Raw genomic sequence first — 72,089 nt, forward strand, 5'->3', positions numbered from 1 at the left:
TTATTAAATTATGAATGTAGTATTTACCCTTCCATTGCATGACTTTATATGCAGGTCTGGTTTTCAAGAAAAGATGGTTGCAATGTTGGCATAGGTGGTTGGTGGCATCGTGTGCTGGTGGTGGTGGTGGTAGAGTTTGGGTTTGACTTCTTTAAATTTGTGAATACGTGTAAAACATACTGTAATAAGTTGTGAATTATGTCTATTAAACTATAAATAGAATGTATAAATTTGCTTTTTACATAAATTTTGGGGTAAAAATATATAATGATTGCATGAATGAAAATATTAGACTAAAGAAAATATGGTTTTGCTATTTTCTTAACAAACAGACAAAAATTAAGATTTTAACATATTTAGTAATATTCACAATACATATTACTTATTAAATATGAGTTCTTAGGGTTCTTAATCTATATATATATATATATATATATATATATATATATATATATATATCCTTATTTTAATAAAAGAATAGTTTTATTCTCCTTTTGACATGTGTCACCTTATTAGATCTCTTAATTAATGCATATTTTATTCTTCTTTTGTCATGTGTCACCCTATTATGTTTCATAATTAATACTTGTCACTTGTCAACCTATTGATTATTCATTTTAAATTTTCACTCTATCTACATTAAATTAACTAGGTGTAACACCCATGTATTACAGGGTTAATTAAAAAATTAAATATAAAGGTCTAAATATTTAAAAATTTTGGATTTATAAGAAAACAAAAACAAATAATGAATTATCATAATTGATTTTTTTTATCTTTTAAATATAAATAAACAAACAAAATAAACTAATGAGCTTTAATTTAGAAATTTAGAAATAAAAAGGTAGGTTCATTAATGAAATTGATATTCATTTATTACTATATTTTTGTAATTATTACATTAAAGTATTATGTGGAATTTATTAAAATAGAAAAACTCTTAAAATGACATGTGGAAAGAAATTAATTCAAAATAGCCACAAAATGACATTTGGCAAATTGAATGAAAAAATGACATGTGGCAAAAAAAATCTTCATTTATTAGAGTAGATAACATTAAAATAAAAATTAAAATAAAATTAATACAAATTATAAAGTGATATAATTTCACATATATTATTTAACTCAATGATTATAATTTTATATAACTAAAAAAATCTCTTAATTAATAATTTATTTAAAATAATTGATTAATAACTTTGAATTTTTAGTATAAAAGTTTAATTAATTTTGTAACCGTGGTTCACACAGGTTATAAATTAGTATATATATATATATATATATATATATATATATATATATATATATATATATATATATATATATATATATATATATATATATATATATATTAACAATTCATTTGTTTTCAAACTAATAATATTTTTTAATTTGATAATTTTAATTTATAATAATATGTTTTTTTATTTTTGCTTATGTGGTATTTTTATAATGTAAAATAGGATGTGTAATTTTTAGATAATTTGACAATATCATATTTTTATTTTGTTAGCGTGACACCCCAAAACCAACAGTCATGTTTAATGTTATTATAAATGTTTTTTATTTTTTACTTTCATTTTTAATGTAGTTTAACATGGTTTACTATCAATTTGTTTGTAAAAAAAAATCTTTAATTTAACAACTAACAAACACCGTTGGATTTCAAAGAAGCAAAATACACCCGGTCTTTCCCCACACTACTACAATTTACATCAAATTGATCATTACCTCGAATCAACTTTACATAGAACAAATCCAACTTTGTCATTTTAGTGTCTTAAACCCCCAAAATAAAATACCCTTACCATGCTTCATACAAATGTTTTCGCCTCCTCTTCCTACTTTTTATATATACCATACAAATTTATGAACATAATATTCATTTAGCACCATTTGGAGCAATCATTCTCTTATCAACATATGGACATCATCTTTACACCCATTCATTATTTCGTAACTCGACTCATTTCCAAATCCCGTGTACTTGTAAATAACCTCTATCAAGAAACCAACACTTAGATTTTTCTATCCATCCACAGTTTTAGGCAAATCTCCGAGGAAAATTATTAGAAAAATCTCAATATTTTCAGAAAAAATTCCCTTTTAGTCTTTTTTTTTTTTTTTTGAACAGAAAAGTTTCGCTTATTTGATTTTCCACAATAATATGTCATTTCTTGTTATAAAAATTGATTTTTTTTATTAATTTGTGCCAAAATAAAATAATCGAGATTTTTATGTTCAAAACGAATTTTGAAGACTAAAATGAAACTTTTCTGATAATATTTGGACTTTTGACAATTTCCCTATCTCCGACTATGATACAAGATCATATAGACGAGTTTAATTTTTCTCCATTAAATATATGGTTGCTTACTCTCAACAAATCCTACCAAAATCCTAATACATGACATACATGGCTGTTTCCTTTTTACTTAATGAAGACAACAATCACTTACCTATTTGCCTCTCGTGCTATATCATTCAGTCCTTTTTAAACAAAATAACTTTTCAGACATATTACCCCATATTAAGTCATAAATAAACAACACACATTTTGGCTTCAAAACACATCAGAAATCAAAATCCTTTCATTCGATCAAGTAGCCTTTAACCTAAATGCCAACAAGAACTTAAAATCCAATTATACCAAAAACATATTCAAATTCATAGGAAAAATACTTGGAATTTTTTCAAACGTTTTCACTAAAAGATGAAAAATATTAATATGATAGATAACTAGGCTTCAACTCCAAGCTCCAACAATAAGGTGTGGTTAGAAATATCAGCCACCGGTCCACTAAACTGAATCGGACCTAAAAAAGTTTATTCAAAATTAAAAAAGAATTAAAAAAAATAAGATAAATAGCAAACAAGAAACATGAATAAAGTATTAAATTTTATTATAGATTTGTTAATGGGATATAAGAAAGAACATACCAGGACTAATATATCTGTTATAAATGGCCCAATCCTCCCTCTTTGATGCAAATTTCTTGAATGGTGCGCCTACAATTCATAATTTTTTTATATAATTAAAAAATTGTTGTGGGAAAATTATTTAAATTGGAAAATAAAAATTAAAGCGATTTAAGAAACTCACCATCAAGCTCAACCATTGCCTTCTTTATCACAGGTTTGAATTTACCTGCCAAACAAATAATATTGAGATATTATAATAATATTCAAAATAATAAATAATGATAATGACCAATAATAATAATAATAATAATGATGATGAATTGATGATAATGATATGAAAAATAATCATAATAATAATGATGAGATCATTTCCAACCACAATCTAAAACACAAAAAATGCTGTTGATGGATAGTGACATGCTTGGTGTTATATTATTTACACCAAAAAGTTTTAGAATAAATATGATATTTAATATTATAAAGTTTTCATAATATAAAATATTATTATTATATTATTACCATGTCTCCTTTCAACGTCCATTAATGAAGTCAATGGAGTTCCTCCAACAGTCCATTCTGCAACTGGTGCAGCTAAATTACCAACCTTCATAACAATAACAAGCATCATTAAAATTTATAATTTATAATAAACAAATATATAAAGATTATTAAAGATTAAAGATATATAACTCACTGATGATATTAATCCAGTTTTTCCACTTTGAAGCAAAGCTCCAGCACCATAACCCAATGCATAGCAGTATGAAGAATCAAAGTTTGAAGGCAAACCACATCTCCCTTCATACCTAATAAAATTTTATAATTTTTTTAAAAAAAAAAAAATCAAAAAACAATGTTATAATATATATTTCCAATAAAGTTACCCGAAAAAGTGGGATTGGCCTTTAAATTCGCCATTATATTGACCGATTTGCTTCCTTTGATCCAATTCAGTTTCAACCATCTGAATAAGCATCTTCTCTGTTTCAATTTTCGCAACCTAAAAAAAATTTAAAAAAAAAAAAAATTCATGAATCATGACATTTGATTTAACTTTAAATTACAAATTAGAAATAAATTACCTGAACATTTCCATGTGGATCTCTTTCAAGCAACAACTGATCTTGAATTGCTGAAGGAAGCAAGTCAAAAAGCTGCAAAGACTGAGGAACAAGTTTTTGTTTCCAAATTCCTCCCTCATCAACAGTTTCATTTGCCAATATTTCATTCAATTCAGAAATCAGCTGTTGCACCTACAAATCATCAACAATGATTATTAATTAGTATGAGAATGCCTGACAAGGGTATTCTCGTCTTTTTCACTTTTTTTACCTCAGGGATGAAATCAATAAGCCCTTCAGGTATGAGAATGACACCATAGTTATAACCAAGATCTGCACGTTTACAGATTACATCTGCTATGTAATTTGTAACCTTTTTTAGTGTCAATTTCTTTGATGCAACCTTTAAGAAATATGACAAAATAATAAATAATTAGTGATTCTCTAAAATAAATAAATAAGAAATTGAATTGTGTACCTCTTCTCCAATAAGAGTGATGTTTGGATGAGTTTGTAAAGCACATTCTAATGTAATGTGGGAAGCAGCACGTCCCATAAGCCTTACAACTGCATACATACAAATACAATACAACCTTATAATTAGCAAACATGTGAATATTCCTATTTCCTTGGTCAAAGGTTGACCAAATTTTTTTTTCTTTTTCAAATTATATGAATTACAAGCTTACAGTGATAATATTTCCCTGTGGAACGTGCATCTATCATAACATTTCCAATCTGTTCAGCATAGATCTGTGGATTTGAAAATTAAAATAGAAGCAATGTTATCAACCATGAATGAATTGTTATATGAATGTGAAGGGCATAATGGTAATTAGTAATTACCTTACAAGCAGTATCAAATCCAAAACTTGTAGGAACCTCTTTACATTTCAAGTCTCCATCAATGGTTTTTGGGCATCCAATGACACGAGTCTTCAAATTCTTACTCCTGTGAGATACAAAAGTTTATTTAGTTGTGATATAGAGAACAACTTGCATTTTTTTAAAAATTAAAATAAATACTTTTATGAAAAAACAAAATTCACCTGAAATATTCAGCAAGAAGGCAAGCATTTGTGTTTGAATCATCTCCACCAATGACAACAAGCCCATCAAGATCAAGCTTAGCTGCTGTGTCTTCAGCTTGCTTAAACTGAAAATTAGGTCAGTATTTAAAAATATTTTATTTGAGAAATGACATCATAACTACAATTTCACAATAGAATTGTGAAACATGATTTTTTTTTTTGGAAATATTTTAATATTCTTTTACAGTTTTTACATGGGGGCCATTTATAAAGCAAATTTGCAATTCACAAGTGACCCCATTGCAAAATTGATGGACATTTTATTAAAAGGGTAAAAAGGTGGTCAATTTGTTAAATTATATTCATACCACCCATTGTGGTCATCTTTTGTGATTACTGCTTTATTTTTCCTTGATGAGGAAAAAAAAAAGAAACAAAGCCTTATTCATAGAAGCTCAAAGTTGTTGTTCATAAATATCCTTATATAATAAATCTGCAACAAAGTATGTAGCACATAAAATAAATACAAAACCTGTTCTGGAGTTTCAATCTTGTCCCTTCCACTACAGATCATATCAAATCCTCCCTGATACAGAAAATTCAAAGAGACTCAGAAACTTGGTAAAGATATACAAACTGTGATCATATACATGCATAAAGACATCTTAATAATCTTAAACAAAAAGTAGATAAATCTCATATACAAGTAAAAAGGTACCTGATTTCTGTATGGATAAATAAACTCAGGGGTTAAGACAATGTATTTTCCTTGCATGATTCCAGCTGGTCCACCCTTGAATCCATATAAAGTACTTCCTTTGCAACGTTCCTGCAAGTAATCTACAATGGGTGGAGAAGAAGAAGAAGACTAGAATTAGTTTTTAAATATTTAAATATATATTGATTAAATGGACATTTCAGATAACATGAATTAAGAAAGATGGAGTACTAACCAAACATTCCAGATATGACATTGTGTCCTCCTGGAGCTTGCCCTCCAGACAACACCACTCCTATCTTCAAGGCTAATGCAGGATCATTTGATTCACTTGGCTTCAACACTGCTGAAGGTTGACCAAATAGAGATGGGAAGAGCTTTGCAATTTCATCTACACAAGTTAAAAAAATCAACAAAGATTAAGTTAGGGGTACAAAATGTGACTAAAAGTGATACAAATTGATTTTCATGAACAGGAAATCACTTTTCATATTCAAAGGTAATTAGTATTAAAGAACTTTTTCAAAAAACAGAAAGAGGAAAAAGTCCATGAGAGTGGGCTTCTGGGAATAACCACAGGCGATGCCATGGTTTAGCTATTGTTGTTATTTGACCCCATTTGAGGGTTTGTTATTTCTTTTCATGAACTAGTAAATCATGAAATTTCAAAGTCTTAGCCCTTTGAATTCGACTACTTTTTTTGCTCCCTCTAGATATTAGCATAAAAGTTGATAGATATGTTTTGTCCGCTTTATGCTAATTGCCGGCATGGAAAAAGGGAAGAAACGCAAATGAAGATTATAAGTATTTGTCGATCACATCAATGGTGATCAAAACAATAGACGAAAGTTCCAAAGTTCATTAGAAGCTTTCATCCACGATCCGATAGATCTGATATTTGTCGTGGTTTATGTGGACGAAGGATCTAACTTTAAAATTTCGAACCGAATGAATTCGAATAACAGAACTCATAGAACAACCATTCAAATAATATTAACACAATGTAAATAGTACTATAAACTTATACAGATCTTCATCGCGAATCCGCTATGTTTACGCATAAAAACCTTTCTTATATAAAAGGAAGAAGAAAAACATAGTTCGTTGTAAATAAACCTACATTACAAAATACCTGGATTCCCGGCAGCGGAACTCTCAGGGCCGTTGACAACTTTGAACGGCTTTTGGAAAACGGACGGTAAAGCGAGCGGATGATCAAGACGGCTGTTCTGCACTTCGCTGTACACAGAAGACGCACGGCTAGTCACCGGTGATTTTCCGATGGCTATATCACTGCCATTAGTTACCGAAGGAGTTGGAGCCATCGACTTGATTTCAAAGAGATCGGATTAGATCGGAAAGAGAGAAAATCACAGATCTTTCGGCGCTGTGTTTTTCGGTTGTTGTGCCTCAAATATAGTGAGAGAGGAGTTGGTGGAGATGAAGAAGGGCAAACATGTCTTTGGACTTGGAGTCTCCGCCCCCCTACGAAAAGAACGCGAGGGGTATCTTTAGAATATTCTAGAACTCGAAGGGTAACAAGTGTATTTTCTTTGAATATCCATGTGCGTGAATGTATCTTGATTTTAGTTATTAGAGTCTACATTTGTGTATTATATAAAGAATGTCAATGTTAATGCCTTTGTAAATATCATTTTAGGTATTAGGTGGGTTAGGTGCAAGAACTATGTATTATTTAAAAAAGTTAAATATTAAGGTATAAATTTTTATATCTTTTTTAAATGAGTAAATTATATAAATACTCTTTATGCTTACAAATATTCCTACTCATTAACATTAGGACACGTGTTATCATTCAAACATTCAATTTAATCAGATTTGATATATTCCTAATATACTTTTAATGAGATAGTTAAAAAAATATGAAAATATACATTTGTAATAATGTTAGTGGAGAGGAATATTTATAGGCATAAAAAAGTATGAAGCAGTTTATTTTATCTAAATATAATATAAATGATTAATAAGTGAATAATTTAATCTATAATAACAAACAACATAAAGACTATGAAAATCGTAATTAAGTAATTATCGATCATAAAGCTACAAACTACAAACAGTTGTTTTTAAAATATATGGATTGTTTTGTCCTTAAATTTATCATTGTTATTTTAAATTAATATGTAAAATAATTTTAAAGCATGTGTAATGTTCTTTAACCCAAGATTAACGATAAAATAATCATAGTGTATGATGAAATATAAAATTTAATATACTAGAAAAAAAATACAATCATAAATGACAATTTTATTGTTTTATTTAAAATCTGAAAGCAAGATAACATAAGACATACATCAATGGTTTTTGTGTTAAAAAATATTTCTAAACAGTATGTGTTTATAGGATTAGTCCTGTAACGCTTGGTCCAGGTATTATTTCATTTATCAACTTTGGGGGTTTTGTGGGAACTCGACGAGTTGGGGAGCTCCAACTCGTCGTGTAGAGACTTGTACCCGTGACTTTTAATGATCCAACTCGACGAGTTGACTACTATTGATGAAACCCTAATTTTAAGGTGTTGCACCCTATTTAAAGGACTTTAACCCCTTGGTTGGCCTCCTTGCCAGCCTCCATTTGTCCATAAAACCCTAAGTTCGTTATCCTTTCAAGATTGAGTGTGTGAGCCTTGAGAATTGATTTTGGATGGTTCTTTGGAAGGAGCTTGGAAGTTGGAAGCATCTTGTTTAGAAGAAGGAGTATAGATCCAGAAACTCTTCACCAAAAGCAGTCTTCTTGAGGTAAAAAATCGACATCTTGCTTTGTTATCTCTTTAATGGAAGTTTTAGCATGTTTATGGGATTTTGTTTGGGCTAGCCATATGTTGAAGGTTCCAGGGGTTATTATCTTAGATCTAACCCCTTCATTATTTTTCATGGCTGAAAGTTGCAAAATTTTCTTAGTTCCAAGCCCCATTCATGCAATAAGTCCCTCATTAAGTCCTTATTAAGCTCTAGAGGACAGTTGTAGCTTGCATGGACATAAAGTTGGAAACTTTAAATGATTATCCAACCTTTGGACATTTGATCTGTGTTTTGGGGCTATATTGGGAAAGTTCAAGGGCTTTATGGATTAAGACTCTCTCTAAAGAGTCTAGGGTTTGGGTTTGCTTCTATTTGGATGGTTTTTAAGGGTAAAGTTGGAAACTTTACCCTTCTAGACATCATTTTGGATGAGATCTGAGATTTGGAGTCCCTAGATTCGATGGTATCAACTTAATGCATTAAGAGGTTGGATTTTTGGCCAAATCGACGAGTTCATTAGTGAACTCGACGAGTTGATGGGATTTTTCTCAATCTGTTCGGGTGATAAAGAAACTCGACGAGTTGAGGGACAAATCAACGATTTGGGTCAACTCAGGACGTTGACTTTGACCTTTGACCTTAGTATTTGACCAAGTTTGGCCTTTGAGGGGATTTGGGGCATTTTGAGTTGTATTTAAGAACTTGTTTCTGTTTTAGGATTGTGTAGAGCGGATATTGGAGCCTCGACCTAGTCAGCTTCCGTGCAATATTGAGGTGAGTCTTCTCACCACACTCATGGGTCGAAAGTACCAAGGCCGACCCATTAATTGATATGAGATGTTTTGTTTTGGAATGTGTAATTGTTTGCTATTTCATTTATGTATGGGTTCATGTAAAGACCATGGGGGAACCCATGGCACTTGGTAAGACCATGGGGGAGCCCATGGCATGAGGATATAAAACCATGGGGGGAGCCCATGGCATTCCATTGAAGACCATGGAGGAAGTCCATGGCAAACTTGTTGTATATGTATGAGCAATTGAGCATGACATTATGTGATTATATGATTTATGTGATTAGGATACTCACTAAGCTTGTGCTTACAGTTTTATTGAATGTTTTAGGTACTTCTATTAATAAGGGCAGGGGCCCGGCTTGATGATGTGGCATGCATTCTCCAGTGTTTTCACATTTAGCTCTTTGTACTATGAATTCAAAAATAATATGGATATGTATTGGGATTTTTGTACTTCTTATGAATGATGTTTATGGAATTAAAAGTTTAAAAAATTTCTAAAAATTGGGATGTTAGAAGTTGGTATCGAAGCCTTAGTTTGAGAGATTCGGGTACACGTCTGAGTGTGTCAGAACTCAAACTGAGAAATGATAACAATTGTTTTTATTTTTAAAAAGAAACCAAAATTAAATTTCTTGAAAACAATCGTTGTAAGAAAAAGGAGAATACAATGCGCATAATCGACCTAGCTCAAGTAAGTATTCCCAATGTTTTAGTCATGCTATGGTATATATGGAAATATGATTGTATGGATTATTTGCTAAGTGTATGCTTTCAAAGTTGTACATGTTTATAATTGTACAGCCCTTGAATGAGGGAATCTGCCTTATTCATGTTCCTTGTTTAGTTGTGGTTTAGGGTAGAAGCTTTATTTGACAGTCTATGTGATTCTCTTTGTGTATAACTTGCATGCATAGGGCAACCTGCTATGATTAATCTGGATTCTTGGTTTTGTGAGAGTTGAGAATCCTAGGGCAGTCTAGGATCAGAGTTAGTGTTGTGTTTATGAGTTATGATTTGTGATTGGATGACTTAGGGATATTAGGTATGGCCTTGGGGAAGGTACAAGTAGGTATGGAAAGTAGTATTGGGCTCATACTACTGAAAGCACAGGACTTGTACCCGAAGCAATGACATACCTGGTCGTTCTTAGAATTCCGGTGAGGAGGAATCTCTTTCGAATTCCTTATCTTGGTTTCGGTTGTGGATGGTGATGATCACGCGAGGTTCAGGATCAGGTTCGGGCTCCGGTGCAGAGCCCGTGAACGAGAGGTTGCACGGTCTTATCGTAGTCGAGGTTACTCATGGCATCCTTGACGCTACACTGGTGATTTTCGGTACCGTCAAGGAGGGCATCATAGAGATCATGGAGGAGAGGCTCAGGTCCTTCCGAGATGAGATTGTTGCAAGCCAGGATTGGGGCCCGAGCTCCCTCATTCAGGGAGTTCGAAGTGTGCGGAGCGCCTGAGTTCTTCGGGGTTAGGGATCTCATCTCTAGCCGACGCTGGGTGGAATACATGGAGAATGCCCATCGCACGAGTTTTTGCCCTGATGCGGTAAAGGTGGGATTCGCATCTTGTATGTTGAAGGATCGAGCACGAGACTGGTGGGAGGAGGTGACATGTGAGGTGGGATCAGCATGGGTGGCTGCGATGACTTGGGATGAGTTTGTGAGGAGGTTTGATCAGGAGTTTTCACCATCCATCGAGGTGCAGCGTTTGGTGAGAGAGTTCCAGGATTTACAACAAACTATCGAGACTGTGGCGGAGATCACCGCCAAGTTTCAAGAGATGGCACTTTTGGTTCCGCAGTACGTTGCGGATGAGGAGATGAAGAAGAGTAGGTATCATTCCATGCTGAGAGATGATATCCGGGAGTTTGTGAGTTTCACCGGGTGCAAGGCCCTGATTGAGATGGTGGAGAAGGACCATGAATGGGATATTGAGTTAGAGCTCCACACGAAGCGAAAGCCGGAGTAAGTTCAAGTATTAGTAGGTCAATCCAAGAAGCCTAAGACCTCCAATCCTCCCAGCAGGGTCATGGCCATTGTGCCAAGTGTGGTAAGTCGTACAATGGAGCATGTCGATCAGCGGGCTCAGGATGTTATGCATGTCGCCAGCCGGATCGCATGATTCGGGATTGCCCCATGTAACGCCCGTGTTTCTAGGCTAAGCATTAATGATGATGTAATAGTCTAGGTCAACCATTGTATCTCGTTTTGAAGTAATAAAGATGAATTACTTGAATATTATGTGAATTATATGTTTTTGTGTGATTATATTCTTGTTTGTAAAAATATAATAAAATGTTAGATAAACCTGATATCTATGAAGAAAGTTGCAGTGGTCGAGACAAGGATTCCGGAGATATAAAGAATGCTGAAATTCGAGTTATAACGAAGAAGTTATGACCTGCCGAAGTTTCACGACAAAGCCGGCACGACATTGTGAGACGTAAATAGTGAATTTATGATAGAATGCTTTTTAGCCTTAGCGATCTAAACAAAAGTCGTAGTGTTCGTTAAACGAGAGCGTGCATAAAAAGAACGCCCAAATCCGACTTCGTATGAGAAAGTTATGATTTTTCTAAGTTTCGGCTTAGCAGTATGCAGTCCGGAATTCGAATATTAGATCGAACGATTTCTAGCCGACACAACCTAAACGAGAATCGAAGATCTCATTAATAGTAGCGCAACGATAAAAAGACAGATGAAAACGGACGTCGGATGAATGAGTTATGGATTTTTAACAGATTTTTCCTGTCCTGGCCTGTTAAAAATATTTTAAAAATAAATCAAAATTAATCGATGGAGTCTAAACGAAAGTTGTAGAGTGCAGTCCCGCCTACGCGTGGATATAAAGAACGTTGAAAACGGAGCTCGTATGCGAAAGTTATGAATTTTTGAAGTCGGGATGCGAATCTACGAGAGTGATAACGTGGCATGATATCGGCCCTCCCTTGCTCCCCACGGTCTCTTCTTCGGATGGTGAGAACTGGCTTCACATATGCCTCGCATACAAGGAAACGCCCAGCGTCCGAGGAACGCCCCGCGTACGAAGGGAATGTTGCACGAACTCTTTTCTCATGCGGTTCCGAAGCGACCACGTATCCCCACCGAGACTCTGACACGTGTTGTACGAACCACGCAGTACGCACCGCGTAGAGCTATTGTACCCGCAGCGTAGACCTCGGCCTCGACTTATAAAAAAGGATGCGAGGGCAGCCTCCAAAAATCACACCTTTCCCATTTTCTTTCTCTCTCTACTTTCTCTACTCTCTACTCTTTCTCTAGCCTTCCAAAATAGTTATGTAGTCATATTGGGGATAGATATAGCCTGATCAACTATATTTATTCAAAATATGACCAACATGTGTTTGGGAGTAATCAATGAGAGAAATGGCTCTATAAGGTTACCTCATGTGTTTGGGAGTAATCAATGAGGGAAATGGCTCTAGAAGGTTACCTCGTATCCAAAACTCCTAAGGAACTCAAACATAAATAATAAAAATACTATAGGAGTAATTTTCGAGGACTATCTGAGGTTTACCAAAGATTGGTTGCTCATGGACAATTGGAAGTATAGTGTTAATTTTAGAAGGACCATATTGACATATTCTGAAAGGAGACAACTCTTTTTCAGAAGTGATAGTCAAAATGGGAATGTGTAAATATTTCCATAGGTGGAAGTTATTCATTAAATCTATGTAAGATTAGAAAACTTAATGCAAGAAGGATGTTCAAAGGAATGTACTTTGAATTTGAGACTCCGTTTCCATGGAATTGCTCTCCATCGGAATACTTTATAACTGTCTATTGCCAAGTCTTTGTGACTTTTGTGCATAGTCATTACAAAAGGATCAATGCATATAAGTTTATAATCTAACAGATTTTCAGTAAATGGCAAAGAATATTGTATTCTTACATTTGCAGTAAGGATTTGGGATTGTGAAATGAGCATCATTGGAATCATGTTCAATTGGTCTATTTCACAAAGTAAGGATCATAGACAAACATAGTGTTCATACTTAGAGTATGGCATAACTATTGTTTGGACAAACGTAGTTTGCATGCTTGGAGCATGACATGACTATTGTTTCAGTTCAAGGATTAAGTTGATTATTTAAAATATTATACAATGAATAATGAGTAATCAATATGGTGTTTAAATAAAAGTTGTTATTACTCTCAAAGGTGCTTGGGGCCATATAGGATTAGTATTATTCTTGTGTTTCACTTTGCATGTTTTGACTTCCCGAATAACTAGGTTATTCAAACTCTCCACAGTCAATCATACTTTGGAAGTAGGTATGAATTAAGATTGTCATGAATTGGGCTTGTAGATGTCTAAAGTGTTTAGACATAACAAAAGTTGATGCAACATTCATGAATGCTCCTGGAATGAGATTCGAGTATTGGATTAAACCCCCGCTCATTTGAATCACTTCATGGATTTTATCATGAGTGATCATGAGATGATAATATCTTATATTCTTCAAATCTAGAGATATGATTTATTGACTATGAGTTGGTTATACATTGATTGTACGAAAACGCATCAGTAACTTGATGTTATAAAACGTGCCTTTGTGTATGATTCAACAAGTAGTTAGTACAAGCATATGAGTCGAAGTTTATCCATTTCTTTTTCCATTGGAGGGATAAAAGCGATATATGTGGGCACTTTGATGATTTAGTGATGAGAAACGTAAGTGCTCGGCCGGGCCTGGAATGATTTGAATTTGTTCAATTAGTCGGTCGTCATAAATCGGAAATCAGGAAACAACAAATGGACAGAGAGAATGATTATAATCCATGTCTCAGTCCATATGATATCTAGAATGGAGGAATATATGATCCCTTATCTAATGGACATGTCATTGACTAGGTCAGAGTTCGACAACGGCTTTTAAGAGCTACGATTGCTAGTCGGGTTTTGGAGTCAGACTTGCAATAATATTTTTAGACTTATCCAAGTGGAAGACTATTGGATTAGATGTCTAAGCCCATAACTATTATTAGTATGTACTCGAACCGAGAGTAACATGATCCATTTTGGTTGCATATCATCAGGACAATTTGTTAGGATGGACTTTTGGGAGAAAAGGTTATTTATGATTTATTAATATATATTATAAGTTATAATACATATGAAATCATATGTTTTAATTAGTATTGATCAAGAATTAATTTGGAATTAATTTAGTGATCAAAAGAGACTAATTAAATCTATGGGGACTAATTATGGTAATTAGTTATATTTATATGTGTTGGGCTTATGATTCATGTTGGACCAAGTTTATGTATGGACACATAAAGAGTTGGGCCACATGAACCATGGATCATAAAACCCATGGGTGTGGTTTTGGGTTAAACCCATGACCCTTGGAATCCACTATATAAATATGTTGCTTCATGACCAAAAACGTATGCTTCTTTTCTTAGAGAAAAATGGAAGTGTTTTGGTGCATGGAATTCTCTCTCAAATGACTACCTTTGTCCATGATGTGTTGTGACTTCATTTGAGGCTTCCACACTATTGGGGCTAAGCTCTTAAGGCCAAATACATCAAGACTTCAATCTACATAAAAGGTATGTTACCCTAACTAGTATCTTATAGGGTTTATATGAAAATACATGCTAGTTATATGTTTAATGCCTTGGAAACCATTTACATGTATAATTAGTGAAAACATACATCCAAGGTATTTACGGTTGTATGTGCACCATAGGATGCTGTAGTATACATAACCCATCAAGATCATCAATTGCCAAACTTCAAGGATCAATATTGCATGAAAACTTTGCTCCAAATCCACCAAAAAGTCTTAAAAAATGGATGAAAAACCTTTCTTGGTCACGTTATGACACCCTCAGTGTCACGTTGTGGCCTCAATCTAAAGCAATAATTCAAAGATTCGAGTCCTTAATCCAGTAAGTCTCTGTGACAACCCGAAATTTCTACCTTGTACAGTCGAGCACTTCAATAAAAGTCAAACTTACTTCTGCTAACTTTTAGCATAGTTTAGCGTCCGTTTGAGCATTCTGAGCCTTAATACATCAAAGGATTAAGTGAATGAGTGTGTGCGTTGAGCTTGTAACCGGTCAAACAAACCTTGGACCATCAAAAGAGGAGTTCATGGCCAAGCACTTGGGTTTACGGCCGTAAACTCCAAGTGGTCATGAACCCCCTTGCATATATATGACTTTTGGTCATTTTTCCTTTCATTCTACACATTCTAAGCTAGAGAATTCGAAATTCTCTCCCAAGGATCTTCAAGTTTTTCTTCTAATCTTCACAAGTGTAAGTAAAATCCTTCCATTCTTTGAGTTGTTACATCATTTCTACTTGATTCACCTTTGAATCCACCCACAATTCCATCTTTTATGCTTAGATCTTCAAGATCCTCAAGAACACCAAGAACACTTGTGTGTTTTGGGCCAAAAACTCCCCTTCTTAGCCTTCAAACTGTAAGTCCTTACCTCCCTTTCATGTTTATAAGTTAGTGTTATGAGTTAGGGGCTTGAAAACATCAAAAAATCAAACAACCAAGGGAGTTTACGGCCAAGGCAATCTCCCTTGGTCGTAAACTCTAATAAAGGGTGCATTGTTGCCCACATTCCTTCCTAAGGTTTGGAACTTGGCCTAGAACACCTTCCCCTTGAGCTAAGGACCTTAAACATCGATTTGGCACAAGTCACCATGGGTTTACGGCTGTAAACCCATTAGGGCCGCAAACCCTATGTCGTAAAGTCATGGATAGTTGGTCCTTGGTCCGTAAACTCTAAAACAAAACCATACAACCCTTAGATGCAACCCTATGATCTTATAACACTTGAATCAAGGTGTTTTCCATATTTTAGGGTGTCTTTACTTGTTTAATTAGTGTTATAATCACTAATTAGATACATATATGTGTCTTTATATGTTAAATAGGATCAGTGTGTGTGTGTGTGTTCAAGTCTTCACTTGACACCTAGCACCTTATCCAACACTTTCATCCAAACCACTCACTACAGGTGAGTTCATACCCCTTAATCAACCTTTTAAATGCTTTTATGCGGGGGGGGGGGGGGATACAAGTTGAACATCATAGTTATTAAATCAATCACATGTGATTAATAACTATACAAAATATGGATTTAATATGCTTTAACTATTTTATCAAACAAATGACTTCAAACTGCTTATCAAACTCTTTTACATGTTAAACTCTTTATCAAATTTACTCCTTTATATCAAACCTTTTCTTTTACAGTTTTCAAACTTATAAATTGTTAAAACCATGTCTAATGCATATATAGTTATATAAGTAAGGTTTGAAGGACTTAGGACTGATAACTCACTTTATTTCAGGTCCCTTGTTTGTTTGTGGACTTAGAGTACCTTGTTATTTGTCCGAGTGTTGTTTGATCCTTAGTTATATATTATGTATATATGGATAGATATAAAGTCTTTTATCTCAGCTCAATACATTCAGTCATACAAACAAGCCTACTAGTAAACTATAATAGGTATAGTTTAGGGTTATACTGCTCATTTCTTCTAAGTTCAATGAAGCATACAAAGGGTCAGTTCATACATGAGTCAATATATACTTAATATTATGAGAAACTATACAACTATACTATGATGAGAAACCAAGAGAACTTACTATTATGATAAACATTACATATACATTTACAAGTAAACAGAAGGAACATACAACAACATAACAATTAGAATATGAGATTTACTTCTACATGACATGGATTCCACCGTTGTCATGTTGGTAACCAGAGTCTCCTGGAGGGAGAGCGGACATTGTGTGTATAGATCTATACGAGACAGACCATCCCGCACCCCGATTGTTAGCTACAGTCCCCGACCGACCAAGCCAAGGGGTGACAAATGTCATATTTATTTCGACGTCTTTCATCATCGTGTATTACAGTCGTCAATCAGTTTGGTTACAAATCTCACCTTATCTTATAATTCATTGGCTTTAAGATAAGTAGTACTACGGTAGTTTTCACATACAAAACTATAGTTCTATAAAGTTTTCCCTAATACATTTACTTTTAAACGTTTTCACATTTAACGATAATGTATAACCTATGTTTGATAACAATAGTTGGACTTAGGGAAATACATACTATTACAAACAAACAAACCGAACGTTAGGGTCTTGGTAGAAGACTACAATTTATTAGAAAAGATGGGATTTTCTAGGAAGATACGAACATTGTACAAACGGTTTACAAACATTTACATCGAGCACTTTACTACAAGAAAACACTTACAAACTTATACGTTCAAACATTTACAAATATTTTCATACAATCAATGACACTAAATAATTATGAACTCACCAACATTTTATGCTGATACTCTCTTTCAAAATAACTTGTATTCTCAAGGAACCAGTAAGACAGATACACCCATGCAGCTTTTGAAGGACGGAGTGGATTCCAAGACTCGTCTTTATTTTTTATTGTACAATTTTGGTGTCATTTAAACTTTACAAAGGAGCACACATGTGTTTAACTATTATATTAATGCAATGGATGTTGTTGCTTGTTTTACTATTATGCATTGTTATGATACTGTACATGACGTCCTCCACCCCTGAATGTTTCCGCCAATTCGGTTTGGGGGTGTTGCAGTCTCCAACTTCAACTTTTCTAGAAGCTTAATGGGACTCCTAAGGTGCATAAAAGTGATTAATTTATAGATATGCATGCCTCATACATGTCCTCAATCCATTCTCGGTCAAAATGGGAATGAAATGGGTCAAAATCCCATGCATGACATCAAAACTATTTATGAGTTCAGATCTGAAATATACAATGTTATTGGCACCTTGGAGAGTAATAAAGTTGCAAACTTTATTCCCAACTCTCATTCAAAACTCATTAAAATGGATGAAAACACCAAATACCATTGGATCCAAAGATGAAATAAAATAAAGCTTGGAACTTTATAACTTACAAATGTCTAGAAGGTAGATGAAAGTTGAGATCATCAATTGCCAAACTTCAAGGATCAATCTTGCATGAAAACTTTGCTCCAAATCCACCAAAAACTCTAAAAAAATAGATGAGATAGGAGAGAGGAGGCTCAAATCTTGAAAATAGAGGCTAGGTTTTCTCCTAATGGGTTCTAGATATGATGGAGGCTAAGAAAATACACTAAAACATGAATCCTTACCTTTAAGTACCTTGAAAACCCTAAAAATTTTGTGAGTTTGGGCTGCACAGTTTTCACCTCAAAACAGCCTGCTTCTCACCTCGTGAGGGCTCTCACATTGTGAGAATATGCTCCTCACCTCATGAGAACGAGTTTTCACCCAAATCTATCCCAGCTTCAAACAATCATAACTTGTTCGTTTCAACTCTGTTTTAGACGATCTTTATATGCACAGAAAGGTATTGACGAGCATCACAACCTTATCTAATTACTTTTTACTTAATACATGTCAAACTAAAACCATAATTAATGCAAGAAGCCTGGAATATTACTTTTCCCATTTTACATTTTTTCTTTAAAGCACAAATCGAAGGCTTTAATCACTTAACCAACATTATCAACATCCAATAGGGTCTAAACCCTATTCCCTTGAAGCTCAAGGCCTTTACTTTATCCATTTATTGACCACAATCCCGAAATGAGAAACATCTCGAAATATGATGTTACAACTCTCCCCCATTTAAACTGGATTTCGTCCTCGAAATCCATCTTGGTTGGGATGCTACATGGTTTTCATAGGTATCATTAATAACTTTTTGTATAACGTTTTCATAGTTATTGTTTATAACTAACAACGTTAATGAGAAGTTTCGTAATTCAAAATTAAAAGGTTTATCTTATCTTGCTGGGAGTTAGAATCAAGTTCGAAAATTCAAGTCCATCATGGAAGAAATTGGGAAGCTAAATTCACAAGCTCGACATTGGCTAAAGAGACATCCACTTGATAGATGGATACCTGCACATGATGGTGGAAGGAGATATGAGCTACTCACAACAAATTTGTCATACATTTTTAACAATGCTCTTAAAGGTGCTCATTTTTTTTACTAATCACAACTTGTGTCCAACTTACTTTCTATAGATTGGTGCACTATTTTGGGGTGATGCGTCTTTTAGGATCTACCACTTGAGCTAATGGAGATACATATACTCCTCATGTTGTTGCAAAACAAGTAGCTTGATGTAAAAAACAAGTGTACACTCCTTGAGATCTTTTAATCGATAGAAAGGTATATTTGAGTTGATAACTCAAAGAGGAAAAAAATGTGCAAGTAGTTAATTTGGAAAAAAAAACTTACACATGTGGTAAGTAAGAGATATTTAAATTTTGTTGTTCTCATGTTTTGAGTGCATGTGTCAAACTTTCCTTGAATAGTTGACAATATGTTCATAAATGCTACTTAACTATATACTATGGTTCTACTTGAATATCCGAGTTTTTCCCACTTCATCATGAAGCGTATATCATGAAGTGTATTGGCCATAGTCGTCATTTTGAGAATTTCTTCCAAATTTATAGCTTTTACAGATGGTCGTCATCGCTCAACGAGACTACGAAAATGAATGCAATTCAAAGAAGGGAAAAATGGATATCTTTGTGAAATTTGTAGGCAAAATGGTCAAAATCGGAAAAAATATCCGTCTAAGCCAATGTAAATGAAAAGACATTAAAACAAATTGGCTTAAACAATACAAATTTTCTTTTTTCCTTTATGTTTTTTTAGGACAATTATTGAGATGCAATGAATTTCTTGTAATGACATGATGAAATATAATAAGTTTGTAATTTTTTTTATAAAAGTTAATAAAAAAAGGTTTAAAAAGATCAAAAATTATATTAATGAAAATTTTAAAAAGGTAAAAAAAAATATTTTGGTAAATATTTTGATTGCTACATTATTTTGGTTAATATGTTTGAAATTACATCTATTTGGTAAATATTTTTGATTAGTACACTATTTTGATAAATATATTTGAAATTACATCAATTTTCGGTAATCTTTTTTGGAAACACCTCAAAAACTCATTTATCCGTCAAAATGAAATCTAAGTATTTCAAATAACTTAATTGTTCGATTTGACTAATTTTCATATGAATTTTTGTTTAATCCATCTGTAATAGTTACAATGGAAACGCTCGTTGTCTACGTGACCACGAGCAACTACCGTGCACACTATCCCACCGGTTCGTGGTGGCTCGTTGTCGTTGTCGATTGTGGTGGGGAGGACGAACCACCACAACCTATAAGAGAACGGGTCTCTCTCAGCCTTCTACTTCTTCTCTCCCTCTCTCTCTTTCTTCGTTCTTCTCTTCATGGTCGTGAAATGTATACCGGAGTTGGTTCGTGGTTCGTGAAGGCGAGGTGGTTTCGTGGTCCGTGATAAGTGTTACGGATGGCCTTATAGTTCTTTATCATCATTTATGTGTTAGCCCAATAATGTTATATCTCACATTGCTTTTGTAACATTGATTCCGTTTTACATTGTTTTATTTCATGGCTTGATCAAAACGCATTTGACAAGAGTCAAGGCTATTCTTTTCCATAAAAAATGTGATGTTTTTAATTAGAACTTAATTGTGTATTGAAGTAAAGTAGTTAAAATGGATGTTTTTGTAGAAGCCAATTTCGTAGATCATGAAAACATTTATACGCAAAGAACTTTGAAAACATGAGGGGTTCGATGTTAAATACATTGACAAGAAGGTTTAAACTGCTATGGCGGTAAACTTACGAGGTCTCCATTGCAATTGTCTTATTTAATATCGTTCTGATAGATTATACACAGGAGTTTGAGTTTAGCCGTAGATAGTAGATATGAAAGGAAAGTCGGTCTAGATTGATTCCTAAAAAAGATCAAGACCGAATCCATATAAAACGAGAGTTGATCGAAAAAAGATTGGTCCTAAAAGACCAAAAAAGTCCCACCCTAGACCAATCGAAACTGGTCTAAAAAAAGAATTGTTCTGAAATTTGTCTAAAATATAATTGGACGGTCCAAGTCCTAATAAAAAAAAGACTTGAAGCCAAAGTTTAAATATGCATAACATTTTTGTATTAATTATACGTTTTCTAATAATACATTACCAAAATTTTCTCTTCTTTCTTTTATTAAACTTTAGTTTATAACTTTTAGTAGATTTTAATGTATCATTTTTTTGTTAATCATATATTTGTTAATGGAAAAATTCGAAACCGAAAGAAAAAAAATACTGAAACTGAACTGAAAATCTGCATGTGAAGACCGTAAGACTAGACTGAAAAAGATCGAGAGCAGTCCGAAAAAAGATTTGCTCGAGACCGTCGGAACCGGTCCAAAAAAAGTTTGGCTTGAGATTGTCCAGAACTATTCAAAAAAAAAAACCGTTATGAAACATATCCCGAAAAAAATACCGTTTTGAGACCTATCCGAAACCGTCAATTTGGATAGTAACCTAGGTGATTAGATGTTGCGAACTTTGAAAATCAAAGGTTTAAACTTAAATGTAACTAAACTTCTGGCGCCTCTATTAAAATTAGCCCACTTTAGTGATTCAGCTTCGATGTTGACTTGTTGTTTAAACTTTAAAGCAACACGACAGTGAAGTGGTATTGGTGAGGAGTGATGCTTCTTTGAATTTTGATGACTTAACCCAAGGCTTTTTCTTTTTCTTTTTTCTTTTTTTCAAAGAATATTTATTTTTTGCTCTATTAAAAAATATCCATTTCTTTCTATATTACATATAATTATATATATAATTAAAGATTACGAACAATAACTTTTTTGAGCCTAACTTGAATCTGGAGCTGTACAATTTTAATCAATCTTTTTTGTCATTTACCCAATCTGATCCTTGAAGTGGGAACTTTAATCTATCTCTTTTTTGTCATTTACGAATGTGATCCTTGAAATGGTAACATAGCTTTTTGTTGTTGATTAAGAATGATTAGGATGCGTCATATGTTGCCGATGGGCATAAGTTTGAAACAAAAACATACGCTCGTATCACTACTAGAGAGAAAGGCTACGAAATTTTCCTAGCAACTTTTTTCCTTGGAAGTTCCTACGTATTTCCGAAGGATTTTCTAGAAATCACATAAAATAATTTTCCTCGAAAATTCCTTGGAATTTCTTACGCATTTCCTAAGACATTCCTAAAAAAGCAAAAAAAATTGACGATTCCTTAGAAATCCCTAGGAAGTTCCTTAGAAATCCCTTGGAAGTTCCTAAACATTTCTGAAGAAAACATTTATTTTAGGCGTTTCATTGCAAATTCAAAGCAAATGTTAGGCTGTATTTTTCTTGTATGATAAAGAAATTACATCCATCTGTAAATCACGGAACTTGACAATGAAAAAATTGTATTATGATTTTCTGTATATCTTCAATGTACAACAATTAGAATATATATACAACTAGCTTCCTATAATACAACCTACAATCAAGGGCAATTAAGGACTATTAAGGGTAATACAATAAAACTCTAAAAATACATCCGATATTGACAGCTCATGTCAACACTCCCCCTCAAACCGGAGAATGTATGTCTATCATTCCAAGCTTGCTGATAGAGCTGTGAAAAACTCTTCCGCATACTGCTTTTGTTAACATATCTTCAAGTTGATCTTTCGAATTGACGTGAGGTAGCTCCATAGTTTTTCGTTCTAGATGGCCTTTAATAAAGTGACGATCGATCTCTACACGTTTGGTTCTATCATGTTGAACGAGATTGTAAGCTATCTTCACAGCCGCTTGATTATCACAATATAGTTGTATGGGAGAAATTACTCTAATGCCTAGATCCCGCAATATTCGTTTAATCCACAATAATTCGCACACCCCATGTACCATTCCTCTAAATTCTGCCTCAGCACTTGATCTAGAAACTAACTTTTGCTTCTTACTCCTCCATGTGACAAGATTACCCCCAACAAACGTGAAATATCCCGAGGTGGACTTCCCATCATTTCGATCTCCTGCCCAGTCAGCATCAGTGTACCCACTGACATGATGGCCTGGGTTCTTACCAAAGAACAACCCTTTACCTGGAGATGATTTAAGGTACCTTAAAATTTGTTATACCGCACTCATGTGATCTTCGCTAAGAGCATGCATGAATCGACTTAAAACACTCACATCATAGGCTATATCCGGTCGAGTATGAGATAGATAGATAAGTTTTCCGACTAGCCTTTGGTACCTTTCTCGATTTGCTGGGACCTGATCACTTTTAATTGACAACCCATGGTTTGTTTCGATTGGAGTTTTCGCGGGTTTAAAATCAATCATACCTGTCTCTGATAACAAATCTAGAACATATTTCCGTTGGCACATAGTGATTCCAGTTTTTGACCTAGCCACCTCGATACCCAAGAAATACTTCAGATGTCCAAGATCTTTCAGTTCAAACTCCGTTGCCACGATAACTTGCAGACTCTTAGTTCTTCTGGATCATTTCCAGTTACCACCATATCGTCAACATATATAATCAATGCCGTCACTTTTCCATTATTCTTCACAAAGAGTGTGTGATCTGCATCACTTTGTTTATATCCAATCTTTTTTTTGATGAATGCTGAAAAACAACCAAACCAAGCATGTGGGGACTGTTTTAAACCATATAAAGCTTTCTTTAATCTACACACCTTACCATTACAATCAACACCTGGAGGAGGATCCATGTACACTTCTTCTTCCAAGTACCCGTTCAGGAATGCATTTTTAACATCAAACTGCTTTAATGGTCAGCCTTCATTTGCAGTAATCGAGATCAGAATTCGTATTGTATTGATTTTAGCAACCGGCGCAAAAGTGTCTCCATAATCAATCCCATACTTTTGTGTATAACCCTTGGCTACTAGCCTTGCTTTATACCAGTCTATGTTTCCTTTGGAGTCAAGCTTAATTGTAAAGATCCATCTACATTCGACAATCTTCTTTCTCGGAGGAAGGATAGCTTCATCCCACGTCTGATTCTTACTTAGTGCATTTATTTCTTCGTGTATCGCCTTTCTCCACTTTCATCCTTTAAAGCCTCTTCTACGCTGGTTGGTACAGTCACGGAGGATAATGCATCTACTAACAATGCTTATGAGTTAGCCAAACGGTGCCGAGACACATAATTGCTAATTGTATATTTTGTTTTTGCCTTTAGGGCTGACTCATACTGTTTCTTCGGAATTCCATGAGTGCTCCTTGTCGGTTACCTGGATTCAGTTGGGTTCTCCGCTTCCTACAAAACAGAACCAGATGCATAATCCGGTATATCAAATGCGTCAGTTGAGTTAGTGGTTTTTGAACTTGGCACGGAATTGGTACCGACATCGACATCGGCGGTATCAGGTTCAACAGTGATGGTGGTATCGGGTTCAACGACACCGGCATCGGCGGTATCAGGTTTAGCGGAGGTGGTGGTATCGGGTTCAGCGGCGACAGTTGTTGTACTATCATCTACCGTTGTTGCCTGGCCTTCATCATTATTTCCTACTTCATTAGTTTCTTCGTTTTTGTCAATAGGAGTTTCAAAAACTTCTATATCAGGAATATGGGAGTTCGCTTCATCGTTCCTTTCCCCCTGAAGTGTAACACCCAAAAGTTTTGAAGGCCAAGAAAGGAAAGAAAACCTTAATGTTAAGGGGCGACTCGGCGAGTCCAAGGAGGAACTCGGCGAGTCCGAGCGGGATCCGGGTCGAGGAGTAAGTGACCGACTCGGCGAGTCTGGTTTGTGCGTGGAAAACCCTAAATTCGGGACTTGGAGCCTATATAAACGTCTTAATCTCCTTCTTAGGGTTCCTTACTGCCTCTTAAGCCCTGGATATCAAACCCTATCCGCCATATCCTCTATTTGAGCCATTTATTGCCTTCAAGAGTGCATTAAGCTTGGAGAAAGAAGAGGAATCTTGAGAGTGCAAGAAGGGGGCTGTAGATCCGGGATTGGGAAGACATTTCTGAGCTTTTGGAGGTATAAACTAGTTCCTGTACCCTTTTTGCATCTAGATTTATGTGTGGTTGTTGGCTCTTTATCCATAATGATATTATCTTGAGTTAGGAGCCGGATCTGGAGTTGCTACTTCAGATCCAAGTGTGTTATGGACTGGAGAAGCATAAAGTATCATCCCTTGAGTCGATTTTGAAGCCCCTTGGCCTTAAACCCTAGTTTATGGTGCTTCTTGCCTAGATCTCCCTCTCTACACGTAAAGTTTGCAACTTTACGTGGGGGATAGGCTTGGGAAGGGTAGATCTACAGTTTGGAGTCCATGCATGACTCGAAAGTCTTATGCATGTATGTAGATCTGAATGGACTCGGCGAGTCCTTCGAGTGGACTCGGCGAGTAGCTTGAAGATGAGGAGGAACTCGACAAGTGGGATGAACAGCTCGTCGAGTCGGATGAAGATGGGCATGAACTCGACGAGTTGGATGAACAACTCGGCGAGTTGGATGAAGATTGCCTTGTGCTCGGCGAGTCTGCTCTTGGACTCGACGAGTCAGGTCGCGTAGCCCCAAACCCTTCGAGTTGAGATTCGAATCAGTGAGTCGGGTGGAGACTCAGCGAGTTGGTCAGGTCAGGACTCGGAAATCGTGGGACTCGGCGAGTCATGGACTGACTTAGCGATTCATGTCGCGAATGGAAGGACCCTGAGTATGTGAACTCGGCGAGTCAGTAAGTGGACTCGGCGAGTAGGGTTGACCTGGAAGGGTTGACTTTGACCAGGACTTTGACTTGACCAGAGTTGACTTGGTTGTCTCTCAGGGGTCAGTTTGACTCAGTGTTGTATTGATATTGGTAGCTCGGGGAGCTAGTAGAGCAGCAGTTCAGAGTTAGTGGTCAGGTAGCGGTCAAAGGGATTAGCAACAGCAGTTCAACAGTATCAGGTGAGTTTCCCATTGTATGAATGGGTCTACGGCCACAATGCCGGCCCATGTAGTTATGAGTAGAAGACCCGGGGGTTAGCCCTAGGCACAGTATGCTAGTATGATACTCGGGACGAGGTCCAATGATAGAGGGCGGGTGCCCAAGGAATGGTTTATGTGATAGTTTATACTTGTTGTCTGTGTGATACTTGTATGTGCCTGGTAGGGAGGTGAGTGTGGGCGAGGTCCCGTATCTCACCAATTGCAGAGTGTGGATGGTGTTCTACATCTCAGTAGCAGCAGAGCAGGGGCGAGGCCCAAGTCAGGAAAGGAGTGAGTGTGGGCTGGGCCCGTATCTCACTACCAGTAGGAGCATGGACGGGGTTCCGTGACTCATCAGTAGCAGGTCAGGGGCGGGGCCCAAAGATAGGCGAGGCCTTAGGACAAGATCCGTTAGTATGTGTTTAGCTTATGTGAGATGTTTATGTGCTATTATATGTTAGTGGGCGAGGCCCTGTGACAGGCGATGCCTACGTGAAACAAATCTGTATCCGAGCGGGGCTCGAAGCCAGGCGGGGCCTGGAGCGGCGGGGCTGTTGTAGCGGGCGAGGCCCGAGGTAGGGGGCGAGGCCCAGGATAGCGGGCGCGGCCCAGTATGTGCAGTATGTGGTTATGCATGGTATGTGGTAGGGTGGGGAACTCACTAAGCTTCGTGCTTACGGTTTTCAGTTTTGGTTTCAGGTACTTCCGGTAGCAGATAATGGAGCTCGGGATGATCGCATGGCACACACCATAGCTTAGACAGCCTGGGAATGTTTACTCTGATAACGAATATGTATTTTGGAAACTAATACTTTGTTTATGATTGAAAACGATGAATTTGCTTAACGTAATGTTTTATTAAATGAAATTTTTAGTCTTGAATTTTGGGACGTTACATGAAGCGAACACGTGGGCTTGAAATATGGTACTGTCTCATGAAAAACTACATCCCGAGTCACATACATTTTATTTATAGTTGGGTCATAGCATCTATAACCCTTTTTTTGATCTGCGTATCCTAAGAAGATACATTTAACTGCTCTTGGCTCAAGCTTTACTACATTTTTATGCACATATGCCATGCATCCAAAAATTTTAGGTTCAAGACCATAGTTCTTCGGTAGGCTTACAATTTCATGAAGTCTTTGCAAGGGAGTTTTGAACTCAATCACACGAGATGGTGTTCTATTCATAAGATATGCAGCCGACCTAACTGCTTCACCCCAGAATTTTCACTGTACATTCATGTCAAACAATGAAGCCCTGGCTATTTCAAGGATTTTCCTATTCCTTCTTTTAGCCAATCTGTTTTGTTGGGGTGTTCCGGCACATGATGTTTGTTGTAGGATTGAGTTTTCTCTACAAAATTTTTTCATCTCATCATTTATGTATTCCCCACCATTATCAGACTTAAGTATTTGAATTTCTTTCCTGCATAAAGACTTTATCAAATAGTGTAATTCCTTGAAAGCATTGTAAACTTCATTTTTATTTTTCAGCAAAGATACTCAAACCATTCGTGTGCATTCATCAACAAAAAGTGACAAAGTAACGTGCCCCATTAGGCGTGGCTACTCGAGCAGGACCCCATACATCTGAGTGGATAATCATAAACAGAACTGATGTTTTATTCAAGCTTGGACCATAAGATTTTTTTTTGTTTTTTAGCTAACTCACACGTACCACACTTAAAATCACTATCTTTTACATTCAGAAATAAATTAGGTTTAAGCTCCCTAAGATAACTAAAAGATAGATGTCCGAGTCGATGATGCCATAACCACGCCACTGACTTATTTGCTTGAGTCATTAATCACGTATGATGAGCTTCACTTCGATGGTTCTCTTCGAGGTAGTACAACCGTCCCCGCCTAGTACCATAACCAAGAGTCCGATGTGTTGCCATATCCTGAAACGTACATTCATTTGGCCAGAAAGTTACATAGCAGTTCAGAGCCTCTGTAATTTGGCTAAAAGATAATAAGTTTGAAGATAAAGAAGGAACTACAAGGACAGAGTCAAGGTCCATAGAGTTCAAAATTTTAACTGATCCTTCACCCGTGACCTGTGCTACACTCCTATTTGCCGACTGTATATTTATTTGTTTTGGAGAATACGTTGTCATGTGGTCCTTATTATTTGTCATATGGTCTGTTGCACCTGTATCAATTATCTAATTACAATTAAGAGTGGATTTTTGATGTAACATACCAGAGTCAGTGACCGTGTGAGCAGCCAGTGGCGTGACAGGTTCTTGTGGATCAGAGGAAATTGCCATAGCAGCTTGGCTTATTTTCTTTCGTGGTTTTTTTGTGAAGTCCTACCAATCCGGGTACCCGATTATTTCATAGCAGCGAAGTTTAGAATGCCCCTCTTCCCCACAATGTGTACATGTGAAAGTAGTTCCTTTCCCTTTAGAATGTTTCTCTTTCATGGGGCGATTTCGAGAAGCCAAGTGGACCATACTATCTGGTTCGTGTTTCACTTCATCCATAGTTTGTCTTTGATTCTGGTCCTTGCGAATATACGCATAACAAGAATCCAGATCAAGGACAAGATCCTTTCTCAAGATTTTGCTTCGGGCTTGATTAAATTCGGGGTCCAGTTCGGCAAGAAATATATGAACCCTAAGGCGTGCTATGGTTTTGTTGAGTGATACGGTTTGGGCTATAGTATTTGTATCTTCCTATGAAGTCAATCGAGTATCTATTTCTTGAAAGATACTTACCAGTTCACTATAATGCATGGAAAGAGATCTTCCGTTTTGACGAGTAGTGAACGACCTTCGATTCAATTCAAACAACTGCGTCTCGTCTGTTCCATCATAGAACGTCTTGCTGACAGCTTCCCAAATTTCCGCTGCTGTTTGAAGACGTATAAAGCGGCGCATCAGAGGTGGACTCATCGAGTCGATCAACCAACTTTTCACCCGATGGTTGTCGATGATCCATGCTTCAATCTTCTTCTCGTCTGTCTTGGGTTTCAGAGTGTCCCCCGTGATGAAACCGGATTTGTTTTGAGCTCCGATTCGCATCTCCATTAACTGGGATCATAACGGGTAATTCGTCTCGTCAAGAATAACTCCAGATGGGAAAGGTGCATCTTGGACATTCTGTATGATCACTTGTTGCGGGTTCGATGACTCTCCCATGGTTACAAGAATGTTACAGATTTTCAACAGTATGAGCAACCAGGCTCTGATACCATGTAAATCACGGAACTTGACAATGAGAAAATTGTATTATGATTTTCTGTATATCTTCAATGTGCAACAATTAGAATATATATACAACTAGCTTCCTATAATACAACCTACAATCAAGGGCAATTAATGACTATTAAGGGTAATGTAATAAAACTCTAAAAATACATCCGATATTGATAGCTCATGTCAAGACCATCAGCTTTTGAAATCGGATTCAACCCATTATAATTTCAATCCATATAATTATATGTTGGTTAGCTAGTTTTCCTAAAAAATTCATAAAAACATTTTAGCTAATTAATACTGATTATTATATTATAAAATCGAACAAAATATTAACCAGAAAAGAAGATGTTTGAACCATGAAAAAGAAAAAAAATGTTTGTTGGAAATCCCTAGGAAATGCGTAGTAATCTCCGAGGGATTTCCTAGGGAGCTTTTTATTTTTCCGTTTTTTAATTTTTAAATATCTGACTTTTTTTGTTCCATATTTTGTCAAACTTTGTTATATCTCGAATAATTTTATCTCACCATCTTATACACACATAGACATCCATACACACACACACACACACACACATATATATATATATATATATATATATATATATATATATATATATATATATATATAACTAGAGAAAAATATTTTACATAATGGGTTTCAATAGTACACACCATTTATATATGCGTATATATGGTATAAATTGGTGAAATTAGTATAATCCATTTATAATGAAATTATACAAAAAAATGAACCGAAAATGATGATGTTTTAGCCTTAGAAAACAAATTTTATTTGTTGGAAATCCCTAGGAAATGTGTAAGAATTTTGGAGGGACTTCCTACGCACAAAAAAATCCGTCACTACTCCGTAAGAAATGTGTAGGAATTTCTTAGACATTTCCTAGGGAATTTTTTATTTTTCCGTTTTTGAGGTTTAAACATCGGCCTTTTTGTTACACATTTTGTCAAACTTTGTTATATACTAAATACTTTTATCTCACTAACTTATAAACACATAAACATACACATACACATATACATATATACATATAGATATATTATAATGAGAGAAACATGTTTTGCGTAATGAGTTCCAGTAGTGCACATGCATGTTTGTATTTGTATATAACGTATAAGTTGATGACATTGGGGTAATTAATGTATAATGAAATTGTACAAAATACGGACCGAGAAAAAGACGATGTTTGAACTTTGAAAAACGAAAAACAAATTCTATTTGTTGGAAATCCCTAGAAAATGAGTAGGAATCTGTCACACCCCCAAACCGGAACGGCAGAAACGTTCGGGGGCGGAAGACGTCATGTACAGTATCACAACAAGTGTATAATAGTAATCAAAGTAACAACAACCATTATATTGATAACATAGTATTTACATGGTGTTCAAAACACTACTTGATAAACATTAAGACTATAGCAAAAGATAAGATGTGATGCTACTATGCTCCGTCTTCTAAACGCCTGAAGAGGTGCCCGTCTACTAACTTTCCTGAGAATACAAGTGGTTTAAAAAAGTGTCAATATTAAATTTGGTGAGTTCATAAGCATTTTTTATATAAAGTATGTTATTTGTTATTTGAGAATGTTCGTGAGTGTTTCCAGAAAATCCTGTATTTTCTGGAAAAGAATTATAATCATACCAGTTCCTTCTAAGATTTCGTAGTTTATACATGTTATAAATAATCAAAAACGGACGGACAGTCGATTGTGTGGTTCTACCTTAAGTCCACAACCAAACAAGGGAAAGGAAGTAAAGCGGAAATCATACATTCCTCCGTCTATCAGTTCTTCCTTATATATAACTCTGATGTATAAGCTAAGAAATCATAGAATTAACAAATAAGAGTCCCTTATGTTATACTAGTTTATAAATAAGTGTTAAACCTTTTATGAATATGTTCTTAATTCCACATGATCTATGGTGAAGTATTGCTTTTGATAAGTAATCATATTCATTTCCAGAGAGTTGATTTGTAAACGGTTTGCTTGTAAAATAATGATATTTATCCTGGAAAATCCTATATTTTTCATAATACCGATTTGTAGTTTTAAAGGTTCCAAAACCAAAAAGTACAAGTATAATTGTCATACTTAATTTCATGATACGTAGTTTTATTCATAAGTAAGACTAACTAAAGGTATATTTGACCTGAATAATAGATATGATGTAAATATATTTTCTTACTGTTTTAAAAGAAGTATATTACTACGTAAATGAATCGTTGTTTTCTCCATGTGAGTTTTTATAACCATACTAATATGATAGATATACCTGATGCGACGTTCTTCAGGCATCAGAATGATATGACATTTGTCACCTTAGGCCTATTGGCCTAACTATAGCGAACAATTAAGGTGCGAGATTGTCAGTCCCGTATATATCTATACACAAATTCACGCTCTCCCTCCAGGAGATTCTGGTTAATAAGTCAGGACTTACGGTCGTACTTAGGTAAGTACACGAAGAAGTGTCTCACAAATTTGTCGTTTCAACGAGATTACGAGTAATACAGTGGAAAAACCTTTAAATAAACAAAGATGTCATTTTTCCATATATACGTTTAAGATGATTGATATTGTGAATTGACCCATAAATTATACCTATTATAATTTATATGTGTGTTTTTATATCGTTGTCCTTACTTAGTAAAATAGTCCATAAGATCCATAAACTATTCATATTATAGTTTATATATATATATATATATATATATATATATATATATATATATATATATATATATATATATATGCAAATTTCGTAATATGAATCTTTTGTATTTTAACAACCTTGAGAGTTTATAAGTTTGGTAACAAAAACGTTTAGTTAGTATTTTTACGTACAATATTTATAAAGTATATAAAAGAGTGAAATAAACAATTTGTATTTTAAATACAATATTACTTGTGTTTTTACTTGTATTCCCCCCCCCCCCCCCCCTAAAAACATAGAAAATTTTGGAAAAGTGTAGGGGTATGAACTCACCTTATGTGCGAGTTCTTGAGTTGTTGTATCTTGGTTGCGTAGTTTTCCCCAAGTTAGAACCCGTATATAAAATCGTATCCTAAGAATTTTAATATATAATATCATATTTAAATCAAAAAGTAATAATTTAAATACTAAGATAAAGTGTTAAACAACACTTAATTATTGTAAGAAAACTTACAATAAGCCTTAGATTAGTTTCTTGGTGTTTTTAGTGAAAACTAAGGATATTGAAGTGTTTTCGGTTGAATCTAAGGAGATTTGGGTGTTTTTGGATGTGAATTAACAAGATTGGAGGGTGTACTCAAAAGATGTAAAGAACACTTGAAGATTTCGGTATGATCCTAAGAAGATTCATACATATTTCGCATGATATTTAAAAAAAAAAAGATGAGTTTTCGGTTGTGTTTTTGAGAGGATTTGGATTGATTTCGGTTGAAAGATGAAAGAATGAGCTTATGTTTTCGGTCATGTGTATTTATAGTAAGAAAGATTTGATGTGACACTTGCATTGAAACTTGTATTTTATCTTCTTAAATTGCGTACCAAGGAGATAAGACCAAGAGATTTCGGTCCAGCCATATGCGAGTTCTCGGTCAGAACAGTTTGTGGCCAAGAGGGTTCTCGGCATGAAGGTGTTTGTGGCCGAGAATTGTTTTCGGTGCGAGGGATCAGACCAATCCGAGGGTTTTCGGTCCAGAAATTGAAGCAGCCTCGCACGTTTTCGGTGGGGAGGTTCCCTATGCGAGATTTCTCGGTTCATGACCTTTTTCCTTTAATTTTTGCACACTTATTATTAAAGGTTTATTTTTATCAAAAAACATTTCTTGGTTCTTTCTCTGTGTAGTGTTTGAATTCTTTTTTTTTCTGCAAGCTTCCCGCTAGCGTTTATTTTAATGTTATTTGATTTCGTTCAAAAACATAATAATATTTATGTGTGTTTTAACATTTTTTTTAGGCTTGGGAGTTGGAAGAAAGACAAATCCAAATGCAAAGCCAAGCCAAGCAATTGCAAACCCAAGCCGAACGACATGCACAATTAGAAGCTCAAATGGTTGAAATCATGAGATAACTCCGTAATAACAATCCACCTAATGGTAGTTAGTTATTGGTGAAAAGTATTGTATGTTTCTTAGATATTTTAGATTATATTTGTGATTTTAGATGTTTGTTTAAACTTGTTTGGTAATGAATATATTTTAAATTTATGTTTGTCTTTGTGAAATGTATTTGGGTTATTTGTATTTATAATTATTCTGCATTTTTAATAGAAAAAGCTGGATTTCTATGAGTTTTTAGGGTTTTTTTTACTGGTGAACATTTTCTCGCAAATCCCTAGGAAACTTTGTCACAAAATAGGTCACAAAAAACGTCATAAAAAACTGTCATTATAGAGATTCCCTCGGAAATTCCTAGGAAAACATTTCCTCGGAAATCCATTGGAAATAAATTTCCTCGGAAATCCCTAGGAATGTGCTTCCATCGGAAATTCCTCGGAAATTTTCCCAGAATAAGCGTTTGTAGGAAAGTCCTCGATATTTCCTACATAAATATTTTCTCGAAAATGTCTCGGAAAATTCCTTGGAAAGATTTCCTACGAGGGTTTTCCGGTGGAAGTATATTTCCTCGGAAAAGCCTAGGAAACATCTATTTACGAGGAATTTTCTATGGAAATTTTTGTAGAAATAACTTCCATTTTCTAGTAGTGTATGTAAGATTTTTACATGTCATTTTCAAGATTTTAACTCATATCATCTACCCTAATAAACGAAACCATTTGGATATATGTCACTTCTTCAACATTTTTGTCGCATGTCATTATGTAAAATTCTTGAATTACTTCAATTTCACATATCATTATATGGTATTTTTATTTTTTATTAATAAAAAATTAATCAATTCCACAAATTCATACATCTATTATATATGTAAAACATTCATTGTATTAAATGTATAAATCAACACTATTGAAACATTTATTATTTAACATAAATATATATATATATATATATATATATATATATATATATATATATATATATATATATATATTTCTCCATAAAATGAATATAATACTAAATAATTTGTATTTTTCTAACACTAAAACATTTACTAATGAACCTTTTTGTTACAAAAATAATGAAATGTTATAAAACAATATTGTCAAAATTAAGATATAATAATTTTAGTGGTGGAATTTAGGATTTTAGTTTTTTTTAGCTAATTCGTCACTAGCCTATTATTATAATACTTTATTTTTGTTAAGTATTTTGTTTATCTATAATATCTATTTTTATATGTTATATGACAATTAAGTTATATATATATATATATATATATATATATATATATATATATATATATATATATATATATATATATATATATATATATATATATAATGCAATTACAAACAAAGAAAAAAATATATGAATTTACAGATTAGGCTTAGGCTATATAAAAACACATTTTGATATATTAACATTATTTTTTATATAAATTTAAATTTATAATATCTTCATTTTGTCAATTGAACTTTCAAGATTTTATAAATTTTTTTCATTATAGTTTTATTATAAAAATTATTATTATTTTAAAGATACAAGTACGACATGTATTCAAACGACTCTAAAAGAGACACACAAAAAGACATAAAAAATTATATTTTGAGAAAAGAAAATTTAATGTTATGTCCACTGTTTATCTACAAACCAATTTAGTTTGATTGTCATTTAGTTTTTATATTTAACGTATTATATTAAAATGTTATTATATTTCATATCACTTTTTATGTTGCATAACCAAAACATTCTTTTTATTAATTATTGTTACTACTGAATATCAAATGTAGATAACCATCCAGGACAACATTTACCATCTTTAAATAATTCTATGTATGTTGTCCGTGTAGATCTTTTGGTACATAACCGATATATATATATATATATATATATATATATATATATATATATATATATATATATATATATATATATATATATATATATATATATATATACTAACTATTGTTGTTATTGCATACCTAATGGTCGTCTTGATCATCATTGCTTTGAATTTATGTCCAATTTTAATTTGATAATTCGGTTATATATCATTTTTAATGATATCACTATGCTTATTTTATTTCTTTTTTTCTTAATATATATGTTAAGTTACAAATACTTATATGTATAGTATAACTTACATTATCTATATTTTTCTCATTGCTTTAATTTTAGTAGCAACAGTGGAACTCGTTATCAAACAAGTGTACATATGTTGTTGGTAACAATCCAAAAGTCAACCCAAATATATCATGTGGATGTCAACATACACGTTTCTAATCTACTTCTAGATTTAATCTAAAAAGTCCATGCTCAAACAAATCTAAAGACATACAAAAACAAAAAATATATTTGGATAACAGAAAATCCAATGTTATCTATCATGTAATTTATTGATTTTTATCCATATAATGTTATTTTAAATACTTTATTAATATATTCCTTAATGTCTGTTTCTTGTGTCATAACCAATACATATTTCTATTAACTAATGTTGTTTTTTATTTCATAGCTAATATGGGTCTGGTCAAGAAAGTTTCGAATTTATTTCCCATTTTACTATAAGAACTATGATATCCAAAATTTCCAATGATATGACTAATTTTTTTTTCACCGTAGTTTTTGTTACGATACATGTTAGTTAAAATAATATGAATGTATATCTTTCAAGTTATAGTTTTATTGTTTTACTTTCTAAATTAATTACTAACAATCAAACACCGACACATGAAATTGACAATATTCTATATTGTCTGATGACATAAGAGCCACCACTTCATCATCAATCAATCATATTCTTTTATCAATTTAACATGTAGAAAACAAAATTTAAAAAAGAAGATTGCAAATATATCTCGTATACTCAGTTTTGACTTAACTTCAAAAGAAGACTTAAACGATCAACAAATTTGTGAAGAATGAATTTGAGGTGTCTCAAAAGGTAATATTCATAAAACTATAACCATGTTTTTTTTAATTTGTTATTCAAAGATGTATTTCGAAATTTGTGATTCATAACAACTATTTACAATATGTCAATAATTTTTTTTATTAATATAGTTTCAATTATCTACTTATTCATCAATTCGTCTCTATTTATTTCGAAAGTTTAATTTAAATTTAAATTTATTGTTTACACCTTAATTTCCAACATCATTATTTAAAATATGTTAATAGTTTTTTATTAATATAGATTGACTTACTTACTTATTCGTTATATCATTTATATTTATGTAAAAGTATTTACTTTAAAAAATATTTAATGTTTCCACATTGATATTAAAATTTTATTTTCAATAAATTTGTGTAGTATACGGGTATCACACCTAATATGTTTGAAACAAAAACATACGTTCTCCCTCCCCCACCCTAGATCAAGAGATCACCGACCATCATTTTCTCCCATCTCCATCATCGCCTACTTTAGTACAAACCCTCGGTGCACGCACAGTCAAACCAAGAGAAACACTTTGTAGAGAATGAGAAAGGGACGTATGTATATGTGCTGAAGATTGGTGGCGCCCTAAAGCTTTTTCACACCAATAATTCATCGCCATGGATGGATAAGCATCTTACTTTTCTCTCTGATCATGTTTCACGGATGATGATACAACAACCGCTTAACTTCCATTTGAGTTTCTTGATTATCTTCAAGTTTTATATGATTTCTGAAACTAAGATTTTTTTTCATGGTTTTGATGAAAACCCAACTCACAATGTGTAATCGTTTTTTCGATTGGACATAGTGTGGTTGTCGATTGCTTGAAAACCTAACGAATCTGATGCAATTTGAGGATTCCACTTTGTTTCCATGATCAGTGAAAGATTGAAACTTAAACATATATCTTGAGCATTAATGTGATCGGAGAAGTCAGACATGAGCCATCCTTACATCAAAGGGAGATCGAAGATCTACCGTTGATACTCTCCAGATTAATGAGAGTGGTTATTTAAGCTGAAATAGCATTGCTTTACTTATGTGTTGTTGAACGATTCTTGCTATTTTCATTACGGTTTTCTTGTATCATGTATGAATTTTATTTGAGCCCTTCAATATTTTAAACCTCAATGATAAAATTTGTGACATTGCATTAGGATATACACAACAATATGATCAAAATTATACTCAACAAAATCAAATTATGTTAAATGTTATACATGAAATAAAACATGGGAAATTAATGTGTTCATGTTATTCTTATTTATTTTGGGATTCTTACCATTTAACATTCAAACCATTATTTTGGTGATCTATGTGACTTAAATCTTGATTTTGAACAATGGAGACCATCATGATTAGTTGACAACAACTGAATTGCATCAAAGATTAGAATCACTTCAAGTGCATGTGATCCTCGACATATTAATTGGAAAAGCAACCCCACAAAACATGCCCTAATTGCCACCATATTGTCGAAAATAATGATATTTTTATATTTTTCACTCACAAATTATCATGAGATTCTTTATTTTTTCACTTTAAAAAAGTATTTGAAAAAATGATGCCACACATGGGATTATGGAAGGAAAAAATAAATTTGTGACACTTTGTAAAAAGTCAAGACTTAATAAATGAACGACTTTATTTATTAAGTTGTTTTGTCGAAACACTTATATATAAATTACTTGATTAAGTAAAAAAGAAATAACATATTTAAACCATTTTACCAATTCTATGAAAATATTTCATGATAAGTGCATACATTACATATATGATCATCAACAAAATTTTAGCATCTTTTCAAGATTTAGGTATATTGAATTTTTTTTGTTAATAGGTTAATAAAGAATAGCTTGGGTTGCCCCGTGGGGTGAAATTTGACCCATTGGATCATGAAACTCTTTGACATTTACTTGCTAAAACTGGTGTGTGGTGTTTTCTGCCTCACCCTTTTATTAATGAGTTTATTCCAGATGTCGAGGAAGATGATGGAATCTGTTGCATTCATCCTCAAAAGTTTTCAGGTACTTACTTATACATTGAGTCCAAATTCAGTCGATCCACATATATTTTAACAACTTCCATGCCTATAATTGTCTTTTATGTGTGCACATAACTGATGAAGAGTTACGCAAGGTGATAATCTGATTGAAACTTAAGGAAAATACATCTCATGATTAAGATATATAAATTATTTTCTGTTTGTAGAAAGTGAGATCACTTGAAGCTAAATGTGCTTATCTTAAACGGAAGGTACACACAAGTGTTTGTAACCTTACATTTGTTATCCACTCATGCTTACTAATAGTTGTATTTATTCATATTGCCTTTAGGGATTTTGTTGAGCACATTAAGGAAGAGTTACATGAAGACCCCAAAAGAAATATGGGTGAAAATGGGAAAATTTAAAGAGAGAAATAGTGTAAAAATGAATGGATTTTGTTTGGTTTTATACATTCAAGTCTATGTTAAAAGGTGGATGATTATATTTGTTAAGCACCAGTTTCTTCATATGAGTTTAATAACCTACAATAATTTAGAAGTCATATCCTAGATTACTATTGTTACAAGTTCACATCATTAGTACTTTTTCTATATAGAAAAAAGTCCTAAATACCAACCATTATATTAATGTATATTTTAATAGCTAATGATCTTTTTCATCACTTTCGACAAGTTAGGAAGCACTACAAATACATAAAAAATTATATCGAATTATTTGGTAACCTTATATTGAAAATTAGGAAAAATGGATTCTCGAAACAAAGTCATAAAACATTAGGCAAAATACAATGAACAAATTTAGTAATGTTCTTCATGACTTTGGAATGAAATTAATGTTGGAAAAGTTAATGGAATATTTCATTCTCCATATCTGAAAAAGTATGTCCTACCATGTTACTTTTAACTATAGGGTAAATTGTAGCAAAAAACAACCTACTTTACTTTTTTTTCAATATAGGCAATGTAATTTATTGTTATCATAACAAAAATTAGAATCTACTTTGCTTTCCTTATACATAAGAACAAGGTACTTCAAATTTTCAATGATAATAACAATGTACTTGCATTTTCTTCAAATTTCATTACCCATAACAACAATGCACTTACATTTCTTTTTTGATAATAGTAGTTAGTAACAACTGAAGTAAAATGCCCATTTTTGTAGTGAAATGTAAACACATTGCTACTATGGGTAAACAACAAAGTATATTCGGTTACCTAGGTAAAGAAGTTTAAGTACATTTCTATTATCAGTAAAAAACAAAGTAAATTGCTATTGCTTGTAGTTTGGCCTTAAACTAAAAACATTGATAAAGAACAAATTCATGTCAAAATGTATGCATTTTTGTTTGCTGATGTTGGAGGATTTGCATTTGATTCCCATCATGGATTTGTGGTGGAATAAGAATTTGATAGAGATGTTAAATTAGGGTTCCATTTGGATGCTTCAGAGGTGACTTTAAATGTCTATTTAGGAAAGGAGTTTACTAGTAGGGATTTTTTCAGAGGCTTTTGGTGTAGAATGCTTTTTAGGACCAATTTGATGAAGTAGGTGGTGAGACTACTTTAGTGGATCATCAAAATAGATGATCCCTGAACTCTCAGAACGGCAGTAGAAGTAATTGTAAATTTATGCATAAATGGTAATCAACTAATATCCAAATTGTATAGAATAACAACATACTTTATTTGTTACCCATAATGATTTTTTAGGCTCCGAGTTAGATTTAGGGGCATTAGCATGGTCTTTAGACTTGGCTTATGATTTCTGAACAACTGGTATCTCAGAGGACTTTTTCTGAGATTCTTTTGGGAAAATGCAGAATGTCAGATTCTTTTCATTTATCCAAAAATGATACTCGCCCATTGGATGTTTGTGCACTGCTTTCCTTATAGGAACACTTTTCTGCGACGTTGTAGGAAAAACTATGTTCGGAGGAGTTTCAACTGAGTGTTTAGATTTTTTAATTTTCCATTCAAAATTTTGTTTTGAACCTTTAGAAGGTTTCTAAACAGCAGTGTTCCAAACATCTTTTCCTTTGTTCATTGTACTCGTAGGCACATTTAATTTCAGAAACTGTTTTGTTTTAAAAATCGCGCCATCTGATGTAGCAATAAACAAAAAAGAATATTCTTTCCAAGGAGAGTAAGTTTTCATGGATGAGGTCTCAATAGTAATAGTTTTCACGTGATTTATTGTTGGGTTTTGAGCATTCTAACACTCCTAGGTGTACACGCAACCCTGAATACCTTGGATCTATGTTTTCTCTATTATACATGCAAATATGAACTTTCCAAGGTATTCATCCTAACTAGCATAATAACATTGATTCATATGAATATCTCAAGTTAGAATTACATACCTCTTTGATGTAGAATGTCTTCATGAAGCTTGAGTGCCTAGTGCCCCAAGTGTGACACCTCAAATGGTTCACACAACACCAAACACACTTGGAATAACTTTAGAGAATATACACAATTCATGAAAATCGGCTATCCCTTTCACACATACTCTAGTGGCCGATTTTTTCAACAATAAGATGCTTATATAGTTAGTGACAATTAGGGTAAACCCTAATTGTCATAGGTTTCCATTTCCTTGGATCCATGGGTTCAAATATACCATGGAGCATCCATGGAGCATCTTATGGGTTTTAGCCCAACTTGACAATCCATGGAGCATTAGCCCACTATACAAGTATGGATGATTTACACAATCAACCCATATATTTAATTAATCTTCTTTTGATCACTTAATTAATTCTAGATTAATTCTTGATCAATACTAATTAAATAATCTTATTAATATATTAGAACTTATAATATATTAACAAACCTTAAGTGTTATTTCTCTCATTTTAGTCTATCCAAATGCATGAAGCCATGCAACCCAAATGGACCATGCCGGGTCGGGTCAAGTCTTACCAATTACAGTTATGGACTTAGACATTAATCCAATAGTCTCCCACTTGGATAAGTCTAAAACTATTATTGCATATGACTTCAAGAACCAACTAGCAATCGTAGCTCTCAAAAGCTTCCGTTGAACTCTGACCTTGCCGATGATCTCTGACCTTTGTCAATGACTTGTCCATTAGATAAGGGATCATATATTCTCCCATTCTAGATATCATATGGACTGAGACATGGATTATAAATCATTCTCTCTGTCCATTTGTTGCTTCCCGATTTCCGATTCATGATGACTGACTGATTGAACAAATCAAATCAGTCCTGGCTTGGCCAAGCACTCACATGTGTTATCATTAAATCATTGAGGGGCCCACAGATATCAGTTTTATCCCGAAGGTAAAAGGAATGGATAAACTTCGACTCATATGGCTTGTTCTACTACTTGTTGAATCATACACAAAGGCACGTTTTATAACATCGAGTTACTAATGCGTTTTCGTGAGATCAATGTATAACCAACTCATAGTAACAACTCATATCTCTAGGTTTGAAGAATATAAGATATTATCGTCTCATGATCACTCGTGATAAAATCCATGAAGTGATTCCAATGAGCGCGAGTTGAATCCAATACTCAGAACTTATGAGCACTCATGAGTGTTGTAGCACCACTTTGTCCAACAACTTAGACCTCTACAATCCAACCCATGACAGTCTTGATTCATATCTACTTCCAACATATGACCGACTGTGGACGGTTTGAATAACTTAGTCAATCAGGAAGAACGACCTAGTTATTCTGGAAGTCAAAACATGCAAAGTGAAACACAAGAATAATCGAATCCAATATGGTCTCAAAACTTATGAATATAAATAAAACATCTTTTATTTATCACCATATTGATTACCCATCATTCATAGCATACTGTTTCAAACTATCAACTTTATACTTGTATTAAAACAATAGTTGTCCAATGCTCCAAGCATGTACACTATGTTTTTCTAAACACTAGTCATGCTATACACCAAGTATGCACACTATGTTTGTCTATGATCTTTACATTGTGAAATAAACCAATTGAACCATGATTCTAATTTCACACTCCCAAATCCTAATTGTAAATGTAAGAATTCCAAATCCTTATCATTTATCGAAATCTGTTAGATTTTAAACTTATATGCATTGGTCCTCTTGTAACGATTATGCACAAAGTCACAAAGACTTGTCAACAAACATTACAGAGTATTCCAATGGAGATCAACTCCATGGAACCAAAGTCTCATATTCAAAGTTCATTGCCTTTGAACATTCTTCTTGCATTAAGTTTCCTAATCTTACACAGATAACTTCCACCTTCTCATATTCCCATTTTGACTATCACTTCTGAACAAGAGTTGCCTCTTTTCAGAATACGTCAATATGGTCCTTCCAAAATTAACATCATACTTCCAACTGTCCTTGAGCAACCAATCTTTGGTAAACCTTAGATTGTCCTCGACAATTGCTTAATCCTTTTAGTCATATCCAGTTCTATACCTTTTCCCTTCTTAATGCACTAGACATTTGGAAAATTTTAGAAAGGATGAATATAGCACATGTAATCGATCCTATATCCGAAGCATATGGGACACGATTCATGATGTCTCACATAAAGACTAAACCAATCTTTTGCTATAATATTTCCATTTCAATTTGCCAAGTTCTCATAATTCAGATTATGAAAAGGGATGCCGTAATCATAATCGAATTTTAGAACACAAATAATAGACCCATATATAGAATTTTCTTATGTTGAGTCATTCCAACATAACATTCATATATATACTTGACTAAATTTGATTAAAATCTCACGATCTAAGCTTATAGATTTGAGATGAAGTATAATTTCCTCTTCCTTAATTATAGCAAAACAACTTTTTCCAAATTGAAACCTTTTGTTTTCTATAATTAACATTGCTAACTTGCAACCTTTATCATAATTATCATGCCCCCACTACCATGATGATTATTAGCATAACACTTATGCTCCCACTAGCTTTGACATGTACTCAGAAATCGGCTGAACTTCTAGAAAGACAATACTTTATTGACTTTCTTACCAAAGTTAAGATTTCTGATACTAGATCGCTTTGATAAAACTTTATCAATATCATACACCTTATCTTAGATAGCTCACATGTGTGTCTAAACAATTTTAAGAACTATGAAAAGGGATGCCGTAATCATAGTCTCGATTGTTTAGACCTTTTCCACTTCTCACAAGTCCATGTTAGTGTGCTGGTTAACCACACACGCTCCACTAACGACTTTAAGAATGCAAATATCACAATTGCTATCTAGCTAAAATCTACTTAGTGAAAGTGTTTCCTCACCATCATTTTCATGAATCGGAGAGAAACCTTATGACACTTAGATTTAATGGTGTATGTGCTCTTATCCATGTGAATTTTCAAAACCCTAGTCACAAGACAAGGATAATGACAAATCCAAACTCATATGGACTGAACTCAATCTGAATTTCTTGCCATCTGGCAGCTCAAGGGTCTTCCATTGCTTCCAAGTTGTTATGCAACCAATTGAGAACTCTAAGAACTCATATGCAAAGCCAAATTTAACTGGAATGGGCACAGAATATGTCAACACGATAGGTTATAAATGTCAAGTCGTGTGCTAGTGAAGAACTTCAGGTTTTATTCTTGATTAGTTCTTGAGACTTTCAAGACCTTTAAGACTCCCACTGTCCTCTTGACACATAAGACTTTCTTGTTAGATATAGTGTGGATTCTAATCAAGACAAACACTTCACACAATTGGCCTTAGTTGGTCTGTGTTTTATCCAAAACATCACAACTTACCAATTTCAAATGTACAAGAGTAGAAAACTTTTACTCTTACATTTGACAAGTGTTTTAAACCTTCTTTAAGACATGTCACTCAAGTTACAATCTTAGAGTATAACTCTAAGAATTTTTTTTGGAACGAAGTATGAATCATCTTCTTGATTTAAGCACTTCAACAATTCATAGCTCCTCTTCTTAGCTATCAGAATGCACTTAGAGGATGAATTGTGATAAGGTCTTTTAATCATGAAGATGATCATATAACATGATACTAAAGTACTCTCCTATCTTTTCAGATCTGAGAAACTTTTATCTTTCTGCCTAATGTGATTCTTCCCATTCGTTTTGTCATACACTAAAATCTTTTCAATGCTTCAGAATTATACATAGGCCTGTAAGTATAACCATATTTACTAGACTTAGTAAATCATGACGAATAGTCTTATAGATCTTTTGTGGTGGACTTGATCAGTTCACAAGAATGTGTACTCGATCCCTTAGTCCTTCACTTGACTCACATATACATGTGAACAAGGAACTAGTCTGAATTTTCCAAAGATGAAAAATTCTCATTCATCATGCTATACAACTTGCATGATTCCAAGTTTCGGTCCAATTGAAACTTGGGTGATGAGGATCTTTCCTTATTTGGTAAATTTAGACATTACCACAAATGAAAGAGTTAATTTCATATTTCCACTCTTGCTATTAATGGAATCATATAAGCAACAATTTTTTTCCTCAAATGCCAATGTAATGATATTTTAAAATAAATAAAATCAAAAGTTTTCCTTTTATTTTAAAAACTTTGCGGAAAAACTATCCTTACAATGCAAAAGCGCATGAAAACTTTGTTGTTATCTATTCCTAAGCAATATATCATAACTCCTAAGAAGTAGCTCAAGAATCCGATCTTCAAACTATGCGATAGAAATCCATCTACGCGTTCAGATTCAACATATTCTTTCTTTAACTTTCTTCACTTTTCTTTGATTCTTAAAACATCAACATGTGACCCAGTCACATCATGTATCAAGAACCTCATAATAGAAACTTAGCAGGGTTAGATAGTGGAGTTTACCAGAAGTAGGGTCAAACTTATTGACTTTAACATCCTTAGGTAAAATTGGCAGCTTCACAACTAATGCCCTTTCCTTTGGCAATATAAACATATGGAACCTTTGGTAATGGTACGCGAGACTATGACAGACTTAGCTTTTCTCTTTACCATTTGGTCAACCGAGTTGACTATGGCCGATCCCTTTCCATTGTGAAGAGAATGCTTTTTCAAGATTTCCAGTGTCATCATTGTCTATGTCCATAAAGTTTTAGGAAGTTTATCTTAGCAAATAGATAAGATCATTAAGGGTCTTGTCATAGTTTGTTTCATAGGAGTCTTAAAGGAACTCACTATGTGACTTAAAAAGTGATTGAACCACCAACTTTCTCAAGACTTTGACACCCAACTCTCCCGGCTTGTCAATATGTGACTTCATCTCCAAGATGTGATCACACCTAGACCTTGCCTTGCCAATAGGGTTTGAGTGACCTTGAACTTGTGGGTTAGGGAGAATAATTGGAGGAGGCGGTGGAAGGGAAGTTCCAAGAGATTTGGGAAGATCATAGATGTTTGAACTAGACATCTTTTGGGAGATATTCAAGATAGTTGATTTAAAGTCTATAATATAACACCCAATATGAAATATTAAGGCTAGGACCCTACAAACTATTTTATAACTTGGAAGAGGGATGCCGTAATCCAAGCTATAGATTATTTGGAGGTAGGTGAATGAAGATTCACCAATTTCCACCAAGATAAACGAAATGTATTATTAGGTTTTAATTGGTTTTTGAAACTCCTAGATCTTTGAGATTCATTGAACTTTTCAATGGCATGTTTCAATCTCGAGTGTGCCCTTCAGGTTTTGTGACTGGGATGTCGAGGATCACAAAACAAGGTGTGAAGTAACCATGCAAATTACTTGGTACCCTTAAGTGTTTACCCCTTAATCGATGTGCTGGTTAATCACACACGCTCCACCGATACTATGATAAATATTAAGTTACCCTTTGCCTACCTTGTTAAATACGAGTTACTGTGTCGGTTAACCACACACACTCCACTAACTGACTTAAACAAAGTGCAAAGTGTAATTTCATGGATTAGCACCTTATTTACTTTTTCCTAAGTAACTAAGATTGGGTATTTATATAAGGTTTAGTTACTTAGTATTTATTATTAATACTTTTAATGAAGGGAGAATTATAGTCCTTGTCCTACCCATTCGGCTAACGACCCTCCACCAGTCAAGGAAGTGGTGGGTGAGAGTGGACACCCATTAAACTACCATTTTATAGGCAGTAACCTTATACCCCCCTTACAGACCGACTTCGTGAATGAGGCCTACTAACGGTAAGACTGACTTGCTCTTATACATATATAAATATTATTAACTTATAATATTATAAAGTATAAGGGTTGAATTTTAAATTTTTAAAATTCTAAGGTCTTAACTTGGAATTAAAGTATTCATAAGTGAAAACTTTTCAAATTCCAAAACTTGAGGGCAAGTTTTTGAAAATATTCAAAACTAATTAATTCCATAACTTTTGAGTTTAAAGTGGTTTTAATTAAAAACTCTTCAAGTTCCATAACTTGAGGACAAGTTATGGAAGACTTTAAACTATTAAAGAATGTAACTCTTCTTCTTTGTAACTTATGGAACTAATTATGGTTACACATTTTAATGATTTAATGAAACGACTCTTGAACCTCCACAACTTGAAGACAAGTTATGGAGTCATAAAACCATTTAATGAGGACAATACTCTTCATTTTGTAACCATTGCCAACTTTTATGAGTTTTAAGAAACTTTAATGTGACTTGAGGACAAGTTACACAAACACATTTTAGAATCAATTCTTAGATTAAAATGGATGAAAGACACATAATCAATCAACCTTTTGTATTAATCTAAGCAACTCATATGAACAAGATAATTGGAATCAAACTTTTTCATGTAATTAACATAACACTTAAACTAATACAAAACATGAACCTATTGATAATTATCTTTGAAATTGGATTAGTATGAACATTACCACATCAAAAATAGGTTTACAAGTCCAAAAATAGCTTTTGGTAATGTTCCTAGTCCAATTCCAGCCAAAAAGCACGAAGATATGCATTCTAGGAGACAAAATCGTCGAGTTCTTCATGGAACTCGTCGAGTTCATGCTCTAATACATGAACTCGTCGAGTTTTCCTCCAGAACTTGTCGAGTTTCAGGTCCTGACAGATTCTTGGCTTCGAAAAATCAGTTTGCATCAAGTATAATCGAAAACAACCCTAGGCTCTGATACCACTGTTGGGTTTTGAGCATTCTAACACTCCTAAGTGTACATGCAACCCTAAATACCTTGGATCTATGCTTTCTCTATTATACATGCAAATATGAACTTTCCAAGGTATTCATCCTAACTAGCATAATAACATTGATTCATATGAATATCTTAAGTTAGAATTACATACCTCTTTGATGTAGAATGTCTTCATGAAGCTTGAGTGCCTAGTGCCCCAAGTGTGACACCTCAAATGGTTCACACAACACCATATACACTTGGAATAACTTGAAATAATATACACACTTCATGAAAATCGGCTATCCCTTTCACACATACTCTAGTGGCCGATTTTGTCAACAATAAGAGGCTTATATAGTTAGTGAAAATTAGGTTAAACCCTAATTGTCATGGCTTTACATTTCCTTGGATCCATGGGTTCAAATATACCATAGAGCATCCATGGAGCATCTTATGGGTTTTAGCCCAACTTGGCAATCCATGGAGCATTAGCCCACTATACAAGTATGGATGATTTACACAATCAACCCATATATTTAATTAGTGTTCTTTTGATCACTTAATTAATTCTTGATCAATACTAATTAAATAATCTTATTAATATATTAGAACTTATAATATATTAACAAACCTTAAGTGTTATTTCTCTCATTTTAGTCTATCCAAATGCATGATGCCATGCAATCCAAATGGACCATGCCGGGTCGGGTCAAGTCTTACCAATTACAGTTATGGACTTAGACATTAATTCAACATTTATAACATATGTGTTACAAGTATCAGAGTTAACTAGAACATATGGTCTCTTAAGGATCTTTACAGACATGAAAGCATAGTGATTCCTAGTAGCAGGACTAATTGTTTGAGACACATGCTTCTCGGATTTCTCAAGTAATCTAGAGCATTTCCCGGACCTAGTTTCTTTTTCAAGGGCTTTCCTAGCTTCGGTCTTTGGATTAACAATGTCCTTCTTGTTCAACCAAGGTTTCTTTTGAGAGTCAGATGATGACTTGGAAGTTTGTCTAACCGACGGATTGTTGAAACGAGGCTTAATTGGAAATAAGGTCGATTTAGAAACCACATTAGAGTTGGAGACACAGGAATCGGACGAAGTGTCGTTATCACTCTTAAGTTCTATATCACTATCAATAGACGCCCAAAAGGAATTGAATTGGTTCGAGTCATGTCCATTTGTCTCAGGAATGATTTCCTCAATAACATAATTATTCGGAGGGACAAAGTTCTGAATGCAAACTCCAATACTGCCTATGCTATGTAAGGGTTCCGAAGACTGATTCAGATCTACGGATATTAGTGGCAACAATTGCATGGAATTAGGACGTGTAATAGTGATTAGTTTGAACTCAAGAATCAATGGCTGATATTTTTCCGAGATCTCATGAATGGACGGAAATGGTGAGACAGGGGTATCCGAATAAGTTTGGTTTGGAATATCTCCCATAAACATTAAGTTTTGAAGTTCCTTCAAGGAACGAACAACCGGTGTCGGAAACTCGCTTCCGAGACCAAGTGATTTGGACCAGGGATGACGCAAGTTGTGTGTCATTTTTTCATTAGCTTCAAGAATATCAATTGAATTATGCAAATCATCAATTTTTGTATTAATATGTTTGTTATCAGTACCCAAGATATTTCTTTCACTAATTGAAATTTCACATTCGTCATTCAAGATAATACCTTCATCTTTGGCCATTACAAGTTCTCTTTCTAACGATTCAATCTTAAGTTTGCACTCTTTAAAACGTAGTCTAAGTCTAGTCAAATCACTATCTTATATTGCATAATCATATGATCTATGGATAACTGTCATATCAAATTGAATTTAAATTAAATAAGGTTCACAAATAGATAAATCAAAGTTATTATCAGTAATCATAGATTTTACCTGCTAGATGATGCTACGGCCAGGTGGATCATTGGTTGCCATGTAGCATTAGTGTGGCTCAAGATACTCATCATCAACTTCTGATCCTGAAGACTAGTAACCCTCATCACACTCAATAGGCTGTCTAGCCATAAGAACAAGTTTCTTCCAAATTATCCTTCTTCCTCATCACCAGATGACCAGTACCCATCAACATTTCTTGAAACTGTGGTGACAAAAGCCTTTTCACTTTCAGCAAGTTCTTGTGCTCTGCGAGCATATTAGGCTGAGTCTTTCATGTTTAATTTTTGAGGAACTTCAGCCAAACAATCCTCAACATAGTGGTTTTTGAGACCACGTTTTTGACATACAATCTTGGGCTTGGCTGAGTTCGGAACTTCCTGAGGTTCCGAGGAGCAATTCAGAATGTTGGGTTGATATGCCAGTGGATTTTCAGTAGGTATAGGGTAAGGTTGAGGATTGCTTTGGTGAGGAGCTTGAAATATGTTTTGAGAAGGTTTTTGATTGGGATTCCAAGGACGTATGTACTTCATAGATAGAAGTGCAAACTCTTGTTGGAAACAAAGTTTCGAATCAACGGATTATGGATCAAGGTCTTCTTCGAATGAATAGTTTAGAATTGGAGAAGCAGTTGCGGCATGTGGTGTAGGTTGAATAGGTGGGATGAATCCAAATGGATCCGAAACAAACAGTTTGAAATCAATGGATTTACCGACCCGACTGAAGCGAGAGGACCTCCTGAAAGTTCTCTCAACATTTGAGCAATGTTGGATTCATGACCTTGCAGTTTGTCAAACAAATGATAGAGATTTAGTTTTTTCAAAGATCCATTACTCTTAAGACAAGAATTAACATTTCACCATTCTTTTCCAAGGCTGTTGATGAACTTGAGGTTGTACTCGAGTGGAGTTTGGACTACTCCATTAGATGTCATGTTGTTCACCACGATCCTATACCAATTTGATGCAGAGGCTACAGATTCACCAATAGTTATATTGAAGGTGTTGAAGTCATTTACAACAGATGTCAAATACTTATCCTTCACGTTCTCTGATCCTTCGAGAAAATCTTCTAGTGTATCCCAAACCTCCTTAGCTGATTTGCAAAACTTAATGTGCTCAAAGAGAGATGGAGGTAAACCAGAAACCATTTCAGAGAAGTCAATTTGATCTGCATGAAGCTTCTTAATGTCTGTTGTAGTTAGTGGTACTAGTCGAGACTCTTCTTGACCTATGAGAGTGGAAACAACATCTTGAACCACTTGTCTTACCGGAACATGAGGACCTTCTTTCACTGACCTCCATATTTCTGTTGGATTAATGTCTATGTCCATAACTATAATTGGTAAGACTTGACCCAACCCGACATGGTCCATTTGGGTTGCATGGCATCATGCATTTGGATAGACTATAATGAGAGAAATAACACTTAAGGTTGGTTAATATATTATAAGTTCTAATATATTAATACGATAATTTAATTAGTATTGATCAAGAAATAATCTAGGATTAATTAAGTGATCAAAAGAAGACTAATTAAATATATGGGTTGATTGTGTAAATCATCCATACTTATATAGTGGGCTAATGCTCCATGGATTGTCAAGTTGGGCTAAAACCCATAAGATGATCCATGGATGCTCCATGGTGTATTTGTACCCATGGATCATGCAAATGAAAGGCCATGACAATTAGGGTTTACATGGTGTAAGCCTAACTATATAATGATTTTATTCTTGGAAAAAATCGGCCACTATGGATAATAGAAATGGCTAGCCAATTTCATGAAGTGTGTATGTTCTCTCAAGTCATTCCATGTGTATTTGGTGTTGTGTGAATCATTTGAGGTGTCATACTTGGGGCACTAGGCACTCAAGCTTCATGAAGACAATCTACATTAAAGAGGTATGTAATTCTAACTTGATATCTTCATATGAATCAATGTTATTATGCTAGTTAGGATGAATACCTTGGAAAGTTCATATTTGCATGTATAATTGTAACATCCCAAAAATACGAGCCAAAAATTTCATTTTTTTTAAAACATGTACTTATCAAAATGTTAGGAATAAAACGTTCAACGATCATATCATTTCACAAAAGATATTGCATGTCTGGAAAACATTTTTATAAAACATAAAGTGTCAGAGTACAAATCCCCTGGTGACATCATAATGCGGAATATAAAGCATGTGTGTGATGTACCGCTACCGCGCCAACTCCTTCCCCTTAGATGAAGAGGTACCTAAAACCAAAACTGAAAACTGTAAGCACGAAGCTTAGTGAGTTCCCCCATAAGACCTCATACCATACAAACATACAATGAACAGCTAGGAGATACGGGCCTTGCTCACACTCATGAAGATACGGGCCTCGCCCACACTCCGCTAGCTGGGAGATACGGGCCTCACCCACACTCCACTATCTGGGAGATACGGGCCTCGCCCACACTCCACTCTCAGAGAGATACGGGCCTCGCCCACACTCAACTACTAACCCATAATATACAAGTATCACATAGACAACAAGTATAGACAACTCTATCATACTGGCATATATCATAATCAACTCAACCAAGAGATACGGGCTCGACCCACACTCTAATACTGTTGGAATAGTGTCTATGGCTACAACTATATTAGGCAAGTATTTGACCCGGTTGTGCATGGTCCTTTTGGGTTGCCTTCGCCATAGCAACTTGACAGGATGATTTATTATGAGAGAATAAATATTATTAATATATTATGAGAATAATATAAGGAATAATAATATTATTATTTGATTAATATAATTCATAAATTAATTAGGAATTATTTTGGTGACTTAAAGAGATTAATTAAATAAAGGGGTATAAACTGTCAATTGTTTGATAGTTGCACTTTGGGCTATATATCCTTTATGGATAAGGGGTGGACGACTTCTAGGGCTAAGGATAGCCATAAAATCGTCCAAGGCTTATTATGAAAGGGATTTGGATTGCTTAGGGCCTAAGTTATCCAATTAGGGTTTAAGGGTGAAACCCTAGGAGCCTTACAAGTATAAATAGACCCTTAGGGTCAAGAGAAATTGGCACTTATGCTTAGAGAAGAAACCCTGGCCGAATTTCTCTTCCCTCCTCTCTCTCAAATCATCCTCCTTGCTAGTTGGTGTTTGTAAGCCATCAGAGGAGTGACAATTGTGACTCTAAAGCCTCAAGGACAAGAAGATCAAGCAAGTGATTCAAGGTAAACTTCTAATCTTTGATTTCATATTGTTATTATTGTATATTAGCCATTAGAAGTCTTGGATTCAATGTATGTTCAATTAGAGAAACCTAGATCCAAGCATTAGGGTTGCATGTGCACATAGGAATGTTCATATGGCTAAAACCCATCAGTGGTATCAGAGCCTAGATTGGTTTCTATTGAATTGATACTTTGATTTCTTGTTTGTTGCTGAAAAATCGTTTTTTTTGTCCTCTGCCTAATGAACTCGGCGAGTCCCATGGTGGTACTCGGCGAGTAGGCTCAACTCGGCGAGTCCATCTGGGTACTCGGTGAGTTCGAGCGTCAGAAAGAGCAATATTCGGGATTTCTTGCTGTTTATCTTTGAGATACTTGCCTTAATCATATTAGATCAATATAAATCCGATTTTATGATATATATGAGTATATTCTTGACCTAATTGAAGATATTTATCAATTAATAAAATATTTGTTTCCTTATGTGATAATTGATTAATTATTTTATTAAATTGGTAAATTGTTTTGCAAGAAATCATTAAATAAATCAAATATGGATAATTATGGAATTAATTGTTAATTGAGATTATTTGTTATTTGATCCTCTATGTTTTTAAAAGTTTAAAACTTGCCCTCAAGTTTTGAAATTTATGTTTTGTGATTAAAAGGTTAATTTAGACAATTTAAATTTCAAACCTTAAAATTTTAAAAGTTTAAAATCCAACCCTATACTAATATAATATTACAAGATTAATATATATATATGTATATATATATGTATATATATATGTATGTATAATTAAAATGCTAGTCTTACCGTTAGGAGGCCTCATTTACGAAGCCGGTCTATAAGGTGGGTATAAGGTTGCTGCCTATAAAATGGCGCTTAATGGGTGTACACTCACACCCACCGCTTGCTTGATCGGTGGAGGGTCGTTAGCCGAACGGGTAGGATAGGGAAACCTCATCTCTTCATTAAAAGTATAATATGAAATACAAAGTAACTACATGTTTTTCAAAAAAATTCCCAATCTTAGTTACTTTAGGAAAAGTGAATTAATGCAATCCCATGAAATTACACTTTGCACCCTTACTAAGAAGTTAGTGGAGCGTGTGTGGTTTACCGGCACACTAATTGTTCTAAGCAATGGTGGCAAAGGGTGATTCATTGTTTATCATAGTTCGATGGAGCGTGTGTGGTTTACCGACACATCGAATAGGTGATCGTTACAATAAAGGCACCATGTAAATTTGCATGGTAATTCACACCCACTTTGTGATCCTCGGTATCCCAGTCACAATCGAGAGGGACATATCGAGATTTAAACATGCCATTGAAAAGTTTCAATGAATCTCATCCAAACCTAGGAATTCTCAATACATTTAGAACCTAAAGTTATGTTTTGTGGTGGAGAATTAGTGAATCTTCATTCACTTACCTTCATATTATTTGCATGTTGGATTACGGCATCCCTTTTTCTAATATGTAAATATTGTTGTTGGATCCTAGCCCTAATTTTTCTTATTGGGTGATAATTAGGGATTCATATTCTAATCTATCTTTGTCCTTTCTATTTGTAGATGTCGAACGCAAATAACGCTGCTGCTAGTTCATTCACATTGATGAGCCTTTGTCAAAAGGTCACTTTCGATGGGACGAACTTTAGCGAATGGATAAGATACATTCGCACAATTGCTCGCTATGAGGACAAGGAGTATATCCTAGATGAGAAGCTCGAGAAAATCAACCCAGAAATCGCTACTCCGGCTGAAATGACTGCTTTTGAAACTCACGAGCATGATGCAACGAAGGTGCATTGCATCATGATAGCCACCATGAATGCCGAATTCCAAAAGTCCTATGAGGACATGTATTCGTACGAAATGCACCAAGACTTGTTGGAGAGATACCACCAGAACGCGAGGCAAGAGCATTACGAGATTTTCACTAACATGATTTCCGCTAAAATGGGTCATGGAGAATCTCTTACCGTGCACCTGCAAAAGATGCAAAGGTATGTCGATCGTCTTCGCAAGTTGAATGTTGACTTTGGGGAAGACTTGGCGATCGACATGGTGCTTCACTCTTTCCCTCCGTGTTACAATCAATTTAGGATGACCTATCACATGAACAAGGAAGAGGTCACCCTAAGCAAGCTCCAAGGTCTCCTTAGGGTTGCTGAAAGCAACCTACAGGACAAGTCTGTTGCACCCACTCGCAATCCACCCGCTGCTCCTATTTTGGCCATTGGGCAAGGAAGAGGCAAGAAGAGGAAGGCTCCGTCTAAGAGCCACCGCAAGGGAAAGTCTCGAGATGGTTCCTCTTCTAGTGGGATTAAAGTTGATCCTGCTAAACCCTGTCCTAACCCTAAGGAGGCAGAGTGCCATCATTGCCATAAAATAGGGCATTGGAAGAGAAGCTGCCCAGACTACCTGCAAGCCATAAGGGAAGGAAAGATCAAGCCATCTTTCGCAGGTATTTATACAATTAAATCTAACAATTCATCTCATGCTATTTCTTGGGTCCTTGATACCGGTTGTGGTTACCATATTTGTTCTGAATTTCAGGGACTAAGAAGAAATAGGGATGTGGAGCATGGAAGAATAAATCTAATCATGGGGAACAGAAGATCGTCGCCTGTGACCAAGATTGGAGTGTATTCTTTAGTGCTTAGGAATGGTTTGTGTTTAGATTTGAACAATTGTTGCTATTCGCCAGAAATGGCTAGAAACATCATTTCATTTCATGGTTTGTTTAGACAAGGTTTTAGATTTTCTTTTAATAATGAGAATGGTTCTATTCTTGCTTATCTAAATGGTGTCTTAAATATTGAAGCTATACCATGTAATGGAATTTATGAAACTGTTATGATTATTGATAACTTAGGAAATGATGTTTTGAGTATAGATTCTTCCAATAGTTTGGATAAAGCATCCTTGTGGCATAGTCGTCTTGGACATGTCAACAAGAAGTGCATAGCCCAACTCCAAAAGGATGGAGTGTTGGAGTCATTCGACCTTAGGGAAGATGACACTTGCGAGTCTTGTTTACTTGGAAAGATGACTAAGTCACCCTTCACAAGTACATGTGAAAGGGATGAGGGTCTATTGGACCTCATACATACCGATGTATGTGGACCGTTTAGATCAACCACGAAGGATGGGGGCCGCTTCTATGTGACTTTTACCGATGACTATAGTAGATATGGGTATATCTACTTAATCAAGCAAAAGTCAGAAACTTTTGAAAAGTTCAAAGAGTTCAAGAATGAAGTGGAGAATCAATTGGGCAGGAAAATCAAGATGCTTTGATCCGACCGAGGAGGAGAGTACCTAAGTCTTGAATTCCACGACTATCTCAAGGAGTATGGAATAGTTTCACAATTGACGCCACCTAGGACACCGCAGTTGAATGGTGTGGCAGAAAGGCGTAATCGAACCTTGTTAGACATGGTTCGCTCTATGATGAGTCATGCTTCACTACCTATCTCTTTTTGGGGGTATACCTTAGAGACTGTCGCCCATATCCTTAACCGAGTCCCTACTAAGAAGGTTGCCAAAACACCTCACGAGATGTGGACAGGGAAAGCTCTCTCGTTGGCACATATCAAGGTTTGGGGTTGCGAGGCTTTCGTAAGACGAGATACTCATGACAAGCTTGAACCTCGTAGTGAGCGATGTATTTTCGTCGGCTACCCGCAGAAATCCTTTGGATATCTCTTCTATAGACCGAAGGACAATGTTGTCTTTGTTGCGAGGAGGGAGTTTTCTGAGAGTGAGAACTCATAAGCCAAGGAGAAAGTGGGAGGCACATCGAACTTGAAGAGATTCAAGAGTCGATAGATGAAGGAACCTCTACCGCTGGCGCTCAACCCGAGGAGGAAACTCCGGTTGAACTGATTGACGAGTCCTTACCTCTTAGACGTTCCAAAAGAGTTAGAGTTCAACCCCAGTTTTATGGTTTTCATATTACTACCGAAGGGGACACGTATATTAGTGATGGTACACTAATAAATCTAGATGAACCTAATAGCTATAAGGAAGCCATGGAAGGCTCGGAGTCTGTAAAATGGAAAAAGGCGATGGACAGCGAGATCCAGTCCATGTATGACAACCAAGTTTGGAATTTGGTTGATAATGTGCCGGGACGTAAGACCGTCGGGTGCAAATCGATCTTCAAGAAGAAGACCGACGTGGACGGAAACGTACACACATATAAGGCACGATTGGTTGCGAAGGGATTTACTCAAACTCCCGGAGTTGACTATGATGAGACCTTCTCACCAGTTGCGAAGATTAAGTCTATTAGAGTGATGCTAGCTATTGCAGCATTTCATGATTATGAGATTAGGCAAATGGATGTCAAAACCGCTTTCCTTAATGGGAAGTTGGCTGAGGATGTTTACATGGCTCAGCCAGAGGGTTTTGTCGATCCGAAGCATCCGAATAGAGTGTGTAAGCTTGAGAAGTCCATTTATGGACTTAGGCAAGCGTCTCGCAGATGGAATCTTTGCTTCGATGAGAAAGTCAAAGAGTTTGGATTTGTACGAAGCGAAGATGAATCATGTGTATATGTCAAAGCCAGTGGGAGTATAGTAAGCTTCCTCATTCTGTATGTCGATGACACACTACTCATAGGAAACGACGTCCTGACTCTGCAGGATGTTAAGTCCTGGCTCGGGAAGTGCTTCGCTATGAAGGAACTCGGAGAGGCTTCCTATATTTTGGGAATAAGGATAGTGAGAGAAAGAAGTAAGAGACTAATAGGACTTAGTCGGAACACTTACTTGGATAAAGTACTGAAACGTTTTAGTATGGAAAACTCGAAGAAGGGAGAATTACCGATACAAAGTAATGCCAAGTTGAGTAAGACTCAAAGTCTGAGTATCGAAGCTGAAATAGCAGAAATGAGCCGAGTACCATACGCTTCTGCAGTTGGCTCAATCATGTATGCTATGACTTGTACTCGTCCTGATGTAGCCTTTGCTTTGAGCATGGTTAGCAAATATAAAGGGAACCATGGCAGAGCGCATTGGATTGCGGTCAAGAATATCCTTAAGTACCTTCGGAGGACGAAGGAATGGTTCTTAGTCCTCGGAGGGAGTGATGACTTGAAGGTGCAAGGGTATAGTGACGCCAGCTTTCAAACTGACATGGACAACTACTGTTCGCAGTCGGGCTGGGTCTTTACCCTGAATGGAGGAGCAGTGACTTGGAAAAGTTCCAAGCTAGAAACCGTAGCTGATTCAACGTGCGAATCAGAGTACATTGCAGCGAGCGAAGCGTCGAAGGAGGCAATATGGTTAAAGAACTTAATCGGTGATCTTGGAGTTGTACCCGCCATAAAAGAGCCCATGGAGATTTTCTGTGATAATGAAGGAGCGGTTGCCTTGACCAAGGAACCGAGGGATCATGGTAGATCTAGACATATCGACAAAAAATATCACTTTATTAGACATCGTGTAGAAGAAGGACAACTCGTAGTGAGAGGATATCATCAGAAGATAACCCAACAGATCCGCTTATGAAGGGACTGAGTAGGATTAAGCACTTGCAACATGCTAGGAGTATTGGGCTGAAGGATGATATTAGTGTAGATTAGATAGTAGTAGAAACGTGTAATGGATAAATGTAATTAACATTTGATGATTAAATAAAAGAGTATTGTTTATGAGTAATGTTACTGTCTTATGTTAATTGTTTAACTATTGGTTCATTTTTGCATGTTTTGACTTCCAGAATAATTGAGTTTATTAAGAATAATCGAATTGTTCAAATTGTCCACAATCGTTCATATGTTGGAAGTAGGTATGAATGAAGATTGTCATGAATTGGTGTGTAGATTGTCTAAATGGTATTAGACATAGAAAAAGTTTGCTGCAACGTTCATGAGTGCTTATGAACTAGTTTTGAGCATTGGAACAAACCCGCGCTTGCTGGAATCACCTTATGGAATGTGATAGAAAGGGTGATCGCAAGACGATAATATCATATGGTCTTAAAACCAAGATATATGGTTTGTTATTTGTTAATTGGTTGTACTTTGATAATGCGAAACTGCATCAGTAACTTGATGTTATAAAACGCATTATTGTGTATAGTTGATTAATGAATAAGTAAATGCATATAAGTCGAAGTTTATCTGTTACTTTTATCCTGAGAGGGTAAAAGCGATATCTCGGCCGCTCGATGATTTGATTTGACTTATGTGTCGGGCTCGGTCAGAACTGAATTGATGTGTTCGATTAAGTTCTATGTCAAATAATTCGAAGATCGAGAAACCAAATGCTAGACAAATTAGTTCCATATAAATGTCAGCATGATATCTAAACAGAGGACTGTACGATCCCTTATCTAAAGGACAAGAATGATTAGATCAGAGTTTGACAGCGTTTTTGAGAGCTACGATTGCAAACCGGATTATACTTGTGCATATAGTTACTAGACTTATCCAAGTGGGAGACTGTTGGAATAATGTCTAAGGCTACAACTATATTAGGCAAGTATTTGACCCGGTTGTGCATGGTGATTTTGGGTTGCTTTCGCCATAGCAACTTGACAGGATGATTTATTATGAGAGAATAAATATTATTAATATATTATGAGAATAATATAAGGAATAATAATATTATTATTTGATTAATATAAGTCATAAATTAATTAGGAATTAATTTGGTGACTTAAAGAGATTAATTAAATAAAGGGGTATAAACTGTCAATTGTTTGATAGTTGCACTTTGGGATATATATCCTTTATGGATAAGGGGTGGACGACTTCTAGGGCTAAGGATAGCCATAAAATCGTCCAAGGCTTATTATGAAAGGGATTTGGATTGCTTAGGGCCTAAGTTATCCAATTAGGGTTTAAGGGTGAAACCCTAGGAGCCTTACAAGTATAAATAGACCCTTAGGGTCAAGAGAAATCGGCACTAATGCTTAGAGAAGAAACCCTGGCCGAATTTCTCTTCCCTCCTCTCTCTCAAATCATCCTCCTTGCTAGTTGGTGTTTGTAAGCCATTAGAGGAGTGACAATTGTGACTCTAAAGCCTCAAGGACTGTAACGACCGAAAAATTTCAACCAATTTAAACTTTTCAAAAACAACCTGATTTCATTAAATTATTACAAAAAGGTTTTCATTACAATTCATTTAGAGTATTCCCAGAATCACATTACAACATAAACATGAGGAGCGGTACGATCACGCCTTCGCCTTGCCACGGTCTCCTGAAGAACCTGAAAAACATTAAACCACAACTGTAAGCCCGAAAGCTTAGTGAGATATCCCCAAAATACCAACCACATATACCTTAAACGCGTAACATGCCATATCATATCCGATCACAGAACAGCCATGCACTTCGGGTCTACTGTGTGACTGGTCCGCTGCACCGGCCAACAGTCCACTTGGTCCATGTCACACCCCAAACCCGGAACGGCGGAAACGTTCTGGGGTGGATGATGTCATGTCAAGTATCACAACACATGCATTATAGTAATCAAAGTACAACAAGACATTGCATTAATAGTAATAGTTTTACATGGTTTACATAACAACAATTCAAAGTATACAAACAAATATAATAAGTACATCAAGGTACTAAGCTGTCTTCATCAACAACTCCGGGGGTGTACCTGTCTAATGCTAACCTGAGAATACAAGTTATTTGAAAAGCGAGTATCAGCATTTTTACAAATGCTGGTGAGTTCATAAGTATTTAGTGACATTTCATTCAAATAACTTTATAAAGTAATAATTTAAGTGTTTACAGTGTATTAGAGTTCTTTCCTGAAAATCCTATATTTTATTTAATCAAAGCAGCCTTCTACCAAGACTGGTCAGTGTTATGTGGTAAAAAGTGGTTTTCCCTTAATTTCTATCATCATCAAAATACTAAATTTGGTTATTAAAGAAAGCAAGAGACAACAGGGAAATAACATATGCCTCAACAGTGAGGACTGCTGACTAAGGCAAAGGAATCATAGACTCCAGGAGAGTATTGAACGAACGACACGCCTGGTTCAGTCTAACAAATAGAGACACAGACCCCAGAAGGTACCAAATGAAAGGTACAACTGGTAAGGTCCAAAATAGTGAATACAGACCGCAGACAATATCAAATGAAAGATACGTCTATCTAGGTCTAAAACAGTGAATACAGTGGATACTGTGAATACAGTGGATGCAGACCCCAGACAGCATCAAATGAGAGATACGTCTTGTAAGGTCAAAATAGAGAAGACAGACCCCAGACGATATCAAATGAAAGATACGTCTTGTAAGGTCAAAACAGTGTGAGTCTGAAATTAAATTACCAACATAAAGTGTAAATTGCTGGCGAAATACCGTTACCTTAAGGCCATGAATTATAAGGTAACCCGGGATACTCGTAACCATACTAACCGACACTAGAGTACCAGACGCCCTACAAGCGTCTATATAATGTGACATTTGTGACCCCTTGGCTTGGTGAGCCGTGGACTGTAGCTAGCAGTCAGGGTGCGGGGGTGTCAATCCCGTATAGATCTATACACACAATGTCCGCTCTCCCTACAGGAGACTCTGGTTACCAACTAGATGACGGAGAAGGCCGTGTCTTGAAGATGCATCCCAAATAGTGGGTAGAGACTTCTAACTAGTGGGTTTCTAATGTAAGTGCTGACCTAGAGGTAGAGACTCTTAACTGAATTGACTGAAGAAAACCCGTATGTCTATGCTTGTGTACATAATATATAACTAATGAATCAAATGACCTTCGGATGGACATCCGATCCCACCAGACCACATCTCAACGAAGAAAAGGAAATAGGGCGGACAAGCCTTCCTAAGTCCTTCAATCATTATTTATATGCATCTATACAAGCACAAACATACATCTAACTACGCTTGAGTGTGTATCAAGTGAAATCATACAATGAAGTATAAGTGTGCAGTGTGGAATAACCGACTTGTGAAGTATAAGCGTACAGTGAAATATCCGAGTCGTGAAGTATAAGCATACAGTGGGACATCCGAGTCATAAAGTATAAGCGTACAGAGTGGGATAATCGAATCGTGAAGTATAAGTGTACCAAGTGTAAGTGTATCACGAAGTGGAAACGACGATAAGTGAAGTAAGAGCGTCTATCAAGTATAAGCGACTACAAGTATAAGCGAAATAGAGACAATAACAAGTATAAACGCATCACGAAGTGAAAGCGTTATCGAGTAGGAGTTTAAAAATAAGTATAAGTGAAGCAGCAGTAACTAACAAGTAAAAGTATACATGAAAACCTTGGAAAAACCGTTATACTCAGGAAAATCGCATTTGTATTCTTTGGTAAAATAAGTGGGAAAACCTTTAGAAATCTTTGGAACCTTTATAAACCAGTTTGAAATGATTTTAAATAAAACAATATAAGTAAGAGTTTGAAACGGTTTGAAAACCTTATTGAAAGTCATCATAGTATCCTACTCGGTAAAACAGTGTAAAGTGTGGTAAAATCTTGTGCATGCGGGTTATCAATCACATGTGATTGATATGATAACTGGCATGTTTAACTTGTATTCCCCCCTATAAAACATGTAAAAACATTGAAAGGTTCATTCAGGGGTATGAACTCACCTGGTGTAAGTAGGTCCGACGAAGGTGCCGTTTGGGCGTTCAGTGTTACACAAGGACTTGAACACACACAATGACCTATTTAACATATGATAACATATGTTCACATACAATTAGTATATTTAATACTAATTAAACAAATATACGCGCTCACAGGAGCGGAAAACACTTTGGATAAGTGTTTGGGTGTCCCGGGTAGCGTCTAAAGGTGTGTATGGCTAAGGAATGGAGTTTACTCTCCAAGAGTAAACCCTTATTACATAGTTTACGGCCCAGGGACTACTCACCATGAGTTTACGGCCGTAAACTCATGGTGATGGGTTCTAGGGTGTTTTAAGGCTTCTACTTGCTCATGGAATTATTCTAAGTACTTTTCCAAAAAGGCATGAGTGGGTTTAAGGCTCCTAAGGGCATTATATTGGAGTTTACAGCCTAGGGACAACTCCTAAGGGAGTTTACGGCCGTAAACTCTCATCCCTTGAGTTTGGTGAAGTTTCAAGCCCTTAGATCACTTATAGTAATTTATTCAAGGCTATAGGGGTGTTTGATGTTCCAAAAGGGGCCTCCTTTAGAGTTTATGGTCCAAATGACCAACCCTTGAGAGTTTACGACCGTAAGCTCTATGGGTTGGCCGTGAACTCTCATACACCCACCAATCTTTGAGTTTAAGCCCTTAAATCCTTCCTAGCATTTTATAGAAATAGTCTAAGGTCATTTGAGGGGCAAAAACCACACTTTGGGAATGTTTTGGGGTGTTTACGGCCTTGGTATAAACCTGGGCCGTAAACTCCTTTTTCCCCTTCATTTGATGTGTTTAATTGATCCAAACCCCAAATACTAAGTCCCTAAATTATGTATGAAGCCTAAGGGTGTTTTAGGAGTGTGTTTGGGGATTTTTGACATGGTTTAGAGGTGTTTATGGCCTAAGCAAGTGCTTGGGCCGTAAACTCTCTTTTATGCCCCAAAATGATTGTTTTAAATGTGTAAACACTCCTAGGCTAATTCCTCTATTTATTTCCAAGCCATTAGGGACAAGTTTGGGTCATTTTGGCCTTAAATAGGGTGTTTACGGCCTAAGGAGGATCTTAGGCCATGAACTCCTTTTCATTAGCTTCTAAGTTCGATTTTTGGGCTATAAACATGAATCAATATGTTTAGAATAAGCTAGGGTAAGTGGACTTAAGATTTGGAAGCGTTTGGTTGCGGATTCGGGGCGAAAACGAGTCTAGAGAGAGAATATAGAGAGGGAGTGTTTAGGGAGTGTAAAAAGTCTCAATGGACTCCACTCACCTTTATATAGGGTTCCGAGTCGGGGCTCAGTGGAATTTTACCCGATACTGCCATTAAACGGGGCTTTTGGTCGCACCCGATTTAGTGGTCGTAATAATAAAAACTAACTTTTTCCAATTAAATGGAAATGTGTGTTATGTGTTTTTATTTCCTTTTATCACGACTTAACGACATATTAATGTAAACCAATGGAATGTTTATTAAATTGACGCCCTCTAATTAACGGAACTTTTATACAGTGTAATATTCCGTTAACAGTAACGAGGAAATGTAACGGGACAACTTGGGTTGTCACAGTCCACCCTCCGAATCTAGCCATATACATCGAGTCTGCAGTGTGATTGGTCCACCCGCACCGGGCTTTCGATCCACCTGGTCCATTCTCCGAGTCTACAGTATGACTGGTCCGCCCGCACTGGGCCTTCAGTCGGCCTGGTCCACTCTCTGAGCCTCGGCACGTCTGGTCCGCCCTCTTGGGGCCTACAGCCTATCCGGACCGCTCGTTGGGCCTTCGGGACAACCGGTCCGCCCTGGGTATCTTGGCCTACAGCACAAAGCAGGACCCGTGTCAACCCAACTCCAGTCCAAAAAACCATGTACACATAAACATACAATCATATAAGACTTCACAGTCAACAAGCCGATCAAACATATCACATAACATATCATCATCCTAACCAGGATACCAACCTAACCGGTCACTAGCATAGCATCACCCTACATATCAGGGAACCGACCTTAACCAGGTCTCTAACATATACCATCCTAGCTACCAGGATGCAAACATATCAAAGCAATAACATAACACAAATACCCGGATCTAAATCCGATAAAGGGCCGACCTTGGTGCCTTAGACCCTGTCGATATAGTGAGGATAACTCACCTCGCACTTTCGAAACTCTGAACTGAAGAAACAAATTCTTGAATCACCAACTCACCGCAAATCCCAAACTAGCCATCATAACAAAATAAACATTAGGCCAAGCATACATCCACTTATCGGGCCAAGGCCAAAGTCCAAATCTTATACAAAGTCCAATATTGGCCCAATTTACCAAATTGGGCCCACTTCACCAAATGGGCCTAGATCCAAGGTCCATAACAATAACTGGGCCCAAAACACTCTAACCATAATATCCAACAGCCCAAATAACAGCCCAATCCCTAAGGCGCAAAATGAAAAGCCCAACAGAGGGAGTACGCTGGGCGTACCCTCCTTGGTACGCGGGGCGTACACACTAAAACGCAGCTGAGGATCTGGGCTCTGACCCGCTACGCGGGGCGTACAACCATGTTATGCAGGGCGTAACTTCGCTACTCATAAAGTCCTTATAACATCTTAATGGCTTAAGCTCTTAAGCCCAAACTTCAGATCCCTAGGCTAAATACGCCTAAGATTCATAAAGTCTCAAACTTTATCACTTGGGACGTCCAAAAGCTCTTAATCTAAGGTCTTAATCCATTAAGACCTATATATCTCACACATGGAACAACTACAACCCTTGGGACCTCATTTTTCTCACTCAAGACCTCTCCAAAGGTCTGAAAGGACAGATAATCTCGGCCAACACAAAGCATGAATCAAGATGAGAACTTTGGGACAGGAAAGATGCTAAAACTTCACAACACTTAGATCTATGCAAAATAAATGGCAAGCAAGAAGCTTTATACCTCAAATAAGCTCCAAAGGAGGATATCTCTTCAAATCTACAAGCTCCAATTGTTCCTTTCCTTCTTTGACAACTTCTCCTTTCTTCTTCTAGCTTTTCTTTTGCCAAGATGAGCTTTCCAAGGGCAAACACACCCAACAATGGAGGGAATACGGCTAACTAGGGTTTCTGAGGTTAAGGGAGAGCTTATGAAGGCTAGGGTATGCACCAACATGTTCCTTATATAGTGGCTCACCCTAATTTTAGGGTTTTAGAACTCTGAGAGTAAGCTGGGCATACTCAGCCTTGCACCCACGTCCATATACGCCTTACGCTGGGCGTAATCCTAGCTTACGCTGGGCGTACTCGGCGACTCCCCAAATTTCATACTTGCCCCTCCTTTTCCACTTTTCCCACAAGATGACCAAAATATCATTTCTCTTAAATCCCGAGGACTCACAATTAGGTACTCTTAGGAACGGGGCGTTACAAGGACAAGAAGATCAAGCAAGTGATTCAAGGTAAACTTCTAATCTTTAATTTCATATTGTTATTATTGTATATTAGCCATTAGAAGTCTTGGATTCAATGTATGTTCAATTAGAGAAACCTAGATCCAAGCATTAGGGTTGCATGTGCACATAGGAATGTTCATATGGCTAAAACCCATCAAATAGTAACATCTCGTCTATACGGGCCGACCTTGGTGCCTTAGACCCGTTACTACTGGAAGGAAACTCACCTCAAAGTAACTGCTGATCTGTGTGGGAACTGACTGTCTGCTGCTGCTACCGCTCCGGAAATCCTCCGACTATAATTCCCACAAAACCCTTAGTCAAATACTGCTGCTAATCGACTTTAGGGTAAAATGACCATTTACCCTTTACAAATCAAGAGTCAAGTCAAAGTCAACTGTCAGTTGGCCTGACTCGCCGAGTTGACTTGTCAACTCGCCGAGTCCCTATCTCTTTGTCCGATCCTAAACCCGTCTCTACTCGTCGAGTTAAGCATTGACTCGATGAGTTCTCCTTCTAAACTAAAGGCCAATAGTCCTTCATCCTACTCGCTGAGTTGTATGAACAACTCGCCGAGTTCATCTTCATCCGAAGAACACCCTAAGCTGTGACTCGCCGAGTTGTTCTTGAGGCAAGAAGATTGCCTTGAACGCGCCGAGTCATGGCACTGACTCGCCGAGTTACTTCACGAGTGAGTCTAGCTTCCGACTCGTTGAGTCCTATCCCACAACTCACCACTCCACCCCGCAAGCACGAAAAGGAGGAAACTCGGGGACTTGCGACTCGACTCGTCGAGTCAGATGAATGACTCGCCGAGTCGGCCACATGCAAATACTATACATGCGATTCTTCTTGAATCCAGCTCATGCTATTCATAGATCTGGGTTCCTAGGGCATGAATAATACGTAAAGTTTCCAACTTTACGTGTAAATATTCACCAATGAAGGTTTTAGGGCTCAAAATGCACCAAAAGAGTAGATTTAGGGCTTTCATGCAATCCATAAAGGCAGTAGATCTAAGCTCCTGGAGCTCGATCCCACCTAGATCTAGAGGCTAACAACTTATTACAAACCATAAGGCACAATCAAGCTTGGGGAAAAACTCAAGAAGGACTTCCATGGAGCCAAAAAGGGACTATAAGCATGAAAACAGAGGGAAATCGAGTTATACCTCAAGGAAAACACTGAGATAGCTCAAAGATGCCTGGTCTTCTCCTCTTCTTCTTGATCCACTCTCATTCCCTCTCCAAATCTTCAAGAAAACACACTAAAATGCTTCAAACTCACAATGAACAAGGCTTGAACGAAGTATAGAGCTCTGAGGGTGAAGGGGGCGAGCTTGGGGGCGGATAAGAGGGTTTAAATAGGGTGCAAACCCTTGAAATTTAGGGTTTCATCAGACAGCGGAGACTCACCGAGTCGCCAACTTAAACGTGTTCCGGGTCCCGTCTCTACTCAACGAGTCGGACCTACAACTCGCCGAGTCCAAGGCTAAAAATGAAAAACACTAAGATAAATTTTACGTACCAGGAACCAGGTGCTACAAATCTCCCCCACTTATTTTAGACTTCGTCCTCGAAGTCTGCTGCTCGATCCTGAAATAGCTCGGGGTAATGCTCCATCATTTCTTCCACCGGCTCCCAAGTCCACTTGGACCCTTTTCGGTGCTGCCACTGCACCTTCACTAACTCCACCCTCTTGTTCCTTAGATCCTTCGACTTCCGTTCGAGGATTGCAACTGGGCGCTCAATGCAATTCAGGATGTCATCAACCTGTATAACCTCTAACGGCACCACCGCTGAATCATCCACGAGACACTTCCGCAGTTGGGAGACATGGAAGGTGCTGTGGATCTGGCTGAGCTCGGCTGGCAGATCCAGCCTATATGCCACCTGCCCACCCGGGCTACAACCCTGAACTGTCCAATGTACCTCGGGCCCAACTTGCCCCACTTCTTGAATAGAATGACGCCTTTCCAAGGTGACACTTTCAGGAGAACCATATCCCCGACCTGGAACTCCAGGTCTGATCGACGCTTGTCGGCATAACTTTTCTGCCGACTCTGCGCAGACTGAAGCCTGCTCCGAACCTGCTGGATCCTCTCGGTCGTCTTGAGCACCACCTCGATGCTCCCCATGACCCTCTGGCCAACTTCACCCCAACATATCGGGGTCTTGCACCTCCGACCATACAACATCTCGAATGGAGGACGGTCAATACTCGTGTGGTAGCTGTTGTTGTACGAGAACTCAGCCAAGGGAAGATAGGTATCCCAGCTACCACCAAAGTCTAGCACGCATGCCCGCAATATATCCTCCAAAGTCTGGATGGTCCGCTCACTCTGACCATCCGTCTGCGGGTGAAAGGTGGTGCTAAAGTGCAGACGAGTGCCCAACTCATCATGAAACTTCTTCCAAAACCAGGAAGTGAACTGCACATCTCGATCTGATATCACTGACACTGGCACCCCGTGCCGTGCCACTATCTCCCTGATGTAGATATCGGCCAACTTTTCGGCCGAGATACTTTCCTGAATCGGAATAAAATGGGCGCTCTTGGTCAATCGATCCACGATGACCCAAATCGAATCCACTCCTCGCGCCGTCTGGGGAAGCTTTGTGATAAAATCCATCGTAATATCCTCCTATTTCCCCAACAGGATGTCCAACGGCTGCATCTTGCCGTGCGGTCTCTGATGCTCGGCCTTGACCTTCCTCCAGGTCAAACACCGCTCGACGTACCACGCCACATCCCGCTTCATGCAGGTCCACCAATAGCCTAGAAGAAGATCCCTATACATCTTAGTCGCCCCTGGATGAATGGAGAATCGGGATTTATGCGCCTCCTCCATCAAGATCTGGCGCACGCCTCCATGATACGGCACCCACACCCTACGGTGTAGTGTCAACAACCCCCGACTATCATAATCGAAGGAGGTGACTTGACCCACTATTCGCTCACTCTTCCGATGTTCCTCCTTCATAGCCTCCTGTTGAGCCTCCCGAATCTGCTCCAACAGGGGAGTCACCACAGTCATCCTCATGCAAATATCCCTGATCGGCGCCGCCTTGCGGCTAAGCGCATCGGCCACCATATTGGCCTTCCCCGGGTGGTAAAGGATCTCGCAATCATAATCCTTCACCACGTCCAACCACCGACGCTGCCTCATTTTCAGATTCGGCTGATCCATGAGGTACCTCAAACTCTTGTGGTCCATGTAAATGGTACATCGAACCCCGTAGAGGTAATGCCGCCAAATCTTCAGGGCGAAAACCACCGTCCCAACTCTAAATCATGCGTCGGGTAGTTCGCCTCGTGTGGCTTCAGCTGCCTCGAAGCATAAGCAATGACATGCCCCCTCTGCATCAATACTGCGCCCAAACCTGAGATCGACGCATCACAGTATACCACAAAATCCTCTACGCCCTCGGGCAGGGCTAAGATCGGCGCCTCGCACAATCTCTGCCTCAGAATCTCGAACGCTGCCTGCTGCTCAGGCCCCCATCGAAAGACCACGGCTTTCCTAGTCAACCATGTCAGGGGTACGGCTATCTTGGAGAAATCCCGAATGAATCTCCGATAGTAGCCTGCCAATCCTAGGAAACTCCGAATCTCGGATGGAGACTTCGGAACCTCCCACCTCATCACGGCCTCCACCTTGGCCGGGTCTACTGAAATCCTGTTTTGGTTGACGAGGTGCCCAAGAAACTGCACCTCGCGCAACAAAAACTCACATTTGGAGAACTTGGCGTACAAGCTCTCCCTCCTCAAGGTCTCCAAAACCTCTCTCAGATGCTCCTCGTGCTCCTCCTGCGTCTTGGATAAACCAAGATGTCATCAATGAAAACTATCACAAACCGATCCAACATCGGCCTACACACGCGGTTCATGAGGTCCATGAACGCGGCAGGAGCATTGGTGAGCCCGAACGGCATCACCACGAACTCATAATGGCCATAGCGCGTCCGAAACACGGTCTTCTGTACATCCTCTTCTCTGACCCTCATCTGATGATAACCTGAACGCAAATCGATCACTACAAGAAAAAGACCCTTTTACAACGCGCAAACCACGACACTCATTGATTTATGTTACGCAAAAGAAAGTGACATTAAAAAAGTGTCATCTCTTCAAAAAAATTAACAATAGAGGACACGCATTATTGCGTGCCCTTAAATTAGTGTCTAAACAAAAAAATAAAAAAAACACGGAGGGCACCTATAATAAAATGCGTGTCGTCTAAGGATGTCGCTTTATAATTTTTAATGGAACGCACGTTCCATCCCTTAACAATAGGGGGAAATGAAATTCTGAAAAAATTAAAAACCCTGCCTTCCTTTTTTTTTTCTCCTTTCCCTCTTGCCCAAATTATGGACACTCCTTCCTTCCCCCTCCCGACATTGACTGCTGCCTACTTCTTCCCTCACTTACTTCTACCTACTGGAACCACCATATCACCCACTTGATGTTGAAATTGTTAGAAAAATCCCTAATTATACTCTCAAGTCTAAATATTAGGAATGTAAATCTTGATTCTCGTTTGTTTCAGATTCCCCACAGATAAATTGAAAAACACACAGACGAAGAACTGTAACTTTGCTCCATTAACTTCCCGATTACATCTCGTCGTCACCTTTGAAACTTCTACGTTAGAGACTTAGGTAATGCTTTTATTTTTTCGTTTTTTCACATATCTTTTTCTAGTTTTGAATGATTTGGTGGCTCCTATGTAAAAATTTGGACCGTATCCAGCAAAAAAAATTGGACATTTTGAATAGAAAGCGAATTTGAATCTAACACTCTCGAAATGATTATCAGGCTCAAAGGAGTGGGCGTCGTTAGGAAGGTCGTCATGGGTCGCTAAGGGCGCTAAACACCGCCCGCTATCTTCCGCCAAAGGGGTCGCCAGCAACTTAACGAGAAGAGAGAGAGAGAAAGGAGTAAACATGTTCAGGCCTTCATAGTGGTAACTTCCATCCCTAAATCGACTTATGTTCATCTGTTTTTTTTTTTACTTCTCGATTTATTAGGTTAATCCATTGTGCATATCTATTGTTTCTGTTTTTCTTCATATTTCAACGAATTATCAACTCCCATACTCCATTTTTTTAATTTATGTGTTTGATTTCTGCAATTTGCCTTTGTCTTTCCATGGTGTTTAGACGAACACCAAGTGTTCGATGAAATTCCCCAAATATCATTAAGTCTTTAGCACCTCTTACATATGTTTTATGAAGTGAGAAATGCTTCATTTGATTATATTCACATGTATCTTTATGTTTTCAATATTTCTCCTTTTTCTTTATATCGTGGCTTTTAATCTGATAAGGGTTACCAAATATTGATGCCTGTGAGGATCAATTCGATAATTTACACTTTATCTTCTAGGCCTTTGAGTTTCAGTAATACAAGCCCTAGAGTGCGACTAGCTCCTGTAAGAATACAATCTGGAAATTACCAAGGTACAGAAGATGAAAAAAATACAGATTAATAGGGGAGAACGGAAGTAGAACAGGGGACAAATGACTTTCTGGGAAAATTGCTTTGTTGGTAAGCCTTATTAATAAAAACGAGAACGTGATGCCTTTCCTTTTGTTCCATGTTTGAAGAGTTAGAAGAAGTAAACTTGTAGGTATGGTATACACAAAAATGTAGTAAATTGTATTTAACCTAACAAAAAGTCTAGTCCACATGTAAAAGATAAAAGTAAAATGTAATTAAGTTTTCATTATCATGTCAAAAATAGTAATAAAAAAAATACATCTGATTTGTTTGTTATGAAGAGTTTTCTGAAAGGACCATCGGTTTGGTCTTTTGTGGCTTCAGTGAGAGCAAGGAAGTGTTTAAAACCAGTGGTGGCAGCACCTCTACCCAGCGCTGTTGCTCTTGTTTTTATAAGTATTAAATCCTATATGAGTTTAACGTGGAAAGAGAGAGATCTAGGAAGATCAAGCAAGCCAGTAACAATAGTAGTGCCATAAAATCCAAAAGAGTAAAAACAGTACTGTAATTAAATGGTCAAAAATACCCCTACACCTCTAACAACCAAAAGTTCTTTCCCCATAAAGACCAGAGTATGATGCATGTACAGTTCACTCGACAGTTTAACCATTTTAATCTCTCTCTCTCTCTCACTCTCTCTCTCTCTCTCTCTCTCTTTCTGTATATATATATATATATATATATATATATATATATATATATATATATATATATATAAATGTGTATAATCAACAAGAAAGTATAAAATATAGATACGAATATCCAGTCATAATTTATCCCACAATTGTGTAGTATAAGACCATTGGTGGATTGTGGTTATCTTATAGTATAGCATTCCTTGTCATTGTCTATTTTATATGAAGATTATTTTACTGTATTAACTCACAATG

General features: G+C 36.2%; 1 protein-coding gene and 1 long non-coding RNA gene across 2 annotated transcripts; one reads left to right on the plus strand and one right to left on the minus strand.

The window, feature by feature from the left end:
• Positions 1–2,573: 2,573 nt before the first annotated feature.
• On the minus strand, positions 2,574–7,176 carry LOC111907875 (pyrophosphate--fructose 6-phosphate 1-phosphotransferase subunit beta). The gene is made up of 16 exons (XM_023903689.3): positions 6,865–7,176; positions 5,968–6,123; positions 5,733–5,854; positions 5,547–5,600; positions 5,033–5,139; positions 4,830–4,935; positions 4,673–4,736; positions 4,462–4,550; positions 4,255–4,386; positions 4,005–4,175; positions 3,807–3,922; positions 3,617–3,728; positions 3,442–3,526; positions 3,104–3,148; positions 2,941–3,009; positions 2,574–2,816 (listed from the first exon to the last, which is right to left on the minus strand). Exons 1-16 carry the CDS (start codon positions 7,055–7,057, stop codon positions 2,740–2,742), a joined length of 1,698 nt encoding a protein of 565 aa, XP_023759457.1. The 5' UTR covers positions 7,058–7,176; the 3' UTR covers positions 2,574–2,739.
• Positions 7,177–38,294: 31,118 nt separating this feature from the next.
• On the plus strand, positions 38,295–38,934 carry LOC111907835 (uncharacterized). Its single transcript, XR_002855679.2, has 3 exons — positions 38,295–38,418; positions 38,603–38,647; positions 38,728–38,934. It is a non-coding gene; the product is annotated as an uncharacterized LOC111907835 (long non-coding RNA).
• The last annotated feature ends 33,155 nt before the right edge of the window (positions 38,935–72,089 follow it).

This window comes from Lactuca sativa, chromosome 4 (assembly GCF_002870075.4).
Source record: "Lactuca sativa cultivar Salinas chromosome 4, Lsat_Salinas_v11, whole genome shotgun sequence".
Lineage (NCBI taxonomy): Eukaryota > Viridiplantae > Streptophyta > Magnoliopsida > Asterales > Asteraceae > Lactuca > Lactuca sativa.

What these genes read in the sequence shown, in the direction of transcription:
- LOC111907875 (XM_023903689.3), bottom strand. Translation starts at nt 7,057, where the DNA reads ATGGCTCCAACTCCTTCGGTAACTAATGGCAGTGATATAGCCATCGGA. An exon ending in TTCCGCTGCCGGGAATCCAG is followed by an intron (nt 6,124 to 6,864) that starts GTATTTTGTAAT and finishes TAACTTGTGTAG; the next exon opens with ATGAAATTGCAAAGCTCTTC. An exon ending in CTTCTTGCTGAATATTTCAG is followed by an intron (nt 4,936 to 5,032) that starts GTGAATTTTGTT and finishes TGTATCTCACAG; the next exon opens with GAGTAAGAATTTGAAGACTC.